The 72,089-nt window shown below is 35.4% G+C and overlaps 4 protein-coding genes across 9 annotated transcripts; 1 reads left to right on the top strand and 3 right to left on the bottom strand.

The window, feature by feature from the left end:
- Positions 1 to 13,010: 13,010 nt before the first annotated feature.
- On the bottom strand, positions 13,011 to 18,562 carry LOC11409846 (kinesin-related protein 12). Of its 6 annotated transcripts, none has more exons than XM_003628470.4 (6): positions 18,352 to 18,562; positions 16,976 to 17,063; positions 16,554 to 16,856; positions 16,351 to 16,400; positions 16,169 to 16,221; positions 14,677 to 15,514 (listed from the first exon to the last, which is right to left on the bottom strand). In XM_003628470.4, the coding sequence occupies exons 3-6, from the start codon at positions 16,790 to 16,792 to the stop codon at positions 15,068 to 15,070; spliced, it is 789 nt and encodes a 262-aa protein (XP_003628518.1). In that variant the 5' UTR covers positions 16,793 to 16,856; positions 16,976 to 17,063; positions 18,352 to 18,562; the 3' UTR covers positions 14,677 to 15,067. The 6 variants fall into 6 exon arrangements, with proteins under 6 accessions (XP_039684709.1, XP_039684710.1, XP_003628517.1 ...); XM_024772723.2 differs by having other exon boundaries at positions 16,981 to 17,063; XM_039828775.1 differs by lacking the exons at positions 14,677 to 15,514; positions 16,351 to 16,400; positions 16,976 to 17,063; positions 18,352 to 18,562 and adding exons at positions 13,011 to 13,177; positions 13,424 to 14,020; positions 14,204 to 14,521 and having other exon boundaries at positions 16,554 to 16,693.
- Positions 18,563 to 46,868: 28,306 nt separating this feature from the next.
- Positions 46,869 to 50,247, bottom strand: LOC120577505 (nucleolar protein dao-5-like). Its single transcript, XM_039829065.1, has 5 exons — positions 50,135 to 50,247; positions 48,847 to 48,992; positions 48,473 to 48,744; positions 48,347 to 48,381; positions 46,869 to 47,202 (listed from the first exon to the last, which is right to left on the bottom strand). The coding sequence occupies exons 1-5, from the start codon at positions 50,245 to 50,247 to the stop codon at positions 46,869 to 46,871; spliced, it is 900 nt and encodes a 299-aa protein (XP_039684999.1).
- A 7,547-nt stretch (positions 50,248 to 57,794) lies between these two features.
- LOC11412013 (transcription factor MYB1) lies at positions 57,795 to 58,769 on the bottom strand. The gene is made up of 3 exons (XM_003628479.3): positions 58,652 to 58,769; positions 58,379 to 58,508; positions 57,795 to 58,281 (listed from the first exon to the last, which is right to left on the bottom strand). Exons 1-3 carry the CDS (start codon positions 58,767 to 58,769, stop codon positions 57,795 to 57,797), a joined length of 735 nt encoding a protein of 244 aa, XP_003628527.1.
- A 5,167-nt stretch (positions 58,770 to 63,936) lies between these two features.
- LOC120577504 (uncharacterized) lies at positions 63,937 to 70,545 on the top strand. Its single transcript, XM_039829064.1, has 5 exons — positions 63,937 to 64,828; positions 64,941 to 65,934; positions 66,730 to 66,956; positions 67,353 to 67,428; positions 70,338 to 70,545. Exons 1-5 carry the CDS (start codon positions 63,937 to 63,939, stop codon positions 70,543 to 70,545), a joined length of 2,397 nt encoding a protein of 798 aa, XP_039684998.1.
- The last annotated feature ends 1,544 nt before the right edge of the window (positions 70,546 to 72,089 follow it).

Genomic DNA, 72,089 nt, shown 5'->3' with positions numbered 1-72,089 from the left:
TCGATGGACATCCAAGGGGGAGTGTTATAAATATTAATATTGGATGTCCAAATAGCAAATGTGTTAGTGGACCATACTACTAGGTTTTGGGCTTAGTTCATAAGCTACTCTATTTCCCTATAAATAGAGCTCATTTGTAACATTGATACAGACTAGTGAATAAGAATATTTCTCTCTTCTTCTCCTTCTCTCTATTACTGTCTCTATTTACTTATATTCATAACAAAATATATATTTTCAGGAAGATAATAATCCAGAGTTGTGTTATAAACTTATCAAAGAGAGCATCCTTTTAAAGCTAGTTCATAAGTTTTCATATATATGAAAAATGGTGTACTTGTTATTAGAATTACAAAAAAGGGACGTAACCTCTATATAAAAATGGGCAGTTTGCTAAGCATAAAAGGCACAATCTTCTCAAAATAATAACGGCGGCTATAACGTGCCTTAACAATTTGAGAATTGATATTGACACATATGCATTAGTTGAAAAATACGAGTAATTTACCAAATACCTTTCGGCAGTTAACTGGCGAATTATGGAACCGGCTGCAGTTAATTATCGAGGAAAACTTCGGCAGTAAACTACTGATGAAAACTGAAAACTACAGCAGTTAAATGCCGAGGAAACCTCAAACCTGTTTTTTTTTTTTTAACAAAAATCACAAATTGTCATTAATAATATTTATTGATTTTGAATGTTTCAATCATTATTTTGTACGTTTCAAACAATTGCAGCATTATATATATATATATATATCTTAATAAGAATATCATTTAAATCTTGACCAAAAAAATAAAGAGCATTTAAGTCCTCAAAAAACATTTCAATAAGTGTAAAAATTAAGCATTTGAATATTGTTTTGCATCACACCCCCACAATTCTTGCGGTTGGCCCTGTGGTGCGCGAATAGGCGGTGCGCTGTAACACCCCGTTTTCCCAACATAAAAAAAAAAAATCAACATTAATCAGAGTAAAACATCATGAAACGGGATATCACACTTCTTAAAAATCTCAAAATAGATAAATAATAATTTATCCTTCAACATAAAAGCAGCGGAATTAACTTCAACTTCATAAATTGTCTTGGCACGCAGGCCTCCTCAAAACACATCATAATTCAGTTCAATAACAATAATCATAAATTCAAAAGTCAATACGTAAAGGAATAGAAGCATGCAATCAAAGACCTCATCCCGTTACGTATCATAGCAACCTAAGACTCAGTGAGGCAAGGTCATTCACGACAGCACAAACAGCAACCTACTCTGGATTACCTGCAAGTTACTCATACGAAGAGCAACATTTCCAAGAAGAAGGGGTGATATTTCACAAAACAATAATATCAAGTATATAATTCAACAATTATATTTAACAACATAAAAACATCTTATTATTCAACATTGATAATAATATATCATAAAATCACTTTATTCAGAATAATCACAACTTAATCATTTTATCATCATCGACTCGACAAATGCAACTATGCAACTTAGACCTCTTATATGCATGTGGTACCAATACAGGGCATCAAGCCCCCATCGCTATTTGAGTATTAATATACTTCTAGGGCATCAAGCCCCCATCGCTAATTTGAGCTAATGCTCCAACGTGGTGAGTACAAAGCTCCAGGGCATCAAGCCCCCAACAATGAATGCTAATGCATGGACTCGGCCTCTTAAACAACTTAATTCGACAACCTCTTATATTAATCCAATAATTTGGAACATCATCATCTTCAACAACTTAGACCGACTCATGCAGCTTAGTTAAATAAAAAAATAGCAACATAAGCAGTATGCAATTCATCATGATATAATAATATCGAATGTAAATCAACAACTCAATTATCAAACTTAAGTCATGTAATGTATATACAATTATATAACATTATAAGCAACATTAATTCATAAGCATCAGTCTTAGTGAGACATTAACAGCAGGGTAACAACTTAGTTCCTAACCTCTAAGATAAACTCACATCAACTTGAACGACAAAGATCGCATTTAACCTAAAAAGGCATTCTGTAACACAAATGCTCGCGAGGCGAGAGCCTCTGCTCGCCATGGCGAGTTCGGTCAGATTCTCCAAATTTTCATTCCAAGTCTTTCCAGGTTCAGTCTCATCCTACATTCTTTCCTAATCATTATTAGACATGTTTGGGCACTCAAAAGCATCTAAGGTTCAACTCAAAAGTCAAAAATGCGAAATCTTGCATGCTCTCTGGTCTAGCTCGCTAGGCGAGTTCATCTGTTCGCTATGGCGAGCTGCGACGTGCAACTCGCGAGGCGAGGGAAAATGGTTCGCGAGGCGAGCGATGAACTATATCCCTCGCGAGGCGAGCGATGAACTATATCCCTCGCGAGGCGAGGATCATCGTTTGCAAGGGCTAGAGATGAATGTTGGCTCGGGCAGATGTGCAGTTTTCACGAAATTAATCTTTTCTCATGGTTTTAAGCCTAATATTGATTGCAGAATTCATCCTACACATCATCTAAGGTCTAGGAACAGTTTTTACATCAATCTAACAACTTTTCACCTTTTAATCATCAATTCTATCAATTTAACCTAATTTCTGATTCTTCTTAAACTCATCCTAATTCATGTTAAATGTAACCGTTGATTCATAGACTTAATAGAATTGCAAAGTTAGTCTCACCCTTACCTTATAGATGAAAATCGCAGCTTTCCTAGGTCTTCTCCCTTCTCTTGGCTTTTTCTCCCTTTTCTCCAAAACTGATCGTACCTACTGTTTCTTTTTTATAAACTAGGTTTTCCCTATTTATACCTCCTCTAATTATCTTATCTTATTTCTCTTTCTCCCCCAAAACTCTCTAAAATCTCAAAACAGCCCCTAAACTCAATATTTATTTTATTTTCAAATCTTATTTTATTAAACAATAAAATAAGTCACAACTCCTCGTAAAATCATAAAAACCACCTCAATCATATAAATCATATAAATCACACATATATTATATAAATATAATATAAACTCATCTAAATAATTTCTAGACTCAATTAAATAATTAAATAATTCGAAACGGGCGTTACAACTCTCCCCAACTTATAAGATTTTCGTCCTCGAAAATTTACCTCAAGCAAACAACTCTGGATAAGACTCCAGCATCTTACTTTCTAGCTCCCACGTCAAGCTTTCACCAGCCGCTCCGTCCCAAACGACTCTCACAAGAGGTATCTCCTTGCCTCTCAACGTCTTCACTTTGCGATCATCAATCCTGATCGGTAAAGTCTCAACCGTAAGGTTATCTCTAACTTGCACATCATCACTTTGGATCACATGGGATGGATCTGGTACATACTTCCGAAGTTGCGACACATGAAACACATCGTGCAAATTCGAAAGATGCGGTGGTAATCCCACTCGATACGCCACCGTTCCAACTCTTTCCGATATCTGATACGGACCAATAAATCTCGGAGTCAACTTCTTTGACTTCAAAGCTCGTCCAACACCAGTCACAGGAGTGACTCTCAAAAACACGTGGTCTCCTTATTGAAACTCAAGATCTTTCCTACGCTTATCATGATAACTCTTTTGTCAACTCTGCGACGCTTTCATCTCTCTTTAATCATCTTAACCTTCTCGGTAGTTTGCTGAACAATCTCTGGTCCTAAGACCACTCTTTCACCTGATTCAAACCAACACAACGGAGTTCTGCATCTTCGACCATACAAAGCGTAATAAGGTGTCATCTCAATACTAGAATGATAACTGTTATTATACGTGAACTCTATCAATGGAAGATGACTATCCCAAGTTCCTCCTTGCTCAAGAACACAAACCCTCAACAAATCTTCTAACGACTGAATCGTCCTCTCCGACTGACTATCTGTCTGTGGATGATACGCCAAACTCAACCTCAACTTAGAACCTAAAGCCTCTTGCAAACTTTTCCAAAATCTAGAAGTAAATCTTGGATCTCTATCTGACACAATGCTCGAAGGAACACCATGCAACTTCACAATATCACAAATGTAAATCTCCGCCAATTGAGAAACAGGAAAACTAATATTAATCGGAAGAAAATGAGCCGACTTCGTCAATCTATCAACAATCACCCAAATCGCGTCATTCCCTTTAGGAGTATTAGGCAAACTCGTCACAAAATCCATGGATATACGATCCCATTTCCAATCTGGCACATCTAACGATACCATCACACCAGCAGGTTTCTGATGCTCAACCTTCGACTTCTGACAAATCAAACAAGAATATACAAACTGTGTAACGTCGCGTTTCAATCCGGACCACCAAAACAACTTCTTTAGATCATGATACATCTTCGTCGTAGCTCCCGGATGAATACTCAGGTTACTTCTGTGGCTCTCTTCAAGAATCATTTTCTTCATCTCATCATCGTCGGGAATACAAATCCGACCTCGAAACCTCAGCACACCTTGATCATCGATTTTAAAATCACTGTCTTCAGTCTGATCTCTAACAACCAACAAGTCCACAAACTTAACATCGGCTTTCTGTGCCTCTTTAATACTTTTCTGAAATTCATTATCAATCTTCAGCATTCCTAGCTTTACACTTTCAGATGACATTTCACACACTAAGCTCAAATCTCTGAACTGTTCAAGCAACTCGAACTCTTTTACCATCATAGCAGACATATGCAAGGTCTTCCTACTCAAAGCATCTGCAACAACATTAGCTTTACCCGGATGATAGCTCAACTCAAAATCATAATCCTTCAGCAATTCAAGCTATCTATGCTGCCTCATATTCAATTCCTTCTGATTGAACAGATACTTCAAACTCTTATGATCACTAAACACCTCGAATCTCGAACCATACAAGTAATATCTCCATATCTTCAATACAAAGACCACAGCAGCTAACTCTAAATCGTGCGTAGGGTAATTCTTCTCATGAATTCTCAACTGTCTCGAAGCATAAACTACTACTTTTCTATCTTGCATAAGCACACCACCCAAACCCAGCTTAGACGCATCACAATATACCACAAAAGGTTCATCTGACTTTGGCAAAATCAAAATCGGAGCTGTCGTCAACCACTTCTTTAATTCACTGAAACTGTTCTCACATTGAACATCCCACACAAAGGCTTTACCTTTACAAGTCAACTGCGTTAGCGGAAGTGCTAACTTGGAAAATCCTTCTATAAATCTTCTATAATAACCAGCCAATCCCAAAAAGCTTCTAATCTCAGTAACTGACTTAGGAGTCTCCCATTGCGATACCGCTTCAACTTTAGACGGATATACTGCAATACCACTACCAGAAATAACATGTCCAAGAAAGCTCACTTCTTTCAACCAGAATTCTCACTTAGACAATTTCGCATAAAGCTTCTTCTCTTTCAATACTTGCAGAACCAGCTTCAAATGCTCAGCATGTTCTTCTTCAGACTTGGAGTAAATCAAAATATCATCGATAAAAACAACCTCGAACCGATCCAAAAATGCATGAAAGATGCGATTCATGTACTCCATAAATACTCCAGGTGCATTCGTAACACCGAAAGGCATAACTTTGTACTCATAGTGACCATACCGCGTTCTGAAAGCTGTCTTCTGCATATCTTCATCTTTTACTTTAATCTGGTGATAACCTGATCTCAAATCTATCTTGCTGAAAACTTTTGCACCCACTAACTGATCCATCAAATCATCAATTCTCGAAAGTTGATACCTATTCTTTATTGTCACCTTGTTCAACTGTCGATAGTCAATAAACAATCTCATGCTACCATCTTTCTTCTTCACAAGCAAAACCGGCGCTCCCCAAGGTGAAACACTTGGTCTAACAAACTTTTTCTCGAGCAAATCCTCTAATTGTTTCTTCAACTCGGCCAACTCAAAAGCTGACATACGATAAGGTGTCATAGACACATGCTTCGTTCCAGGAACAAGATCAATCGAAAACTCAACTTCCCTCTCTGGAGGCACATCAGGAATTTCATTAGGAAAAACTTCTGGAAAATCGCATACCACTTGTAGTTTACCAATCACCGCTTGATTCTCAATAGATAAGGAAGCCATCAAAGAAAACATCAAAATGCCATCACGTTCCAACTGCTTCAGCTGCTTAGTAGACAAAAACTCTGCGCCACTTTCCTCTTCAGCAGAAGAGAAATACAGCGACTTACTATAACAATTAATGTGAACATGGTTGTATTCCAACCAGCTCATACCAAGAATCACATGCATACCACTCAAAGGTAGACAAACCAAATCCATCTCAAAATCACGATCAAACATAGACAAAGGACATCTTAAACACACAAGAGAAGTAGTCACCGAACCCTTAGCTGGAGTTTCGACAACCATTTCTCCATTCATATCAGACATGACAAGACCCAACTTAGTAGCACAATCATAAGCAATAAAATAATGCGTAGCACCAGTATCAATAATAGCAACTAAAGGTGTATTATCAATATAGCAAGTACCTCTGATCAAGCGATCCTCATTCTCTGTCTGTGTACCAGTCAAAGCAAAAACACTACCAGTAGCCGGCGCCTTCTTAGGCTTCTTGCACTATGAACCGATGTGACCCTATTCATTGCAGTTAAAGCAAACAATATCATCATGTTTGCACTCAGCTAGTGCATAACCCTTCTTCCCACATCGAAACATCTCTTGGTATCCCCAGGACAAGGATTACTCTTATGGCCCTTCTCACCACAAGAAAAACAAAAAATCTCTGCAGGAGCATCCTTCTTCTTCTCCGACCTGCTCTGATACCAATTGCAACACCCGTTTTTCCAACATAAAAAAAAAATTCAACATTAATCAGAGTAAAACATCATGAAACGGGATATCACACTTCTTAAAAATCTCAAAATAGATAAATAATAATTTATCCTTCAACATAAACTTCAACATAAAAGCAGCGGAATTAACTTCAACTTCATAAATTGTCTTGGCACGCAGGCCTCCTCAAAACACATCATAATTCAGTTCAATAACAATAATCATAAATTCAAAAGTCAATACGTAAAGGAATAGAAGCATGCAATCAAAGACCTCATCCCGTTACGTATCATAGCAACCTAAGACTCAGTGAGGCAAGGCCATTCACGACAGCACAAACAGCAACCTACTCTGTATTACCTGCAAGTTACTCATACGAAGAGCAACATTTCCAAGAAGAAGGGGTGATATTTCACAAAACAATAATATCAAGCATATAATTCAACAATTATATTTAACAACATAAAAACATCTTATTATTCAACATTGATAATAATATATCATAAAATCACTTTATTCAGAATAATCACAACTTAATCATTTTATCATCATCGACTCGACAAATGCAACTATGCAACTTAGACCTCTTATATGCATGTGGTACCAATACAGGGCATCAAGCCCCCATCGCTATTTGAGTATTAATATACTTCTAGGGCATCAAGCCCCCATCGCTAATTTGAGCTAATGCTCCAACGTGGTGAGTACAAAGCTCCAGGGCATCAAGCCCCCAACAATGAATGCTAATGCATGGACTCGACCTCTTAAACAACTTAATTCGACAACCTCTTATATTAATCCAATAATTTGGAACATCATCATCTTCAACAACTTAGACCGACTCATGCAGCTTAGTTAAATAAAAAAATAGCAACATAAGCAGTATGCAATTCATCATGATATAATAATATCGAATGTAAATCAACAACTCAATTATCAAACTTAAGTCATGTAATGTATATACAATTATATAACATTATAAGCAACATTAATTCATAAGCATCAGTCTTAGTGAGACATTAACAGCAGGGTAACAACTTAGTTCCTAACCTCTAAGATAAACTCACATCAACTCGAACGACAAAGATCGCATTTAACCTAAAAAGGCATTCTGTAATACAAATGCTCGCGAGGCGAGAGCCGCTGCTCGCCATGGCGAGTTCGGTCAGATTCTCCAAATTTTCATTCCAAGTCTTTCCAGGTTCAATCTCATCCTACATTCTTTCCTAATCATTATTAGACATGTTTGGGCACTCAAAAGCATCTAAGGTTCAACTCAAAAGTCAAAAATGCGAAATCTTGCATGCTCTCTGGTCTAGCTCGCTAGGCGAGTTCATCTGTTCGCTATGGCGAGCTGCGATGTGCAACTCGCGAGGCGAGGGAAAATGGTTCACGAGGCGAGCGATTAAATTCATCCCTCGCGAGGCAAGGATCATCGTTTGCAAGGGCGAGCGATGAATGTTGGCTCGGGCAGAAGTGCAGTTTTCACGAAAATTCGTCTTTTCTCATGGTTTTAAGCCTAACATTGATTGCAGAATTCATCCTATACATTATCTAAGGTCTAGGAACAGTTTTTACATCAATCTAACAACTTTTCACCGTTTAATCATCAATTCTATCAATTTAACCCAATTTCTGATTCTGCTTAAACTCATCCTAATTCATGTTAAATGTAACCGTTGATTCATAGACTTAATAGAATTGCAAAGTTAGTCCCACCCTTACCTTATAGATGAAAATCGCAGTTTTCCTCGGTCTTCTCCCTTCTCTTGGCTTTTTCTCCCTTTTCTCCAAAACTGATCGTATGTACTGTTTTTTTTTTCTAAACTAGGTTTTCCCTATTTATACCTCCTCCAATTATCTTATCTTATTTCCTTTCTCCCCCAAAACTCTCTAAAATCTCAAAACAGCCCCTAAACTCAATATTTATTTTATTTTCAAATCTTATTTTATTAAACAATAAAATAAGTCACAACTCCTCATAAAATCATAAAAACCACCTCAATCATATAAATCACACATATATTATATAAATATAATATAAACTCATCTAAATAATTTCTAGACTCAGTTAAATAATTAAATAATTTAAAACGGGCGTTACATGCGCTGCCTGGATTATTTCATGAGTGCTCAAGAGAGTTCGCCAAGATCTCATACAAGCGGCCCCACTTGACATTCACATAGGTGATTTCATCAAGTGTATGTTGCAAATCATACACCACCCATAAGAGATATGAAATTCATTAAAAGCTTTATAGGCTTATCCCTTTCAATAATGCAGTGTCTAGCACTTCTCACACACACCATAGGAAAGGGACAAAAACAAAAATTAATTCATTAATTTTTTGTGCTAGCAGAACTAATAAGTAACTTGTTTTTACCCATATGAACCTTATTCATGGGATCTCCAATCACAAATGTTGGGTTCCCATCACTTATTAATTTCAAGTGGCTTTAGTCTCAATCCCCTCGATGTACACAATTCATTTCATCCCAAAGGGCTTTGTTTAGTAGCTACTTTATACACAAATGATGAAGGCAATTTTCTTTCATCATATAAGATTGACTAATACGTCTCTAAGTCAATCAACCTCATATATTTATCAAAGTTTATAACAATAAACTTGATCTCTATAATTATTTTTATACATGTATGCTTACATAATTATTAAGCGACATCAATATCAATATCAATGTGGGTAAATATAAATCTATTTGTAGATTTATAATACAGGTCTGCTTGAATGACTTCAAGCGAAAACATCCCCATAATAAGTAAAGTAATTGTACATTTTGATTTATTCTCATTGGATTTCAATTTCAATAAACATCATTCAATTATTTTGATGCAATGGTTCATCAACTCTAAACAATATTTCATATATTGTCAAACTTGCATCCTTTATATACTTCATCAGGTCTACTTAGATAAATTCTAAGCGACAACTCCCACATTGGGAAAATATAATTCTATATATGGATTTATTACACATGTCTGCTTGAATAATTTTCAATGGACATTGCTCTCACAAAGGAGAAAATAAATCCCCATAAACATATATTTGCACAAAACTAAATCCATTAAACATCATTGAATTATTTTAATACAATGGATAATCTATATAATATATCTTTAAATATTTGATGGTTTCTCTCAAATATCTCATGATACCGCCACACATATTTTTATAAATTTATCATTAAAATGTATTTGAGAGATATACGTATGAACTTACACAAGAGAATGACACACTCAAAACTACACACATGATTCTCTACATTATCAAGTTATTCATAAGCACACTTCAAGCAGGATAAATTTGACTTAAAAAAACTCCATAATAGTAAGCATCTAAGATTTTGTTTGCGAGTTGGGTTTTGGAGGGGAAGGGAGGGGAAGAAAAGGCTTATGGAGTGGTAAACCCTTGTTTGCGAGTTTTAAAAAAAACAAATGATAGATTTTGGGAGGTTTTGAAGGGTTTCATTTGTCCAATTTTAAAGTTCCCCCAACTTGGGGGGTTTTGAGGGTTAAACATACAAATTGACAATTTTGCCCTCATAATAATTCAAAATTCCAATTTTAGACATCACTGAATTATTACGATCTTTTCATAAACAACTTATTCAAAACAACTTATTTATAAAAAACAGCTTATTACGACATCATTTTCAAAAACCGCTTATTCAAAACAACTTATTTATACAAAACAGCTTATTACGACCTCTTTTTCAAAAACAACTTATTCAAAACAACTTATTTATCCAAAACCGCTTATTACGACCTCATTTTCAAAAACCGCCTATTCAAAACAACTTATTTATACAAAACAGCTTATTACGACCTCTTTTTTAAAAACAGCTTATTCAAAATAGCTTATTTATGCAAAACAGCTTATTACGACCTCTTTTCAAAAAACAACTTATTCAAAACAGCTTATTGATGCAAAACAACTTATTACAACCTCTTTTCAAAAAACAACTTATTCAAAACAGCTTATTGATGCAAAACAACTTATTACAACCTCTTTTCAAAAAAACAACTTATTCAAAACAACTTATTGATGCCAAAGAGCTTATTACGACATCTTTTTCAAAAATAGCTTATCAAAACAGCTTATTTATGCAAAATAGCTCATTAAGATCTCTTTTTCAAAAACAACTTATTCAAAACAGCTTATGTATGCAAAACAGCTTATTACGACCTCTTTTTTAAAAACAGCTTATTCAAAATAGCTTATTTATGCAAAACAGGTTATTACGACCTCTTTTAGGTTTAATAACAATGGTGTGTATTTGAGTGGTACTATTAATTGGTTGGCCGTTTGCGATCACTTTGGTTCAGAGCAATATGTGATTCTTTCAGTTGATCTTTTCACTGAGACATACGCTAAGGCTTTGTTTGCGAGTTTTGAGGGGAAGGAAAGGAAAGGTTGTAACAGCCCGATTTTCGCAAGATTTATTTTTAATTGTTTTTATTATGTGTTCATATGTGCTTGTGTGTGATCATTCAACATTGGGTGCATTTTCATGGGCTTTCGTGTTAGAAGGTTGATTTAGTCATTTTGGACTTAGGGGTATTTTGATCATTTCGCGAGTATGGGAAAATTAGTAACTTTTGGTGAGAATTACCTTTAGTGGTTAGTGGGAACCGTTATTTTTGCTAAGTTACTATCTTAATAATTAAGTATTAGAATTTTACCGTTAAGTGACCATTGTAGTGTTTTACCGTTTAGAGTGTAGAAACATTTTAGAATTTAATTGGATTGGGTTAAGTCCACTAAGCTTTAGGGTTAGGCCCATTAGGCCCATTAGAGGAAATTTCCACACACTTTCATTTACAAGATATTTTGAGAGAGAGTTAGAGAGAGAAAGTGGGATGAAAGAGGAAAAGGGTTAGAGAGAAGAGGAACTTGAAGATTCAAGGATTGGAAGAGAGCTAGGAGCTAAATTGAAGCTTAAGCTAGGGAATTAATCTAACTAAGGTAAGGGGGTTAGAATTCATCATAATCACTTAGTTAATTTCTACTCTCTTTTTCTATGCATAAGTGCTTATTTGAATAAGTGATTATTGTGAACCCAACTTTTGAAATTCGTGCTCATGTTGTAGTGATATGTTTGAGTATGTTAATTTGATGATAATTGAATTTTTGATGATGAAATTGCATGTTCATGATGTATATAAATGGGTAGTTTGTGAATTGTGCTCAATTGATGAATTGTGACATGTTGTTGAATTTTGATGGAATGCATGATTATAAGTTGTTGTTGTGGTTGATTTTTGTTGATAATCATTTATCATGATTTGGGTATGAATTATGATTGAAGTTGTTGTTGTTGAATTGAGTTGTTGCGATGAATTCATGGTTTAATGATGTTGTTGTTGTTAATTTATGTCACGAGTGTTCCATTTTATGAAGTTGTTGTTTTAAGAGTTTTGATGAAAATGGGTCATTCATGATGGATTATGATTCTTGATGAATTAAGGTGAAATGTTGGTGTTGTTGTGTTGATATAAGTTTAATGAACTTCTGTTTTTGGTTATAAGATTTGGTTGTGAAAAGTTTTGAGAAGAAACTTGGGTTTTTGTATGAAGAGCTAGTTAAGTGATTTTGGAAAATAAGTGATTTTAAAATGGAAAATGATGTTTCAAGTGTTTTAAGTGGTTGTTATAAAGGGTTCAATAATGGGTTAAGTTTTGGAAATGATTGGGAAGTATTGGAGTTGGATTAAGTGACTTAAAAGCAATTATTTGAGAAAATTCGTATTTGAAAGTTGAATTCTGCATAGTCTGCTACTGTCAAAATCATGAAGCGATCTTACAAATCGTGAGGCAATTTTGACAGAAATAACAAATTTTCTGCATAGCCTGATGTTGAATCATGAAGCGATTTCGCGAATCATGAGGCGATTTTGACAACAACATCAAATTTTTCTGCTCAGTCTGATGCAGTCAAAATCATGAAGCAATGAGTCATGAAGCGATTTTGGCAGCCTAGAAACCTTAAAAATTCATTTTCTTCTTCAATCCAATTGCTTCCAAACTTCAAATTAGAAGTATTAGGAGTTTAATTAAGGGGTTTAAGAGCATATAACTTATGTCTTGTTGAATCTAACTTGGTTTTGTTTTAAAAATGAATTGGTTTTGTAATATAGAAGAAACGATACGAACTTTTCAAAACAACTTATTTATTTTCAAATAAATTAGACAAAGTTTTTGACAAATATTTTACTTGTAAATAAGACATTTAAAAATGAAAATGCAACATATCCTGTTATATCAATACATGACATAAAAATGACAGATGTGTCAAATATGCTAGTAACTAACTCCCAATACAAGATTACAAAATTCTATACTAATATCATAATCTAGGACTTCAAGATCCTCATTAGAGACCAAAACAATATGTAGAGATTACCTGCAAAACAAAAAACATGAAAACAATTAAATTACAAAGTTTATCATACATTCTTAGTAATAATTATTGTAGAGATGAAACAACCATTAGTAGCATGATGATAGGTGGGTTCGAATATGTGATAGACAAACACTATCAATAGAGCTAATAGAGCTATTCATAAAATAAACAATTTGCAATTTTCAACCTACTCATACACCAATGCCAAGATATAACCTTGACTTGATGAGAAAATGGATAAATTACCTTGACGAGTAACCTTGACCAACCATCGATTCTAATAGAAAACTCTTCCGCGTGTTTTGGAAGTCCAAGTAAAGCTCTAACCTTCTCAGGAAACTCTAGAAGATAAGAATATGCCCGAATGATCATATGACTATCCACTTGCAATTCCTCAATAAGTTTAAAAACTTCTTCTTCTGAAATTGGAGGTTTTAAATTAGCTTTCTCATAAGCTGCAATGCTGTCTTTAAAATACTTATCATGAGATGCAGTACTCTCTCTAAAAGCATCAGCAACGTTCAAAAGGGCAGCTTTTATCCCTTCAACTTCATCTTCATCTCGGGACTTTCTAGATCTTTTGGCTCTAGGTTCTGGGGGAATTTGGACCTCAGGAGAAGTAACATCCTGCTCATTGCCGCCCTCTTGCAAACTCTCCAGTGTCACCTGGTCACTAGTACCAATGGATTCTGACTCACGATTGAGGGGATGATTTTGGCGAATATCTTCATCATTCATAACCTTTCCTCCAGTGGCCCTTTCATCTCCATCTCCACAAGCAATAAGCAATTTGTCATAATTGGCAAAAGGTTTGTTCACCCATTGTGCAGCTTCAGGTTTTGCCTATCAAAAAATATTATAAAAAATTATGTTATAAAGCTTCAAAACATGCTAATATGCATTCAAATAAGTTCCCATCAAATAAGTTATACAATTCAAATAAATGCACATGCTGACATAGGTTCAGGCCATATATATAAGCAAGCAAACCCAACAACTCAATTAATGTAAGTTATAAGTATGTACCTCAATTAATTTTTTCCAAACTTCAGGTAAAGCATCCCACATATGTGTGTCTGATTTCCAAGCAAAACCGCTCATGCCATTGAAAATGTCATGACATTTAGTAAAATTTCTTTTCACCAATTTCCATCTATCTTTCACCTTTTCCTTGTCAAAAGATCTTTGAAACTTTTCGGACATCTCCTTTGTTATATTGGTGTATGCTATTGATGTAAAGGTCCCACCTAGTTTGTTTCCCGCACTTACTTGATGAACAAAGGCATCAATAAGAGCATTGTTCATCTCTTTGTCCACGTCTCTCTTTTAGAGGTAGACATGATTCTGTTATATTAGAAGAAAAGATATTATATTATAAAATCATCATATAAATTTATAGATAAATTTGAGATGAACTCATGTATACCTTTCTTTGGTGACTCTTGGAATAACAGTTGCAGCAAATAGTATGTTTATTCAATATATCAGGAACATCAATATCCAAGTTACTTAAACAAGTTTCCAATATTTAGAAACAATAACAACACACATTCTTCCACTTAAAGCTACAAATTATAGAATATTTTGAACAAACAAGTTTCCAATATTTTTGGCAATAGCTATTTGGAAACATACACACTGAAATAGCTAAGTAATTCATTATCTACTATGATATGATAGGTAATTAGTAAACATGGCACCAAGTATAGAATTTCTAAAATTTTGACCTAAATGTGAATGTTCTTCATTCTCATCTACTTCTTAAGGAAAACATATCAATGAGAGCCCTGTACTACAGCTTCTGATAAATTATGTACTCTTGACTTCAAAAAGGTTGGTAAGATCCGACCATCTTAAGAAGCTCTTCCATTTTGATTCTATTTCTTCTACCTACTCTTCCCTTTTTTCCAAAGCCCTCCTTTCCCTTCCCCTCCAAACTCGCAAACAAAGCCTAAGAAAAGAACTTGGAGTTGTCACTGAACCCTTACTTTCTTCATCTAATTCTGTCCTTGACTTGAGAGAATTATCCTTACCAACACTGTTGTGTTCGACTGGTTTAATAGTTACTGATCCGCCACTCGTGTTACTTGGTGCAGACGAATTTATGGCTTTTTTCTCATCACCAGTTACCTGATTTGTGTCTACGTTACTGCTTGATTGTTTCTTTTTTACAACAGCAATCTCCTTTACAGTCTCTTCAAGTTTCTCAAGTCTCTCTTTCATCTCTGACAGCTGGGGATCAGGTTTATCCTTTTCCTCGGGGGGATATAGTTCCAATTCTTTTTCTTTCTCCTTTGCTTCTTCTTCTTCCTTCTGCTTCTTTTTCTCCTCCACTTCCTATGAAGTGATTTGGAGAAAATCCATTATCAAAAGGAAAAATCAACCCCAAACGATGATAGTATTATTGCTAAACATCAACCCTTTTATTCAGAGTACCAGCAAGAAACAGTTTCAGCAAATAAAAAAGGAAATATAGTCCAGGATATATTATACTCCTAATAAATAGTATTAGTAAAAAAGCAACACCTCATTTATCTCATGAGTTGAGCAACAATAGACCATAAATTATGTAGAATTCATTTAGAAGTTGAACTAAATTTCACATTTTTTCATAATGTATAGTTTTTAAACTTGTATCGTATCTCATTAGATCTCAGCATACAATTCCACCGTGATACGGGAACAAATAATTGCACAACATGTGACAATTGCACAAGACATGATTTATACACAACCAGTGTCTACCTAGGAAAAAGAAAACAATCAGATACATTGAACATTCTAACAAAAATTCTGTTACACTTGTGTTATAAACCTAAAGGGTTCCAATAAAGAGTGCATTAAGATGGATCGCTGAATTGATATGGTTAAATTTGAAGAGACATAAGTGATAAGATGATCCAACTATCCCATGCATCTTACCAGCATTTCTATAATGCACAAAAAATTCACTCTTACATTACAATCATTACAAAGGAAAAAGAAACTTACCGCTTCCATTCTTCTGATTTCATAACGAGCGTACTGAGCCACCAAATATACAGCTGAAGCAGTAAAGAAAAAAAAGTTTGTAGTTAGATGTCGGCATTAGATTTTTTTTTATAGAAAAAACGATGAATAAGAATAAGCTCAAGTTCAATGCTTGGAGAAAAGCTTCAAATATGCTATCATACCCAAGGAAGGCATGCAGGCAAAAAAAAATTGCACAAGATGGAAATCAAACCTGATCAAGAAAGACAGAGATGCAAAGTAAGAATTTCTATTTATATTTTTGGTTATCTATAAACATTGTAAGAAAATGCAGGAGGTTACTTAATCATGAAGGTGTTCAACGAAATGCGAGAGTGATTAAAAGATCATAAAAGGGGATAAATACCCAAACTTTTTCTTCTTTGGTGGATCAGTGAAAAGCATCTTGAGGGCGGTCATCATGTTAAGATTTTTGAGCTGCTGATACCTTTCATCAGTGATGATGACCTTGTTGTTGTTGTTGTTGTTAATGTTCTTCGCCGAAGTACAAAAGGAACTTCTCTGGGCAGATTTGTTGCATAATGATGTTGTTGGATAAAGCTTGAATTGCACAAAGCGCAACCATCTCCTTCCGCTGCCAAACATCCTCTTTTCACTCTAAAAGTTCCAGCTAAATTTTTATCATTTCATTGTAGCAATGTTGTTAAACCTGTACCAATCATCAGCTCCGTCAAAGCAGTGGGTCGGTAAATCATTGGTCAAATCAATGGATCCAAAAAATTGTTACAAAACATATTTAATTTTAAAAATTATTTTAAGAAAACATACCACACCTTCAAAAATCACAACACAAATTAACATAATTACACCAACTCATTCTCAAATTCAAAACCATGGCAATGACGTAGGAGCCAAGCTGAACAAAAAACAGATGAAAATTATACATATCAAACGCTCAAATAAATAATTATAAAATAAATAAACAACACCAGTTTTATAATTTGATAGCAATACAAACTCACAAATATCAAAATAACTGCATAATCCATAATGTATTTATGCCAAAGGTGTCAAACTTGGGCACTCTTGATATATATTTCCAGTCACACACATAAATATATAATATGTGCTGTATTACATATAACATAAGCAACAACACAAATGCACACACACACAGACACAATTTCCTAATTATTTTGCGTAATTCCTTAGCCTTTTAACACACACACACACACACACACATATATTAGACAAATCTAATCATGTTAGTCCATAAAAATAGAAATTAGGAACTACGTTACCTTTATTATATACTTCACATATTTATAACTTAAAAAAGCTTTTACTGTCATTTTTATCTCCTATCGTGTGTAATACGTATCTGAACCTAAACCTCATTTCTTTCAAGCATAATTGATATATTCATTTGAGAGAAAGGAATTTCTCTGCCCAAACCTTCTAAGGTTGTAACTGAAAAGTGATGAATGCCCTCTATCACTATCCCAATCCTTCATATAACTGTCATTCCCCTCTAACAAACTAGCGACCTCAGTAAATGTAACCAACTCTCCTATTTAGCACAATAGTTGGGCTTCGGCCTAAACCCGGTACCTGACAGTACGCCTACAATTTCTCCTAATGTCGACAGTTATTAGGGTATCAAGTCACAGCCCCTTAATGAAAAAAAAAAAAAAACTCGAGCAACGAGTATAGCTTGTAGCACACTGGGAGCACATGTGTTGAGACAAATATTCGACGACAATGCAGTTCTCAACTATATGAAAAAACATGCAAGAGATAACTAAAAGCAAACAATGTATTATGCGAGCCTAAAGACACGATCTTTGCCAATGTAGTAGCGCTAACACATTAAATTGAAGCAGTGTCTTGTGTCCAACCATCAAAATTATTCGACTTTTCCAAAATATTACCGGTGTCAGTGTCGTGTGTTCATGTTAGTGCTTTATAGTTAATGTCAAACCCGAGAACAAATTAAACATAAAACTAAATATCATATCAATTTCCTAACAGCAACAAAAACCACACATGGATTTTAAATAAACTCAACAAATAGGATATTCCATCAATTCAACAAATGAATAAACAATTTCAATCCAAAATCGCATGAAACAAAAAGAAAAGAAAAAACAGATTAAGATTTTCTTGAAAACAGTGAAAAGGTGAATAGGAAGAAGAGAACACACCAAATGAAGAAGAAGGAGGCGACAGCAGCAGCTTGGTCGGAGACGGAGGCGTGGAGACAAATGGGCGGCGCCGGAGATGAGAAGGCGGTGCTAGTTTAAAGAGTTGAGACTTAGAGAGAATCAATTTTCAGCTTGGTTGAGATTTTACAGATTTTACTGAGAATTTTATCAATTTTATTTATTAATCGAAGAAATCGAAAGAGTTGAGACCGTGTTTGGTAAAATTAAGTTATAAGCTAGCTGATAGCTAATAAGCCAGCTGATAGCTGAAAAGCTAACAGACAGCTAATAGCTGATAGTTGGAAACTTATGGCTGAAAAGTTAGTTGATTGAAATTAAAGTGTTTTGGTAAAATTAACATTTAACATGACTGATAAATATAAAACGACAGAAAAGTACATATAAGTTTAATATGTTTTTTTTAAGGACATATATTTAATATGTTATGAATTATATTTATAAACATTTTTAACTAATATATTTATTATAACAATTTTAATTTATTTCAAAGTATTTTTTGTCTTTAAAATGATAAATGTGATATATGAATTTAATTGAGATTATATTTAATAAATTTTGTATATTATTACAAAAAAAAATAAAAATTGAATGAGATCGTATAAAAAAATACAAACCTCAAAACATAAGGAACATTAAAAAAAACATCAAATAGAAAGAAAAAAAAAAGTGAAAATGCAACTGTAAGAAAAAAATAAACACAATGTGGGTAGTTATGTTTTTTTGAGTGGGTAGTTTTCTAAAATAAAAAATGATATAAAGGTCAAAAATGGAAGAAAATATAAAAAGCTACCAGTTATAAGCTACTTGAATTAGCTTTTTAAAAAACGTTATAAGCTCGTGAGAAAAGCTTGTTACCAAACACGTCACGTTTTCATCCAATGAGCTTCTAAGCTAATCTAACAAGCTTTAAGCTAGCTTATTTATGTTACCAAACATAGCCTTAGAGAGAATCAATTTTTTTATAAATTTTGGTACCAACCAAAAAATTTGGTTTCAACTATTTTAACATGAGTGTTGTTAACGAGTGCCACATGCACTCTCTAAGGATCCTAAATTTAGCAGTTATTTTTAAAAAGTCAATTATTATAATTTTCTAATGCGTTAAATACGCAACTTTTCATAAAAAAACTTAGGATTAATACATTGTTTGGTCGCTTAACTTATTTTTGGTTTTCACTTTGGTCCTCTAACTATAAAGTGTCTCAATTTGGTCCTCTCCGTTAGTTTTTAACATCAAATATCTAAGGTGGACCATGATTCAAGGTGGTCCACCATATACCTAATTAAATTTTTAAATTTTAACCTTTTGATTTTTTTCTTTAAAATAGGATTGTTGGATCATGTAGCTTCAGCCAATGGTACTTTTACACGAACATGTGTACAATCAATTGCTCCAACGCAGTCCTTAAAGTAGGGGTAAAGTCGATGATTTCCAAGAATTTCTACCGGAATGCGTGATCCATCTGATTGTTTGAGATAGGTATGCCCTATCTCAATTATTGATCGAAGCACCCGATGAAAATGACGACTAGTAGCTTCACCAGAGCGTCGGAACCAGAATTGAATCTCTCTATTTCTAACATTGTGTGTTAGAAGGTAAAGAGTTTTAGCAACTTGTTCCTCTACGGTTACCCTTTGTGTTGGTAGAAGACCACCCTCTTGTTGTAATATATAGCATAAGTCCAAAATCGTCTTAGGACTCATTCTTATTATCTTATGACCTTCACTAGTAGCAACTATATTCATTATCTTCATTGCTAGGAACAACCCCGTGAATACTTGTTTCTACTTGCTTGATTACCTTGCCTCTATAGGTGCTAGGCCTGACAATAGAGCTGAGATAGTGATAGGTGGTATCATTACCTTCATTGCTAGGAAGTTTGGAGTGGGTGAGGACAAAGGGATAAATCCAATTGAGGGCAACAATAGGCTTAACATTGAAACCCTTATTTCTATGAATTTCATTAAGCATCATCCACCCATGACTTATGCACTTAAACTCAACGTGCCTCTTTTATTTCAGCATGTTGTAAAAAAAAAATATATAGATCGATACAAAGATGTTGCTCTCTATTTGAATACTAAGAGGTTGATGGCTCAGGGACAAAAGAAAAGGTAGAGAAAATAGAGAAACACTCTAATATTCTCAAAGGAAAAGTTATATTACTTGAATCATTCAATGCTTGATTATCTTGAGTATTTGGATTATGCCTAAACACTAGGTAGTGAGCCTTATTTATACTACTCTAGGAAGGCTCTCCATTACAAACTAGAAATATCTAGAAACAAAGAAAAGTCTAGAGATATGGATACTTTAGTACATAAAACTAGAAGGATCTAGAAAAGTCAAGACTTCCCTAGTTTTATTTAGTAGTGTCTAGTAGCTTCCTTATTATTCCCTAGTATTCTAGAGACTTCTATATTATTCTTTAGTGTTCTAGAGACTTCCACATTATTCTCTAGTATTCTAGAGTCTTCCATATTATTCTTCACCATTCTAGAGACTTCCATATTATTCTTCATCAGTTGATATGAGCTAGATCGTGCTGCCTTGACAATAGAAATATCTCAGTTGGTAAGACAGCAGGATCTAACTCAAAACATCCTCTTGAAACACTTTGTCTATCATCGTTATGTGTAGATTTGATTCCAATTTTTTTTTTTATGAACTCGATTCAGTTGGCCTCCCGATAGAAATATGTTCGTTGGCAAGCCAGCTGGATCGAGTTCAAGATCACCTCTTCGAATACCATTCTCTCATATTATGTTGTTTTAAGCTGCTTGCTTGTTTTTTTCTTTATGCATTTTTTAATTATTTTCTATGTCATATTCTATGAAAATCCTCCAAAAAATACATTCTCGTGTTTTCGGATTTTATAATCCGAATTGTCTTAGTGATTTTTGGATTATATAATCCGAAAATCCTTAGTTTTTTTTTTTACGGTGACGTTTCACTAAAGGTTTTGCAGATTAGTGGAGTGTTTAATGCATTTTTAGACGGCGGAACACGTTTTATTTGACTGTAATTATGATCTAGGACAGGTTTAAGATTATATGTTTGGATCTTCAACAATTTCCTTCACTCTTCACTTCACCTCTTTCCTTACATATTCTTAAAAACAAATTAATTTTTTAGGAGTGTTTGTGGTGTCATGGTCATTGTTGACCGTTCATATAACCCCTGCAATTGATTTGCAGCTTATGCGGGGGTTATATAACGGTCAACAGAAATATTTGACATCAAAGAAAACACATAAAATCACAGATCGTAATATATCGGAATTCGTAGTCCTAAAACTGCTAACAATCTGGTTCGGATTACATAATCCGAACTAGAGATATTTTTGTATTTTCTTCTGGGCACGCGAGAACAATGGAGGGTGGAAAAAGTGATAGTCTTTTAAAAATTCATTAACTTTGTCCAGACAGTGACAAAAAATACTTGAACATCTAAACTTTTGAACCGAATACAAGAACCCATATTTTCTAGACACTTTATTCCAAGGACCATTTCCGCAGTATTGACACACTAACTTATGTAAAATATTATAACTGAAAATAATGAAATTGGAGGAGTAAAAAAGAACATGAAGAAAGAAAACTAACTTTAAAGTGGAATAAACTAGTAATGTGTTTTCAATTGTCAATAAATTTGAAAGGAGAATGAATAGAAGAAAAGCTAAAAAGTAATGGAATCTCAAAATATGAATACGTGACTCCTTCTCTTTAATCAAGAATCAAATTAAAATTGACATGAGTGGAGCATAAGAAATTCCTTCAGATAAATATTCTCACATCACACACTCTGTGAGGTCTGAAATAAAAGATGAAGCACTAATATATGATACCTCCCTACTAAGATTTTCCCTTTCTTCCACTATAAATACTGGACAATGGTTAACAGCTTGGAAGCACAGCAGCAACATTCAATTCTACAGCTAATTTCATTTTCATCAACAAAACCAAACAAACATGTCAAGCTCATGCGGCAACTGCGACTGCGCTGACAAGAGCCAGTGCGGGTAAGTGCTCCTCTATCTTGTACTGCAAGGTTGATGTGTATTTTATTGGAGTATATTTCAAAACAGCGAATTCTAGTAGCGTTCACTCATTTATATATAGGCCTTGTTTAGAAAAATGGCTTAATTAAGCACTTATAGCATAAACGCTTATGATATAAGTGGTTATGTCTAAGATATTTCTATAAATAAAATAAAGGCAAATTGTGAAGTTGTTTTCATAAGCTGAAGTCGGCTTATGGACATGCCATAAGCTATTTTTATAAACTCTCTCAACCAGTCTCACAAATTAACAAATCCTTACAGGCTTGAGACTTGTAGTTTGCATTGCATCTAATAGAGCATTTGAATTAACTATATTCTCCACTCACATATGATGCTATGGTATTCAGGAAGGGAAACAACTACGGCATGACCATTGTCGAGACTCAGAAGAGGTAAAAGTTTCCTTTTGATATTCAATGTTTCTAATAAATCCTCGACTCAATGGAAAGCTAGCTGAATACAGCAACAACATAATGATTGTCAATTGTTTTGTGCAGCTTCGTCGAGACTGTTGTCATGGATGCTCCAGCAGTTGAGCATGATTGCAAGTGTGGTTCTAACTGCACTTGCACTAACTGCACCTGCGGCCATTAAAGAATATATGCAAATGTAATTGCCATGAATTTGGTAAGACAAAATTAATAATGTAATCTACTAAATAAATGTGTGTGCTGTTATTGTACTTCATGTCTTTATGAATGATACACAATTTATATTATACAACTACCATGTTGTGGCATTCTGTTGTTACTGGAGTTTAAGTATAACTTTTGTTTCATAATTTCGTTCGTAATGCTGCTGAGACCACCATGGACATCAGCACATATCTTCGTATATGTAAAAATAATCAACTCAGCACATAGCTTACGAAGACTAAATAATGCGGTTGCTAAAGCTCAGTTTTTAAAATTACTAAATCTGTTTTGCAAATTGCTAATCCAATTCACTTCAAAAAAGATCTGTCAAAATAAAGACACTCCTTTAGATCAAGGTTTCCGGGCATGTACTTTCGGACAATCACTGAGAAACAAGGTTCAAAATCCTAAAGAACAGAATTGCACATGATGCAACTTACAAAAGTGCGGCAAATGATAATCACACAAGTATCAATCAAAGGAGGAAAAATTACAACGTTGAAAATTTCTGCATCTTTCCATTTTTAAATAAATGCCTCATCCTCAACCAAATGGACCAAGAGGGAAATGGGAAATGAAAAATGTGTAAGGGACTTTGTTGATTAACAGCACCTATTTCAAACCAATTGATTTGAGTGCAAAAACATTAACTGCTATATACTCTATAGCCAAAGATAAATGGCAGTTGACAAATAATAAAAATATGACTTATAATTTCATTCCAACTGTTATTCTAAAACAGACTAAGATGGTAGAACCACCATGGACCGGGAAAACCCGGATAAAGGACACAATGCCCTTCATAAGGGCCCAAATGAGCATAACCACCCTTCCGAAATAGACTAAGGCGGCGCCTTTATAGACACCACCAATAAGCAGGTTCTAGAAGCAGGTAGAACCCCTGATATTCATCCTTATCCCTGTAACTAAACGCCTAAAATAGAGGGTTTATCCAACCGCTTATTGACTATAAATACCAACCTTGAGAGCATTCTTAGGGCATCTCATAAACAATCTAACCCTAGTCTGATAGTCGTACTTTCTTCACTACCTCATTTAAAAAACCATAACACATAACACATAAAATCTGAGTCGCATCCTTCTCCACTACCTCATCGCCATGATGACCGAATCCTCAAATCACGACACCATCGAGGCGATAAAAATTCAAATCTCACAAAACCAACATCAACATCAACTTCAATTTTTCTACGGAGCAATCAGATGACTAACATAAAGCTGGCCAGATTGATCAAGTTGTTCTTTAATTACGAGAATAATCCAGGTGCCAAAATCCCATGTTACGTGAGAATACGCTTGATTAGGCGGCCTTGTTCAGAAATATTGATCCTATGAAGATGACGCCAGATACCTCGAAATCCAGGTTTTATGAGTCCAATATTATTCAAGTGTTTGTCGATGCACGTGGTGCTTTAATTTTGAATTCATATTTGCCATATTTAAATTGATCAGCACATGATACCTTGAAAAATTCCAAAAGGCACTTAATCCTATCGGCAGTGATATTAAGTGGTTTTGTTTTCAATCTAAATTGCCTTTGTTTTGACATATTTTCAAGTCGAGTCATTGGAATTATTCATAGTGGAAAATCAGCTTTATTTCACATTCAATATGATGGGTGTAGAAAAAGGTACTCTTTCGTCTGTAGGTAATGTATATAAAAAGCTAATGCCATGGAATAATTTTGGTTTAATCATGTATAACAGTACCACCAAGTTGAAACATTAATTTGTTCCTTCATGTATCAATGATTTTATGTTCACATGTATTTATTTCATGTCATAATTATGAAGCTAAAGCCGAGACCTGAGTCTTTCTCAGTGCCGTTATATGAAATTAGCGTGTTTGGTTTGCAAAACAGCAAGTATTGGACAGAACAATACAAGATAGATCAGTACAACACAAGGCAGAACAGCATAGGACAAATTTTACGATTTTTAAAGGACAAAATGCTATTTTAGTATTTTAGACAACTTGTACGTGGGACAAAAAGTTGTGCTGTGGTTTGGTGAGGGACAAAAATATGAGTTTTTGTCCTGTCGCTGTATCTGAAACAGTTTTACAAATCAAACACTGGACAACTAAAGTTGTTCTCTCGTGTCATTCATTCTTTAGCAAATCAAACGCACCCAAACTAGGATTCACAATGAAATAGCAACTTAGTTAAAAACAGAGAAGAACATTGCTAGAGAATAACTTCATTCGATGAGTTTTCATTCGATGAGTTTTCACACCAATCGTCGGGAAGGAATATTTTAGAATCATTTGAATATCCCCGAAATTGGTGGAACAACCTTCCAATCCATAAATTGGTAAAACAATATTGCCACTTCTAACGGCGGCGTGAATACCTTCCTAGCTGAATTCCAATTAAACGGACGAGGAGTATGTCGAATCTAGTAATTGAAGGAAGAAGAGCATGTCGAGGAGTAGAAAATAAGGTAGGAGGCGGGATATTTCCAAGTTAAGAGGAGACAAGCTGAGAGGTGAAAAGAAATAGCAATCCTAAAAGTGTAATTCAGACTTGTTAAACTTATGAGTTTAAGGATTGAATGTCTATGTATGTGGTGCCGTTTATGGTAGGTGACCTTATTAGGTCCCTTACAGACTTGATTACACTTTTTTTTTTTTGTTGCAAAATAAATCTCAACCATAAGATGTATTTGGATGTATTTTAATGGTTCAGATTTGATTGTTTTGTCACCTCCTAAGATTCTAATTTTTAAACATATATGTTGATTTAAAAAATACAATTGATTTTCAAATTACAATTAATAAAGGGTATTTTTGGCAATGATGATAAAATAATTTGAAAATCCCATAACCAAGCATACGTTGGAATAATACCGTTAGAGTAGTGATATTTGAACAACTATTTCATACAACTTTTGTGACAACTTTTCTTTTCTCTCTTTTCATTGGTTAAAAACAATAGAGAGAGAAAAAAGAAGAGAGATAATAAAAACATAATGTGAGTATGAGAGATAAAATTGTCAAGAAGTTGTCACAAAATGGTTGTACAAATATCATTTCTCATTATGTTATTGTTCTGTAACCAAAAAAAAAAATTTGTTATTGTTAAACATAAAATTGAAGGTTATGGTGCTTTTCTTGAGTTGGTATGCAATAACAATGGTGGACGTGGAAGCGGTTGGAGATGAAGATGGTAGGGAGAATGTTAGCCATCAGATTAGACTTGAAATTTTTTTAACCCTTTGATCAATCCTTTGAAATACGTAAAAAATAAGTATGTGTTTTCTCCTTACCTTTCAAATCCGATCAAAACTTCATAAAAATCGTTGATTGTGTATCGAGAGATAACCGATCGGGTCGGAATTCGGGTAGTAGAAACCCATTTTGAATTAGACGGGCGAAGAAGAAGACTATTTAAAAAAAAAATTAAAAATTGGCGCAAAAAAACAAAATCTGGTGAACAAAGAATTGAATCGAAGACTTTAAACACAACAGGCATCACAGATAACCAACCGCACCACACATACACATTTGCACTATTAGGATTTTGATTTTATTTAATTGTTAAAATAGTTTTGAATAGATCAACAATTTAGGTTTTTGTATATAGCAAATCTTACATATACACGAGGGGGAATGGGTCCACAGGGACAAAAGTGAGGGGGAATTTTAGTAAGACTAACTCCCGTTTTGTGATAATCTTCTTATAAACTTAGATTATTATCTTTAATAATCTTACTAAAACTAACTTCCGTTCTTTGAGAATCTTCTTAACAATTAAGATTCTTATATTGATAATCTTACCAAGACTAACTTCCGTTCCAATAGAATCTTGTTAAGAACTAAGATGCTTATTTATGACAATCTTAGTAAGACTAACTTCCGTTCTATGACCATCTTCAACTTTTAGTCCTCAAACTACCATATGTGGATTAAGATATTTATATTTCTACTTTTAGCCTCTCATTTAAAATACGGATTCTCACAAAACAGAAGTTAGTTCTACTAACATTGTCATAAATAAAAATCTTAGTTGTTAAGAAGATTCTCATAAAATGAAGTTAGTCTTAGTAAGATTATCAAAGATAAGAATCTAAGTTTCTAAAAAGATTCTCACAGAACAGAAGTTACTCATGCTAAGATTGTCAGATATAGGAAGCTTAGTTCTTAAGAAGACTCTTATAGAAAGGAAGACAATCTTAGTAAGATTATCAAAGATAAGAGTCTAACTTCATAAAAGATTCTCAGAGAATGGAAGTTAGTCTTACCAACATTGTCATGAGAAGAATCTTAGTTCTTAAGAAGATTCTCATATAATGAAAGTTAGTCTTGGTAAGATTATCAAATATAAGAATCTAAGGTCTTAAAAAGATTCTCATATAACAGAAGACAGACTTATTAAGATTAACTTCCATTATAATGAACTAGAAACTTAAATTTTAGTGAAGAGATTGTTTGTTGCATTGACTTATAACAAAAATTTCGATCGTAGAAATTTGAGTTCGTACTTCGTTCTTAGTCCACTTAGGTCTTATTCAACCGTCATATTTCTTAAAAATTCTTAGTTGGAAACAACTCCAAATTACTTAATATTGTTTCTTTTTTAAATGTTATCTTTCATGTATGTGTGTCACTATAATTTTTTTTTAGGCTTGTGTCTATATAAGATTTGCTATATATAAAAACCCATAATAAAATGAAATAAAATATTGATTATTTAATCACTCACAACTGTAACGACAATTAAATAGAATCCAAAATCTTTACAAATCCACAAGTCAATCACAGTTTTATTAAAGAACTCGTCGGAGCCACCTTACCCGCCGATGTCAACGAATTTTGCATTTTACTGGCCACCGTATGATTGCTGATTGGACGTTAGCATGCTTGATTCATCCATCACCTTTAACATATGAAAAAAAATTAGAGACAAATCTTGCAAATCCAAGTTTTTTGATTCCGCCTTCTTCTACCGTTTAATTGATTTTCTTGCTATATTACATTGATCATTTGCTTGATCACAATTCAATTTTTCAACAACCAGCGCTTCATGTAACCCAGTAAAGTCCAACTAAGTTTGGATTATCTCTCGCCGCCTATGCCGATGAATTCCACCATTTACCGGCGACCTTACCACAACAAATCGGACAACCATATTGATTTCCAAGCCATAAATCAATGCAATCAGCATGAAAATAATGCTAACAACAACTTAGTCGTCGGAGTTTTTCACCGTCAATGAACGCCAACCAAACAGGACAATCGCCGCCGCTTTCACACGAGCCTCCTAGGAACTTATTCAAAAGAATTGCTTGTTGGGATTTACGTACAATTTTTCCATCAATACCACAAACACCCTTTGTTAATCGTGATTTTAAATCAATTACATTTTAAAAATTAATATGCATGTTTAAAAAATAAAATCCTAACAAGTCACAAAACCTACACATCTCAGCCATTAAAAAGCCTTTACATACATCCAATGGTTGAAATACACTTTACAAAAAACAAAAACAAAAAAACATTCAAGTCTCCTACGGTAGGAGACCCAAAGAGGTTGCCTACCGTAGCCTATGTCTTGCCCTATGTATGTATGTGTCCTGAGTTATGCTCACATACATATGTGCCACAAATGAGTTTTTATTTTTATTTTTAAAGGAAATCATTGCATTTCATTAGCTAAAATATGCCAAATACGTGTAGATACATCATCAATAACGTCTGAGCTATCCTATTTGCTTGCCTCTTGCTGAACTCAACATGAGAGTTTTGAAATCTATCTACTAACAGCTGTTTACAAGCAGTGATAATACATCCAAACTCGCTACTATCATCTAAACTAGAATTGACACAATCAACAACCCTTTTACAATCAAGAACAAAATCTACATTATCAAAATGTTGATTAGAGAGCCAATCAGATCTGTGTGTAAACCAACAACCTCCCCCACATCTATATCACAAAGAGGGTCAAACCATTCTGTTCTTGCAAGAACAAAACCACCATCCTCATCCCTAAGATACATGCCCAAGCCAACCCAGTTAAGAGAAGTGGAAAAGGATGCATCAATATTGCATTTGTACCTGCCAGGTGCCGGTTTCTTCCAAACATCTTCCTCTTGTCTGAAAGGCTGAACTTGTGGAGTTGTAGATTGGTGATGCTGCTTGACCTAATTCTTTAGGTTGTTCGCCATTCTTCAAGTACATGGGTTGCGTGATGAAACACCTGCGAGTCGGACTCAAGTTGTTGCTGCCAAAGTTTCATGTTTCTACATTTCCAAAGACTCCACATGATTGTTGCCATCAGCTTACAATGCCTTGAAGGTAAATTCTGTAAAAGTATGAAAATGAAAGCACTAATATTATAATCTTGATGAATTACGCTGTCAATTATGTCCCATAAATTCGCATTCCGCCATACTTGCACAACTTTAGGACACTCAATAAGGATATAGATGCTATCTTCATACTTATGTTTATAATGAACACAATCAAGTGGGGAGGAGACTCCTCTACTATTTAAGCAAGCACATGTTGGAAAACAACCACGACACACACGCCAAAGAAAATTCTTAATTTTAGGAGGCACTTTTAGCTTCGAAATAAGGTTCCATCGACCATTAACATGCATATGAGAGTTATCTGCAATTTCTGTAACACAAATTCTATAAGCACTCTTCACAAAATACTTACCACTCCTTTCCTCTTTCCATATCATTTTGTCCTCTAATACAAGTGGTTGCAACGACATGTTGAGAATGAGTTGCGCAGTTTGTGCATCAAACATACTAAGAATGAGAGACGCCTTCCACATTTTAAATCTTGATCAATAAAATCACATAATTTCACCTGCATCAAAGACTCAAAAATTAGATTAGTTGTGGAAAAAGACAAGCCATCCTTGAGCCAAGGGGCGCCTAAGAAAGGTATATTGGCCCTTGAACCAATCTGCCATCTTGCACCCTGTTTTACCACTATTTTTGCGCTAAAAATACTTCGTCAAACATAGCTTGGATTATGCCCAATTTTGGACCCAATAAAATAAGAAGTGGGAAAATATCTAGCTTTAAATAATCGACAAACAAGGCTACTAGAATCAGTTTGGAACCTCCATCCCTGTTTCCCTAACATAGCCACATTAAAAGAGGTCAAATCCTTAAAGCCCAACACACAACCTTTCCCACGACATCCAATGTAATCCGCGATGCATAAAAAGCATAAATAATTTTATCTATTGCATCAACAAGCTTATTTGGAAGTAAAAAGATGCTCATAATATAAGATGGGATAGATTGGAGTACCGATTTGATCATTACCTCACGACCAGCCTTGGACAAACATTTGCTGCTCCAACTATTAATTTTGTGCCAAATACGGTCCTTTATAAAGTCAAATGTTGCCTCTTTACTTCTGTCCACCAGAAACGGCATGCCAAGATATTTACACGTGCCCATCACTGCTCTGACACCTAAAATATTAGTAATAGTTTCCTTCAAAGGCAATGAAACAACTCTGCTGAAAAAAACCTTGGACTTTGGAAGACTAATGGCTTTCCCCGAAGCTAGTTCATACGTATGGAGAATATTCTTCATCAATTGCGCCTCACTATCATCAGTCTTGAAAAGAAAAAAAAACAATCATCTGCAAACAAGAGCTGAGAAATAGTAGGTGCATTAGTACAAATAAACACTCCATGGAGGTCTTCGCTTCGTTCTGCTTTCTGGATAAGGGCGAATGAGCCTTCGGCACACAAGATAATGAAATAAGGCGACAACGGATCACCTTGTCTCAAGCCTCTACCAGGTATAATCGGCCCTACCAACTCATTGTTAACAATAACAGAGTAATCAACAGTTTCAACACACATCATAATCCATTGAACCCATTTATTGTCAAAACCCATTTTAAGCATCACTTCCTTGAGGTAATGCCAATCAATTCCATCATACGCCTTGCTAATATCTAATTTAAGTGCAACATTTTTGTCTCTAACTCTCTTACCAACTTTCATATGATGTACTACCTCAATAGAAATCATCGCGTTATCAAGAATAGAACGCTCAGGTACAAAAGCTAACTGACTCTCAGAGATACATTTATGCAATATTTTCTTGAGTCGATTAGCAAGTACTTTTGCCACTAATTTATACAAGACATTACATAAGGCAATCGACCTCCAATCCTTCATGGTCTTATGCTCATTACCTTTAGGGATTAATGCAATGTTTGTTGAGTTTAGTGACAGCGGAAAGTGATTACGATTGAGCCACGCACATCATTCCTGAAAGATGTCCGAATTACAGACATACCAAAAATGTTGAAAAAAACCCGGATTAAATCCATCTGGACCAGGACACTTATCTGGATGCATAGAAAACATAGCGTCTTCAAATTCTTTAGCCTGAAAGGGAGCGGTTAGCATAACATTATCATCATCAAACACAAATTTTTCTATTATATCTACAACCGGTGCAGGAGTACTATTACTCTCTAAAAATAAAGTGTCAAAATATTCTTTTGCAACCTGACACATGCCTTGTTCATCAGCAACTCGTACCCGTTCATCATTATCCAGAAAATTAATGTGGTTTACCTTCTTTCTTGATGTGGCTGATGCATGAAATTTTTTTGTATTCACGTCACCATCACGATACCAATGTGTCTTAGCTCGTTGCCGCCAATAGTTATCTTCTTGAATCATCAATTGCGTCATGCGTTTCCGCAAGTTTGTCAAAAAACTAGGATCAACCGCAGCCCCTTGACTCCGACAACGGTTCAAGTCAAGGCGACAATTTTTAATTTCTTGTTTCAGGCCATTGTTATACGATTTGCTCCATGATACTATCGAAGTAGTAAAAATATCGTTCCCACAAGGACTGTTTTTAATCTCAATTATTCAACTACGTTATTAAATAGGATGTGTAAAAGTTATTTTTATTTGCCACTAGGCAGTAGATTGGTTGGATTGCATAAAAATAACGACAGAAAATAAAGATTGGTTTTAAGAATGAGAGAGAGATGTGATCGGGTCTTTCGAATCATCGATGTTCCCCTAATTGGTATACTGCACCTATTCTTATGAATGATTCTCTAGTTACATGATAGTTAACAAAATAGTCCTAATCAATCCCTTGAGTTAAGACTCTCTTCTTAAACTACAGCCCCTAATTCCTTAGGTGGTCTAATAATCTTTGAAGGTTTAAGCATGTTAACCTAATATCACTAACAAACGATTATCCATTCCTAGACCAACCATGTTTATTAGAACAATTCAATTAGGTCTAAGTCGAGAGTTAGGGTCAGTAGTCATTCGTTCTCACTAAATCATGTTTATATTTGATTAGGATATAAAAAGCATTAAGAACAATTGAATTGAATAAAAACTAGATTGTCATTAACAATAAATAGAGTTTCACAGCAACATGGATCAATTAGGGTTACAAAGAATCATCTCAGACCTAATCCTAAGAGATTTAGCTACTCATAATCGAGTTTACAAATAACATAATCAATATAGGAATCAATACATACATGAAAAGGTAAAAGGATGAAGAAATCACCCTCCTAGCCGTCTTGTAGTCTCAAAGTCTCACTTTGCTATTCTCAAGTCGTAACCCTTGCCTTTGGAATAGACTTCAGCTTAAATAGGCGCAAAAATTCGCCCAAAATCGTGTCATGTTTTAAGTAAATCGTGACACGTTTTCCTTTGAATAACAAACAGCTGAATTAGGGTTTCACCAAATCGTGTCACGTTTTTGCCATCGTGACATGTTTTCATAATGTCGAGAGCATGTTTTTGGTCTTCTAAAATCGTGTTACGTTTTCTTCAAATCGTGACACGTTTTACTTATTTGTATTTTCTTCAGTTTTTCTGCTTTTCTTGCTGCTTAAGTTGCCTTGTGAACTCCAAAATGTGATCAAAATACATATAAAAATAAGTAATGACAAGATGTCATCAAGCATAAACATGAAAATTCGACATGAAACAAATGTTCGGGTTTGAATTAGCAAAATAGTACAGGACATTGCCGAACCATTACAAAATTGGCCATTGTTATGTCACAATGCAACACATAACAACACCAAATGAAATCAAAGATTGCGAACGAAGACCTGGAAAGCTAAATAACCTATTGCTGTTTCAGATACGAAGGTTAGCTTTCAGCTTCTCATAGAGGGATTCTCAAATCTCCAGCTTCAAATCCACGAATTCTTGTTCCAAAAATAGGGATTCTATGAGGCAAAATCCATGTTTTTGGAATAAAACGTGAATTTTTATAAGTTTTAGAAGCAGTTTCCAAGCAGAGAAGTTGTTAAAGGAAGTTACATCTTTTATAATTAAAGGGATGAAATAAGTTTGTGGGAGACTCTTTTTGTAACCTCTGAAGTAGTGCCACATGTCCATAATAAAAAGTAATGGGGAAATGGAAGGCTAAAGGTTCTCAACGACTTCTAGTTGGCTCCATCGAAATCCGATGAGAGGCCACATGGCACGTGCTGCCGCGCTTTTATTAAAACAAATCGAAAGTCAGGTAGCGTTCAACAAAACGGTTTTTGTTATGGGATGATTGACGGAAACCGTTACTAGTTGAAGAAAATGGAAAAATATTTTTAGTTTAAAGCTTTCGACAGAATTAAAAAATGGTGATAGAAATCACCAGGTCGATGTAACACCCCGTTCCCAATAATCAATTAATTAACAAATAAACATACATCAGAGTAATTCCCAAACGGGCATGTCACACTTCAATTTTAAATTTCTTAAATAGAATATAAAAATCTATTTAATTAAACATCCTTCAAAATCATCATTTAACTTGCAGCGGATTATTTTCAACTTTAATTAACAACAACATCCAATATAAGTAATCTCCAATAATTATCCATGGCATAAAAGCCTCAACAAGGAAATCTAACATCAATAGGGCTACAACATCAATATTCAAAACTTGATACATAGGAAAGAAGTTAAGCAATAAAATCCCATCCCACGTATCAGAGCCCTAGACACTTTGAGCCACCACCTACTACTCAGGATCACCTGCAAGTTACCCATAGGAAGGGCAACATTTTCAAGCAGAAGGGGTGAGATTCACAACAATAATATAGATAATAAATTCATCAACTAGAATCTAACACCCTATCATAATATTAATTCATCAAGTATATATATACATCATCTCCATCAAACCAAATCATCATCATATAAGTAAAATATATATCCATCAAACAACATCATCATCATCAATATGGCAATTACATCCAACAGTGCCGACTCATGCATATGACATAACAACACCGCTAAGACAACACCCTAAACTCCTCAAATAATGCAAATATGCATGTGGTACCATATTCAGGGCCGAAGCCCTCACCGCTAATCGAATGGTTAAAGCATTCTTTTTCAGGACATGAGTCGTCACCGCTATACACCGCTTTGAACAACAAGTGTTCCACCGTTTTGAACGACAAGGTGTTCCAGAGCCGAAGCTCTCCCGCTTTTATGCTTATGCAACTAACCCACTTGTGTATATCTACATACAACTCAACCATACATATATGTACATATGACTTACAACTCTACAATGCAATGACATGTATGACTTAATTAAATAAAGCATACATCTCAGTCAACAACAATTCAATACCATCAATCCAACAATTTCATATAATTTATTTGAGTATAATCATACATAAATCATCACTCAACAGTTAATCATGTTCTTGGTAAATAATATAGTCATATATAATCATTAGCACAACCAAAAGAATCAACCAAACAATGCGTTCAACTGGGTATACAAAACTCCAAATTATGGTTCAGTTCTGGGCACTTTCGCCAGGCGAACTACTATTCTCGCCAGGCGAAATTCAACAAAAAGGCTTCTCGCCATGGCAAGCCAATGGCGAGCGAAAGGCGAAAAGCTACTGGGCACTTTCGCCAGGGCGAGCAAAAGGCGAAGGGATGGCGAACTAAGGCAGTGTTCTCGGGAAAATTTCTGGGCAGCTTCGCTAGGGCGAACCAATGGCGAGCAAAAGGCGAAATTTCGCCAGGGCGAATCGTGACAGTTCCAGAATCGTGAATTTGCAGTTTTTCACCAAAAATCCCAATTTTCCTCAATTCAAACCCCAAAACAGGTTACAGTAATGTTATGCAATCCTAAAATCGGCCTGAATACAATCTAAGTTTAATTAACATGGTTCCTATACATTTTCAATTCAATAAATCAAAATCAAAACCCATTTTTCCCAATTCACTAAAACCCTCTTTGTTAGAATCAGAATCAGAATTCAATCTATACTATTGAAAGTAAAACCTCACCCTTACCTTAGATTCAGAGAAAGAATTGCTCAGCAAAAGTCGATTCTTGGCTCTACTTGTTCTTCTCCCCCTTGTTCTTGGTTTTCTCTCCCAAAACTTGTTTCACGTAAAAACGTTTTTCTGACTTTTCTCTTTTCTTAACTCCCAAAAAGTAACTTCTCTTTCTCTCATTAAACTCCCCTTAATTCTATTAATTAATAATTAACTCCCCACACTCCAAAATAACCATACTTCTCACTTATTTTAATTATTATTCAAATAAACTATATGATAAAATATAACACACCACATAAATCACCAATATTATTTAAAATCACCTAAAGACTCTAAATAAATTCAAAATAAATAAATTAACGACTAGGGCGTTACAGTCGAACTGTATCAAACAACAATGGAATTGCAAGAAATAGAAATGGCATTTTCTTTTAGAATCTAAAGGCCATCTAACGGGCAAAATTACAAAATATGTGTAGAAATCAATTTCTAACCTATTTCTAGTTCGACACACATAAAAGGCTTCGTGGCCTTTAACAGAATCAAAATGTCCTGGAAAAACGGAAATGAGTCAAAAACAATAAAATTTCGGCATCGAAACAACAAAGAAGGCAAATGTCAGTCATTAAGTAATCGTCGTCGAAACCCGGAGGTGGCGAGGCGACATTTGGTTTCCTGCCAGAACCTTTACAGTTTTTATAGGAACGACACATAAACCGATAATCCAACTCACGAGGTAGAGGCCTTGACGAGTAATAACCTGGAACCCACATCAGGGCCCTCCTGCAACTGGAAAGTTTCTTGCGCTCGAAGAGAGTTCCGAAAATAGAGAAAACATTTTCTGAAGAAAACCTGTCACTGGCTAGAGCGTCGAGAATCATCGAATTTTTTTTTGCTTCGACAAAGCCATGTGAAATTGCTCTCATAAGAATTCATTTAACTTCCTCCAGGTTGAAGTATCTCTCATGAAATAATTGAGCTGCCCGTGCTACACAAAATTTTGGATGCCCACTGTCAGAAAGACGCTGGATAAAGATTCGCTTTCCGACACAAGGATTATAATCCATAAGGTATGATAAACAGTTCCTTCGTAAAGCCCTTAGGACTCTGTGAGTTTTAGTAAGTCTCCAATGGCGAGAAGATGTTTCCCTAAAACGAAGGAAATTCTTAACACCAGAGGCTGCTACTCTTTCGAGGATGTTTAGCAAGTCATCATCTGAAATGTGTTCCATTTCATATTTTTCATTTTATGAGAAAGGCATGCAAAGGAATAAAAGGGAGTAGTGAAGGAAAGTTAAACAAAGTTGGTAAAGGATTTTTAGACATCAGAAAGATAATTTGAGAGCATAAACTCTTCATCTCACATTTTGAAATCACCATGTGTCTAGGAAAGGGGTAAATACCTAGAAACGTTGGAAAATTGAAAGGCTCGAGGCAGTCAAAGAATTTTAGAAGGTGGCGCATTAATGACACAGAAATGCACACAGTCAAAACGGAAGGAACTTAATAGGAAATTAAGGAAGGTCTAGAGTTGTAAGCACCCTACCAATTTTGAAGAAAATGGGTTTTTCGAGGGAACATGAAAAGACCATGTCCAGAAGCAATTATGGCCATGACGTCGTAAGAGTGGAAAAGAAAAGTGTTTCTAAAAATGCCAATCTTCTCCTCTTTTGAAGACTTTTTCATCAAAAATGGCATTTTTGGGGGGCATCTTGTTACAGGCTCATTTAATATGGTCAACATTTGTTTGACCACTATCTTTGCAGGAATCGAAGGCTTTCTCATTTCAACTTGAGGATTTCGACAAGATGGCAGGCCTAGCGCGCATGGTTTGAAGTTCGACATAGCAAGGCTGAAAGAGCGATCGCGTCGAAGTCAAGCATTCAAGGCGGGAAAACACGATTTCAAGCTCAAAAGCGGTTCCATTAGTGGAAACGTGGGGACAAGCGGTTGTCCAAGATGGAGAACGTGTTGATCATGGGATTAGTGTTTTCTAGTTATTTTCTTTAAGTATAAATAAGAGTTATACAGAATGTATGTAAACTGATTTGTAGACCACTTTACTTTTAATGCAGTGCATTTTACATTTCCTTTAAGTTTATTCGTTTAAACTTTTACTCTTTCCTTTAATTTTGTCTTGATTTTACAAGCAATCTCTGTAACACCCCGTTTTCCCAATATAAAAATTTCAAAACATTTATCAGAGTAATCAACACATAAACGGAATGCTACACTTATAAAAATCATAAATGAGATAATTAACTAATTATCTTTCCAAAAATCATCAACATATTAATTCCAAAACTTTGCAGCGGATTAAATTCATCAACGTAAATAAGTCTTGGCACGCAGGCCTCATCAAACATCTCATAAATATTCAGTTTAACAACTTAATCATAAATCAAATACGTAAGGAATAGAAAATAGCTCCAGGGCATCAAGCCCCCAACGTGGTGAGCAAAGGCTCCAGGGCATCAAGCCCTCAGCAATGAATGCTAATGCATGGACTCAACTACTCAACCTCATAGAAACAACAACCTCTTATATAAATCCAATAATTTGGAACATCTTCTTAATCAACTTAGACCGACTCATGCAGCTTTGTTAAATAACAAACAACAACATAGGCAGTATGCAAAACAACATGATATAACAATATCAAATGCAAATCAACAACATCTCAAACATCAAACATAGTTCATGTAATGTATATACAATTATATATCATTAACAACAATATTAGATTATATAATTCAGGCTTACTGAAACAACAACAACAAGATAAAGCACTTAGTTTCTTACCTCTAAGATCAACTCACATCAACTCGTGCGATAAAGATCGCATTTAACCTAACAAAGCATTCTGTAACTGGGCAACTTGCGAGGCGAGGGCCTCTACTCGCCATAGCGAGTTCAGGTGTAACTCCCAAAAATTCATTCTTAAACTATTCCAGTAAACAAGATCGACATGTTTCATATGATTCAAAATCAAAAGAATCCAAAAGTCCATCTTTATGAAGTTTGGAAATGCGATTCTCATTTATATGGCCTAAACGACAATGCCAAAGGTAAGTTGGATTCAACTCATTAGGTTTCAACCTTTTAGCGTTAATGTTATAGATAGGCATATCGAGATCTAGGATATAAAGTCCATTACTCAAATTTGCGTTAGCATAAAGAATATTATCCAAATAAACGGAACAACATTTGTTCTTTATTGTAAAATAAAAACCAGCCTTGTCCAAACAAGAAATTGAAATAATATTCCTGCTAATGGCAGGTACATAATAGCAGTTTTCTAAATTAAGTAAAAGACCACTAGGTAAGGTCAATACATAAGTTCCAACAGTTAAAGCAGCAACCTTTGCTCCATTGCCAACTCTAAGATCGACCTTGCCTTTTGCCAATGCTCTACTCCTTCTCAGACCCTGCACATCAGTATAAATATGAGAACCACATCCAATATCTAATACCCATGATGTAGAAGTAGACATATTAATTTCTATAACAAAAATACCTGCAGAAGTAGTAGGAATATTTCCATTCTTCTTATCTTCCAGATACTTTGGACAGTTTCGCTTCCAATGCCCAGTGTTGTTGCAGTAGAAGCACTTACACATGTTCAGGCACTTAAAAACATCTAAGGTTCAACTTAAGGGTCAAAACTACGAAATCATGTTGACTCTCTGGTCACACTCGCTAGGCGAGTGGATCTGCTCGCTATGGCGAGCTGCAAGGTGCAACTCGCGAGGCGGGTAAAAGTTGCTCGCGAGGCGAGCGATGAAGTTCATCACTCGCTATGGCGAGGATCATCCCTTGGGAGGCGAGCGATGAATGTAGGCTCGGGCAGAAGTGCAGTTTTCACAAAAATTCACTATTTCACATGGTTTTAAGCCTAACATTGATTCCTGTAATCATCTTATGACTTATCTAAAGTCTATAAATAGTTTCTACATCAATCTAACAACTTTTCATCCATTAATCCTCAATTTCTCTCTTTAACCCTAATTTTCCAACTTCTCTAATTCAATCCTACACTTGTTAATTATAACTATCATAATCATACTGATTAATAGAATTGAATGCTAGTCTCACCCTTACCTTAGCAATGAAAATCGTAGCTCTCTAGGTTACTTTCTCTTCTCTTCGCTTCTCCAAAAACTGATCGTACGTACTGTTTTTCTAAACTAGGTCTCTCCTATTTATATCTCCTCTATCTATTTTATCTTATTCCTCTTTCTCCCCCAAAACTCTCTAAAATCTCAAAACAACCCCTCAACTCAATATTTATTTTATTTTCAAATCTTATTTTATTAAACAATAAAATATGTCACAACTCCTCATAAAATCACATCGATTATAAAAATCATATAAATCACCTTAAATCACACATATCATATAAATATATTCTAAACTCCTCTTAATAAATTCTAGACTCAATTAAATAATTAAATAATTCAAAGAGGGTGTTACAATCTCAAACATGTCGAGAGACAGTGAAGGTGAGAAAAACACAAGAAGGGGGGGAGGGGGGGGGGGGGGGGGTTGAATTGTGTTTTCTTTTTCCCAAGATAAAATCTTCTTCTGAGGTCACTCCAGAAACTGTTGAAGAACGCTTCCGATGTGATGACACTTCAGAAGCAGTTGAATTGCTTCTGATGTGCAGTTCAGATACAAATGCACAGCGGAGTAAAACAGAGTAAGAGAGAAGAAAGAAATACACATGCAATTATACAGGTTCCTTCCACAAACCGGAAGTCAGTCTTGTCCCCCTTGCACTTCCAACGAGAGTTTCACTAAGTTTAATCACAACTGATTACAACTGCTCAATACTACACCTAGTATGAGACTTCAAATTGCTCAAGTACACAGGCAAGAGACTTCCTTTGCTCAAGCACACAAGCAAGAGACTTCCTATGCTCAAGCACTAAAGCAAGAGACTTCTATTCAAACAGAATTACACATAAAATTGTTTGAGTTTGAACACTTGATATACAATCAGTGGTGTTCACAATACAATGCAAATGAAAGACTCTCTAGACTTAAGAATTTCTAAAATATATCAAATGAACACAGAAATTCTAAGTGCTTTAATGTAACACAATTTTAGCAGAGTTTGGGCGCTTTGAAATTGTATATTGTCTCTCTTGAAACTATGTGTCTTCATTCCTTTATATAGAGGTCTGAGAGAGACGTTGAATTGCCAGCACATCAATAGAGTCGTTCTGGAATCTTGATCAATCACCAATGATCTTTTGCCTGATTTGGTTGTTGTCCTATGAAGGATCAATTTCAAATGCGTTTCCAATGTGCATAAACATTGTTTGCAGGCAGAGCTGTTATCCTTGTCTTGTAGCAGAGACAAACTCAAAGTAGTGGAAGTAGTGGTTGTACACTTCGTACAAACGAACTATGTCAACGCTCTTTGAGGAGTAAGCATCCAATACATTTCAAAATAGCCGTTGCCATACTTTTCCAGTCTTCTGCAATCTTTAGGCGAGTTAGAGTCAATGAAACAAATTTTGAATCTTTGAGTTCAATTTCCTGATGAACTGCAGCTTGTGGTGATACACAGCTTCTGATGAACTTGCTTCTGATGACGTCATCACTTCAGAAGCACTTTTTCTTCAGGAGCACTTCATAACTTCAGAAGCAGTTTTCTTCAGACACTTGAAGCTTCCCTTGTTGTTGAAATACTTGCTCTTTATTTGTTCTTTCAAGACTAATTTAAGATGTCAAATTTTGTCTATAGTCCTATACACTTGAACAAATATTAGCGTATCCAATTGACAATTTTTAATACTTTGTTATCATCAAAACTCTTAAAGGTTATTATTGTTAAACGTATTTTGTTCCAACAATCTCCCCCTTTTTGATGATGACAAACAATAGTATTTAAAATGTTCAATTGTTGTTAATCTAATTAACACGTTGACTAATAGGGTATGAGGTTTGTAAGCTCCCCCTAAGTCCAATAGTACTCTTAAGGTGAGGTTTGTAAGCTCCCCCTGAGTTCTATCCATGTTAATTAAATTCATCATTTAGAAACGAAATTCGCTTGAAGATTAAGAGATAAGAAGAAGGTTCTTTAAAATTAAATGATGGGGCTCAACGCTTATATAAATACTATACATCTACTCCCCCTTTTGTCATCAACAAAAAAAAATAAAAAAAATAAACAAAAGGATAAAGCAAGATATGAGAGCAATGCATATTAATCAGAGTATAATCAAAGAAATATCAGAGAACAATAAGGATAAACTGAGTTCAGAAGCAGCAGAAGTGTAAATAAATGCTAAACAAGAATAAAAACAAGCTAAAAAAATGTGTGCAACTAAGGGTTGGCTTGTTTTCTAAACATTTCCATCATTTGTTTAAGCATCTTGTTAGTTTCTTCTTGTTGCTTCTTCATTGCCTCTTGCTGAAGCTTCATCTCAGTCTTGAAGTCTTCATTGCTCTTAATCAAATTCTCTTCTCTTGCTTCCGCTTCTTCAAGCTTTGCTTCAGTAGCATTCTTGTATTCCAGCAGAAGTAACTTCTGCTCTAGTAGATCCTTCTAAAGCTTCTTGTTCTCTTCTACCAAAGCAGCATTCTTCTAAATCAAATCTAGGTTGGGAGATGCTGTTTGGAAGTTGATTTTGCTTAAGAAGGTTAGATCCAAATCTCTGGGATGCACACCATTAGGAATGAAGTCTGTGGCTTCTCTTCCTCTTAAGCTTGAGAGATTCTGCACCCAAGTTTTTAATATCTTAACCTCTTGTAGACTGCTATTTACTCCTTTCAGCCAGTCTTGAAATTTCTGTTGAGCTAAATCTTGTTCATCAATACAAGTTCTTTGAAGGGCAGACAAGATGTAGTCAACTCTCTCTTTCAGCCTATTCCATTGTTTCTCATAGTCATCTTTGTGAATCAAATCATTTCTGGCTTGAATGAGTTGGTTCAATTCCTTGAAGATCTTTTCACACACATCAATTAATAATGTAGAATCAAGAAAGATAGTTGGTGGTGAGGGTATCTTTGATGGTTTTGGAGAAATGACAGGTTGGATGGCTAAGTGAGATGATGATTGATGGCTGTTTGAGGAGTTAAGGAGATGATCAGAAGCAGATTCCATGATCACATCAGAAGAAGAGTTGATTAGCTCTTCCTCAACGTCAGAGACATCTGATGTGATCATAGGTTATGATTCAGATAAGGTTCCTAAGGTGGGTTGCTCAGAAGCAATTTGTTCAAGAACAGATTGTTCAGAGGGGTTTTGTTCAGAAGTGTGTTCAGGAACAACTTGTTCAGGAACAGCTTCTTGGTTCAAGGTTGACGGTTCAGGGATGTCAGTTTGTTGGTTTGTATTCATTGGTTCTGGTTGTTGTTGGTCTTCTGGAGTAACTTCTTCTGAAGCTACTTCAGAGGCTTTCTGTGGTTCTTGGATGTTTTCTGGTTGAATTACAGAGATTGGTTTCATAAAAGCTGGTTGGAGGGGATGATCAGGAGGTAAGTGTTCAGTCATTTTCATCCTTCTTGATGATAGTTTGTTAATTCGTTCAAATGGTCCTGGAACCAAAGGTTTGTATGTACTAGACTTTGAGGTTGGCTTTTTGTGGGTTTTGGAGGATGGTGAAAGGTTTTTGTTCTTGGCTTGATATACCTGACTAAGTGGTATATTATCTAAGTCTAGGGATGATGATGATGATGTTGATTGAGAAGAGATGGATGGGGATGAATCTGATTCTACATTAATAACATTATTATTGTGTGGAGAATCAGGAATACCTTTTAGACTGTCTGAGAGAGTGACTTCTGATCCAAACTCTGAAGCAGCAGCTCCTGATATGTCCTTTCCTCTTGTCAGAGCCTCTTCTAACAGAACAGTTGCTTCCTTGACTGTCTATTCTTTTACCTCATCAGAGAGAGCCAGAATCTCAGCAGCTTTTTCATTACTTAGAGGATTAGTCTCAACAATCCCTGCAACTTTGAGCTTTTCATCCCTCTCCTTCTTGTACTATTTCATTATCAGAAAATTCCTTGGCCATTTGTGCCATCTCAAGAGTGACTTCCACCATTGGTGATACTCTTTCTAGAGGCTTTTTAGCTTTTCTTTTCCTTGGCTTCAGAGTGTCCTATTCTTTTTCCTCATTCTTTTCATTCACCCATTTTTCAGCAGCTTCTTCAACAGCTTCCTTAATATCTCTATTCCCCTTGACTTTTCTTTTCTTGGAACCTTCAGAAGCAGCATCAGAAGTTGATTCAGCTTTGCTTTTCTTTGACTTCTTGGAAGATTTGCTTGAAGCTTCATCCAAGTAGTCTTCTTTGTTCAGTGCCTTCCTCTTGGTCTTCCTGCTTTTGGCCACAGGAATAGCTCCTCCATACATCTCTTCTGGTACTTCCCACAAGCTGATTTTAACACCAGTTCTTTCAAAATGTTCCGTAATGAAGTGCATCTGAACTTCTAGTGCATCTTGCTTGCAGATTGGAGGGAAGTCCTTCATAAGTGTTGAGACTGCATCAGACTCCTTCATGTCTGTGCTCAGTTTCTTGTAATCATCTTTCTCAATGATCTGCATATGCCTCAGGGTTGCACCATTGAAGATCTTTCCTGTTTCTGTTCCAAGCTGGACGTCTGTGAAGGCATTTAGATCGCTGAGAGCTTGCAGAATTCTTCCTTGATGAAAGATCTCAGACAGAAGTCTTCCATAGGGCACCCATCATCTATTATTCAATTGACTCTCCCTCAGCTGATGAACCATGTGCTTGAACATGTACTTAGGCACGTTTACATATTCCTTTGTGATGAACAGATGGAGGAATATCTTGTGCTCTAAGGAGGGTTGATCACTGCTACCACCTTTTAGTAACAGGTTAGCATTTTGAATTTTCAACAACATTCTCTTCTCTCCATCAAGCTCAGAGAAGACTCCTTTGGTTTTGCTGTTGAAGATTGTTTGGTTGACAACATCATTCCAAGGGCTTTCCTTGGCATTCTGAATACCACCCTCGTAGGTTCCATGTGCTGGCCTTCTGAGCACATATGCTATGACTGTTTCAGAAATGCGGATTGGAATCCCCATTATACTTGATCTGATCTCTGTCTCAACAAAGGGTTCCAAACCCATTTCTTCTCTTGTTTTCCCTCCCAATTCAGGGTACAACAAAACCTTTTCACCCTTTTCTATCTTGGATGTAGCTCTGTCGTAAATGCTAGCCCTTACCCAGAAGTGACGAACCAAGGTTTGGTAAGTAGGTCCATTCAAGAACTTGAAGTATTCTACTAGGCCTTGTGCTTCGTAGTACTTGCTGATGTCACATCTATGGAAGGCTAACGATTTGAAATCAACTGGGTTCTCTGTTTGAACCTTAAGATCCCATTCTTCCAAAGACATGGTTCTTTCATTAATTTCATATGCTGGTGCTTCTGCTTGTTGTTGCATGTTGGATGACGATCTAGGAGCAGAACTTGAGGATGTCATTGAATGATGAAGATCAATTTTGGGTTTCTAGGTTTAGAGACGAGAAATCCGCTTACTTCGCAAAGAATGGTTTGAGAATACGTAAGTGTAGCTTGTGAAGTGAGTAGTGTGTGTTTTGTCAAAGTGTTTTTAGTAAAACGTTTGCAATTCAGAAGGGGACAAACAAACACAACATTAATGACAAATTAGGGGTGCGTGAAAGTACGTTTAAAGCTATTAAAATCATCATTGCCCTTTAAAGTTATACACCAATACAAATAGACCACGTCAGAGGCATTTCAGAGAGACTGCTTAGTTGGTGGGACAGGTGTTACTAGAAAGTAACTTCCAACGTTTCCACTAACTTTGCTATTCAGAAGCAAAGAATTCAGCTTCTAAAGTTTTAATGCTGATGTCATCTTCAGAAGCATATTTTCCTCAGAATCTCAGTTAAGAGCCTCTGATGGACCATAGCTTCTGAACAGACTTCAGAACTAAACTTCTTATTCAGAGGCAAGCAAGTTTTAATCAGACACAAAGTGCATGTTCAAATTTTTCTTAATAAAATCAAATCTTTCAACAGTTAAAGGCTTTGTAAATATATCAGCATATTGATGCTCTGTATCAATGAATTATATATCTAAAACTCCTTTTTGAACATAATCTCTGATAAAATGGTGTTTGATTTCAATATGCTTGGCTCTTGAATGTAAAATTGGATTCTTTGATAAACAAATAACATCAGTATTATCACAAAAAATGGGAATACTGTTAGCATTTATCTGGTAGTCCTCCAACTGATGTTTCATCCAAAGTAGTTTTGTACAACAACTTGCAGCTGAAATATATTCTGCTTCTGCTGTAGACATAGCAATTGTTGCTTGTCTTTTGCTAGCCCAGGATATCAGATTCTCTCCCAGGAACTGACAGTTTCCACTGGTTGATTTTCTTTCAATCCTATCACCAGCATAATCAGCATCACAAAATCCAACCAACTGATAATCTAGGGATTTCCTATAAAGGAGTCCAAGATTAGTTGTTCCCTTCAGATACCTGAAGATTCTCTTAACAGCAGTTAAATGAGATTCTCTAGGATCTGACTGAAATCTTGCACACAAGCATACACTGAATAAAATATCTGGTCTAGATGCAGTGAGGTATAACAAAGAACATACCTCTGTACAGCTTTCGATCTACTTTTGTTCCAGTATCTTCTTTGCTTAAGGTGCAGGTTGGATGCATTGGTGTGTTCATCTCTTTACATTCTTCAAGCTTGAACTTCTTCAGAAGCTCCGTGGTATACTTTGTCTGATGAACATACACACCATCTTTATTTTGTTTGATTTGAATTTCAAGAAAGAACTTCAATTCACCCATCATACTCATTTCAAACTCATCCTGCATTAGCTTAGAAAATTCTTTGCAAAGAGATGCATTAGTAGAACCAAATATGATATCATCAACATAAATTTGCACCACAAGAATGTCTTTCTTAAGGGTTCTTCTGAAGAGTGTTGTATCAACTTGGCCTCTCTTAAAATCATTTTTGATTAAGAAATTACTTAGCCTATCATACCAAGCTCTAGGAGCTTGTTTCAAGCCATATAGTGATTTCTTAAGTTTGTAAACATGGTCAGGATGCTTAAGATCCTCAAAACCAGGAGGTTGTTTGACATACACTTCTTCTTCAATGACACCATTAAGAAATGCACTCTTGACATCCATTTGATATAATATTATGCCATGATCAACTGCATAGGATAGAAGTAACCTGATTGCTTCCAATCTTGCAACTAGAGCAAATGTTTCAGTGTAATCAATGCCTTCTTGTTGACTGTAACCTTGTGCAACAAGTCTGGCTTTGTTTCTGGTTACTTCACCTTGTTCATTCAACTTGTTTTTGAATACCCATTTTGTTCCAATAATGTTCTTCTGATTAGGTTTGGGTACCAGATCCCACACATCATTTCTTTGAAATTGATTAAGTTCTTCTTGCATAGCCAACATCCATCCATCATCTGCAATTGCCTCATCAACCGACTCAGGTTCAGTTACTGACAACAATCCCATCAAAGACTCTTCTGGTCTGAAATATGATCTTGTTTTTTTTGGGACTTTCTTTGTTTCCAATGATTTGATCCTCAAGTTGTGACAACTTGTACTTGAATGTGTTTTTAGATTGATTGGCTTGCTCAGAATCATCTTGACCTTCATCAGATGCTACTCCGTCTTGAGCTTCTGATGTGGGTTCAGCTTCTGGACTTGATTCAGCTTCTGGACTCTTTTCATTATCAGAAGGTTGATCAGATTCTGATGCATCTTCAGAATCATGTGTACCTGCAGTACTTTCATCTTGCTCTGGAGTTTTACTTTCAGGCTCCCTATCATCAAATTTTACGTGCATTGATTCTTCAACACAATGTGTATCTGAATTATACACTCTGTATGCCTTTGACCTTTCAGAGTAACCTAAAAAGATTTCTCTTTGAGCCTTGGCATCAAATTTCTTCAGATAGTCTTTGGTATAACATGTACATCCAAATTGATGAAAGTAAGAGATATTGGGTCTTCTTCCTTTGAAGAGTTCATATGCAGTTTTCTCCAATAACATGAAGTATTAACTGCTTCTGCCCAGAAATGTTTAGCTAAATTATTTTCATGGATCATGGTTCTGGCCATTTCTTGTAGAGTTATGTTCTTTCTCTCTACAACCCCATTTTGCTGTGGAGTTCTAGGAGAAGAGAATTCATGGACAATTCCATGTTTTTCACAAAAAGATTCAAATGACTCGTTTTCAAATTCTCCACCATGATCACTTCTGACTTTCAAAAATTTCAGTTCTTTTTCAGACTGTATCTGAGTGCAGGAGCTGTTAAACACTTCATATGCATAGTCTTTACTTCTTAGGAATTTTACCCAAGTCCATCTGCTGTAATCATCAACAATGACTAATCCATATTTACTTCCATATAAGGATGCAGTGTTAACTGGTCCAAATAAATCAATATGAAGTAACTCTAAAGGTCTGGAGGTTGATACAATGTCTTTGGATTTGAAAGAAGTTTTAACAATTTTCCCTTTCTGGCATGCACCACAAAGTGCATCTGAATGATAATCAATGTTAGGCAAGCCTTTGACAAGCTGTAACTTACTAAGCTTAGAGATTAATCTCCAGTTAACATGTCCTAGCTTTCTGTGCCATACCCATTTTTTATCATTCATTGATAGAAGGTAAACTACCTTCTGATCAGCCAGATCAGAGAAATTTATCTTATAGACATTCTCAACTCTCTTTCCCTTAAAGGTAATGGATTTGTCATCCTTGTTGACTATGGTGTAGTTGGTCTTACTGAAAATTACATCATACCCATTGTCACAAAATTGACTGATGCTCAATAGGTTATGCTTCAGACCATCTACAAGCCAAACATTATTTATTGAAATGGAGGAATTACCAATAGTATCCGTACCAATGATCTTTCCAGTTTGGTTGCCACCAAACTTGAACATCTGCTGTCCAGGTACCAGGACCTTTGTTTCTCTTTTGCCCTTAGACACACCTGCAATATTGATTAATTCAAATTTAGGTACCCATATCTTCATGGGTCCTTTGGGGTTAGTTCTGGAGGTTTTACTTTTCCTCCCTTGTACCTTGAGCTGAGTGTTGGGTAGCTTCTGATCACTCAACACTTTCGGTTTAACACCTTTAGGTATTGTTTTCTTAGAAGCAGCAACTCTTTTGTTCTTCTGGCCCTTTGACTTTAGGATTCCAGGTTCTGACCTTTTCAGAATCTTGATCTTTGTAGTCTTAGGATCAGACTTTGTCATAACCTTAGTTTTGGAGTTCTTTGGCTTTGATGTAATCTTAGCTTTTGAACTAGAAGCTTCAGGTTCTGACTGAACAACAGTTTTAGCTTCAGTACCTTCAGGCACAAAGGTGGATTTCAATCCATCCTTGATACAATCACAATAGTTTTTGAGACTATACTCTTTAGGTTTCCCTTCAGAGTATCCAATCCCTTTACCATCGTTCTTGTAGATGCTGTAAATCATAGAATCTACATTGCTTCTATCAATACCAGTCATTATGAAATCCTCTAAAGCAATTTCATGTTTGTTTTCAGAACCTTTATCACACTTTTCTTGCAGCTTCTGATAAAGAACCTTGAGTCTGTCTTCATATGTGGTATATATGAAGTCAAACCCTCTGAGTTCTTTTTCAGACGCTTTCAGTTCCAATATTGATTCTTGTTGTTTCATTAAAGCCACATATTTTTCTTTTAAATCAACCAACTCATTGGTTATGTGTTCAAATAGTGATAAAAGTTCCTTGAGAGACTCAACAAGTTCTTGTCTGGGAATTTTGAATATACCTCATTTTCATCTTCTGAATCTGATTCAGATTCTGATACAGCTTCTGATGATACTGTTGCCACTAACCCCATTGCTGCTTTTGCATCATCATCAGCTTCTTCTTTCTCAGAACCAGACTCACTATCCAGATCTTCCCAGGTTGCCATCAAACTCTTCTTGATCTGCTTTCTGAATTTGCTTGAGCTGAAACTTGGCTTCTTTGTTCTGCTCTTTGACTTTTCCTTCTGAAGATTAGGGCATTTAGCAATGAAATGACCAGGCTTCTTGCAGCTGAAGCATCCCTTCTAATCTTCCTTCTTGAAGTTCTTATAGCTACCTCTTTTGCTCAAAAACTTTTTCTGCTTCTTTGCTAGATATTCAAGCTTGTTGGAAAGCATGACCATCTTTACAGATTGATCTTGATCAGAATCTCCATCTGGTGATTCTTCTTCAGATTCACTAGCCTTGTATGCTTTAGATGACTTTCCTTTAGATGGTAGAGCAATAGATTTATTCTTCCTTGAGGACTCATGCTCATTCAGGCTCATTTCATGAACCTTGAGGGAACTAACAAGATCTTCAACACTCAAAGTGTTTAGATCCTTAGCTTCCTCAATGGCAGTCACCTTAGGTCTCCATCTAGAAGGCAAGCTTCTCAATATCTTGCTCACATGATCAGAAGCAACATAACTCTTCTTCAGTATTTGCAGTCCAGATACTAAAGTTTGAAATCTTGAGTACATCTCTTCTATACTCTCATCATCCTTCATCTTCAACAGCTCATACTGATGAACTAGCATAAGTGCTTTTGCTTCTTTAACCTTCTTGCTACCTTCGTAGTTTGCATAGAGTGAAGCAAACATTGCCTTAGCAGTGGATTTATCACTCATTTTCATATATTCAGTGCGCGGTATAGAAGCAACAATGATCCCTCTGATCTTGTGATGCTTTTTGAATAACTTCTTTTGAGCAGGAGTGTGTATCTTTCTGTCAATAGCAGCTCCTTCCTCATCCAGGTCCAGATCATCAACTCCATCTTCAAGAATATCCCACAACTCATCATCCAATCCCATGATGTAGCTGTACATGTTGGTTTTCCACCAAGAAAACTCTTCAGAATCTCCATTGAACTTTGGAGCTTTTCCAGAATCTGATTTCTTATCAGCTGTACCGTAATCATATGAAACAGTCTTGTTTCCTGAAGGAGAAGTTTCAGTCATGTTTTTCTCAGATCTTGAACTGTTACACGGTTAAGTGTTTTGACAACAAACCAAGGTTTTGATACCAATTGAAGTTGAGAAAAACACAAGAGGGGGGGGGGGGGGGGGGGGTTTAATTATGTTTTCTTTTTCCCAAGATAAAATCTTCTTCTGAGGTTACTTCGGAAACTGTTGAAGAACGCTTCTGATGTGAAGACACTCCAGAAGCAGTTGAATTGCTTCTGATGTGCAGTTCAGATACAGATGCACAGCGGAGTAAAACAGAGTAAGAGAGAAGAAAGAAAGACACAGACAATTATACAGGTTCCTTCCACAAACCGGAAGTCAGTCCTTTCCCCCTTGCACTTCCAAGGAGAGTTTCACTAAGTTTAATCACAACTGATTACAACTGCTCAATACTACACCTAGTATGAGACTTCAAATTGCTACAGCACAAAGGCAAGAGACTTCCTTTGCTCAAGCACACAAGCAAGAGACTTCCTTTGCTCAAGCACACAAGCAAGAGACTTCCTATGCTCGAGCACTAAAGCAAGAGACTTCTATTCAAACAGAATTACACAGAAAATTGTTTGAGTTTGAACACTTGATATACAATCAGTGGTGTTCACAATACAATGCAAATGAAAGACTCTCTAGAATTAAGAATTTCTAAAACATATCAAATGAACACAGAAATTCTAAGTGCTTTAATGTAACACAATTTTAGCAGAGTTTGGGCGCTTTTAAATTGTATATTGTCTCTTCTGAAACTCTGTGTCTTCAGTCCTTTATATAGAGGTCTAAGAGAGACGTTGAATTGCCAGCACATCAATAGAGTCGTTTTGAAATCTTGATCAATCACCAATGATCTTTTGCCTGATTTGGTTGTTGTCCTATGAAGGATCAATTTCAAATGCGTTCTCTGTAACGCCCTAGTCGTTATTTTATTTATTTTGGAATTATTTAGAGTCTTTTATGTAATTTTTAAATAATATTTGTGATTTATGTGGTGTGCATTATTTTATTATATAGTTTATTTTAATAATAATTAGAATAAGTGGGAAATTAATATTATTTTGGAGGTTGGGGAGTTAATTAGGAATTAATAGAATTAAGGGGAGTTTAATAGAATTAAAGGGAAGTTACTTTTTGGGAGTTAAGAAAAGAGAATTCAGAGAAATAGTTTTCACGTACAATCATGTTTTGGGAGAAAAACCAGAGAAAGCCAAGAGGAGAACCAAGCAGGGAGATTTTGATCTTGAGAGCTTTTCTTTCTGCAAAACTAAGGTAAGGGTGAGGTTTACTTTCAATAGTATGGATTATAATTCTGATTTTGGTTTAACCTAGTTCTGGTAGAAATTGGGAATTTGGGTCTAGGTTTTGATTCTTCGAATTCTGGACGGAATGAGTGTAGGAACCATTGTTTTAGTGTTAGAAATATGTTCCGGACGATTTTAGGATTGCATAACATTACTGTAAACCGTTTTGGGGTTGAAATTGGGAAAAATGGGGTCTTTTGGTGAAGGGTCTGCAATTCACGATTCTGGAACTGTCATGATCCACCTGGCGGAATGGTATTCTCGCCTGGCGGAATTTTGCCTTTCGCTCGCCATTGGTTCGCCCTGGCGAAGCTGCCCAGTAGGAATTCCAGAGAGCACTGACTTAGTTCGCCATTCCTTCGCCTTTTGTTCGCCCTGGCGAAAGTGCCCAGTAGCCATTCGCCTTTTGCTCGCCATGGCGAGAAGCCAATTTTTGTTGATTTCGCCTGGCGAGTTTAGTAGTTCGCCTGGCGAAAGTGCCCAAAACTGAATCATATTTGGAGTTTTGTATACCCAGTTGTACGCATTGTTTGGTTGATTCTTTCGGCTGTACTAATGATTATATGTGATTATATTAATTACTAAGAGCATGACTAATTGTTGATTGTTGTTTTATGTATAATTTCACTTAAATAAATTATACAAATTGTTGGATTGATTATAATGATTTGTTGTTGACTGAGATGTATGCTTTATTTAATTAAGTCATACATGTTGTTGCATTATGGAGTTGTAAGACATATAAACATATATGCATTTGTTGAGGTTGTATGTAGATATACACAAGTGGAGTCAGTTGCATAAGCATAAAAGCGGGAGGGCTCTGGCCTTGGAACGCCTCGTCGTTCAAAGCGGTGGAACACTTGTTGTTCAAAGCGGTGAGGACTTATGTCCTAAACAAATGCTTTAACCATTCAATAGCGGTGAGGACCTATGTCATGAATGAATGCTTTAACCATTCAATTAGCGGTGAGGGCTTCGACCCTGAATATGGTACCACATGCATGAGCATTGTAGAGGAGTCTTAGTGGAGTTGTTGAGTGTTGCATGAGTCGATGTCGTTGGTTGTAATTCTATTTATTGTTGATGTTGTTAATGGTGATATATCTATATATTGATGAATTATTATTATGTTAGGGTGTTAGATTCAATTGATGAATTTATTATCTATATTTATTGTTGTGAATCTCACCCCTTCTGCTTGAAAATGTTGCCCTTCCTATGGGTAACTTGCAGGTGATCCTGAGTAGTAGGTGGTGGCTCAAGTGTCTAAGGCTCTGATACGTACGGGATGAGATTTCTTATTGTTTTTCATTCCTATGTATCAATTTTTGGAAACTTGTGGATGTAGCCCTTTTTTTGGTTGTTGAATTTATCTTGATGAGGCTTTTATGCCAAGATTATTTTATGGGGATTTAAACAGTTGTTGTTGTTGCTTTTAATGCAAATATTCCGCTGCAAATGATTGAAGTTTATGAAAGATGTTTAATTAAATAGTTTTATATTCTATTTAAGAAATTTTGAAAATGTAGTGTGACATGCCCGTTCGGGTTATTACTCTGATGAATTATTTATTAATTAATTGCTTTGGGATAACGAGTTGTTACATTCCCAATGTGCATAAACATTGTTTGCAGGCAGAGCAGTTATCCTTGTCTTGTAGCAGAGACAAACTCAGAGTAGTGGAAGTAGTGGTTGTACACTTTGTACAAACGTACTATGTCAACGCTCTTTGAGGAGTAAGCATCCAATGCATTTCAAAATAGCCGTTGCCATACTTTTCCAATCTTCTGCAATCTTTAGGCGAGTTAGAGTCATTGAAACAGCTTTTGAAACTTTGAGTTCAATTTCCTGATGAACTGCAGCTTCTGGTGATACACAGCTTCTGATGAACTTGCTTCTGATGATGTCATCACTTTAAAAGCACTTTGTCTTCAGGAGCACTTCATAACTTCATAAGCAGTTTTCTTTAGACGCTTGAAGCTTCCCTTGTTGTTGAAATACTTGCTCTTTATTTGTTCTTTCAAGACTAATTTAAGATGTCAAATTTTGTCTATAGTCCTGTACACTTGAACAAATATTAGCGTATCCAATTGACAATTTTTAATACTTTGTTATCATCAAAACTCTTAAGGGTTATTATTGTTAAACATATTTTGTTCCAACAGACAGTGCCCTTTTTTATTTCAAAACCCGTCCTGCTCTCTAAGTAACCTGAGTGCATCTCGTGGCCTTTTTCAAACCGTTTTTTATCAAAACCTTTGTACAACATGTCCTGAGATTTCTAGTTCGGTCTCGCTTGTAATAATCAGAACTAGCCCGTAAATGGATTGTCTCTCGACAGGTTTGAAATTGCAAGTAAGTGCCCTTTTTTGATCATAAACGATTTGAAAAAGATCACAAAAATTCACTCAGGTTACTTAGAGAGCAGGGCGAGTTTTAGAGTAAAAGAGGGCAATGTCTCTCGACAGCTTTGAGATTGCAAGTAAGTGCCCTTTTTTGATCGAAAATGGTTTGAAAAAGGTCACAAAAATGCACTCAGATTATCTAGAGAGCAGGACAGGTTTTAGAGTAAACAAGGGCACTGTCTCTCAACAGGTTTGAGATTGCAAGTAAAAGCAAGATAAAATTATAGGAAAGGGTAAAAGTTTAAACGCATAGAATTAAAGGAAATGTAAAATACATTGCACTAAAAGTAAAATGAACTATAAATCCGTTTACATACATTCTGTATAACTCGTTTCCCAATGCGCTGATAGTTTGAGTGTTGTAGAATTTCTATAAATGATTTGGGACCCATTTTCCGACTAGGAAACTCTTATTTATACATAAAGAAAATATCTGGCAAAGGACTAATCCCATGATCAGCACTTCCTCCATCTCGGACAATTGTTTGTCCCACGTTTCCACTAAGGAAACCGCCTTTGAGCTTGAAATCGTATCTTCCCGCCTTGACTGCTTGACTTCGACGCAATTACGCTTTTAGCCTTGCTCTATTAAACTCTTGACCATGCGCACTAAACTTACTAACTTGTCGAAATCCTCAAATTAAAATGAGAAAGCTTTCGATTCCTGCAAAATTAAAAGTCAACTAAATATTGACCACATTAAATGAGCTTGACGAAATTACAACTTTATATATAAGATATGATAGGTAAAATCATTCTTTCAAAAAAGAATAAAAGGAAAAAATTGGGAAATTCGTAACAACTATTTTGCCTCCAAAAATCTGCTTAATAACTTTTATATATAAGATAAGATAAGATATGTTATTTAAGATCATTTTTTCAAGGCAAAAAATTTGGAAATTTCTAACAACTTTTTTGCCTACAATTTTTTTTTAAGAGAATTATAAAGTTTTATTTTTAAGATATGAGATCATCTGGCAAAATAAAAAAAAAAACTAGATTGGAAATTTGCAACAACTTTTTTGCATAAAAAAAGTTTGTCTAAAAGACTTAAGTACTTTAATATATAAGATAAGATATGAGATGTCGGTGTAAAATTAATTTAGAGAAGTGATAATCCCGATTCACAAAAGTGATATGTATTGGATCTCTATTGACAAAAGTGATAATCCCGATTTCTTATTTTAAATTACCTTTTTTGTCCGTGTTAACACTCTTATTTTTGAAGAAGGAGTTCTTATAATCTAGAGTTCGTTCATGAAATAATTATAGTCTATCTAAGAATTGATTCACTAAAGAATTAAAATTGGTTCTTCCGAACGATATATTATCCTTTGTTGCAGCACATTAAACACTTGAACTAAATTATTATTTTTCAATGCGAGCTCATTTACTTTTGCTTTGCAAAATATATCATATTTTCGTCAATATTACCAAATTAGATATCCGAATAATATTTTAAAAAAAGATATCCAAAAAGTGTATATCAGAAGAACAAGATATCAGAATAGAGTAATGTAAGAAATATTTGGATATGTATATGCCTCTAAAAAGCTCTTGGTAGATTTAACCTTCACAACAATAAAGAAACGGTAGAGTGATAAAGAAAAAATTGGGTATTGAATGAGTGTATGAGAATTTGAGGTTTTTTTGTTTTTTTTTCAACTATTCTAGTGGTTAGAGCTCAAACATTTTATATGTGGAGAAGTGAGGTGTCTGTGGTTCGAACTCCGATATCTGCATATAAAATGCAATATCTCTACCAACTAAGGTAATCTCACTGGATCAATCTTTCACATTTGGAAAATCCAAATAGTGGAATTTTCCTCTTGTGATAATGTAAATTTCTCGTCGCCCCATCCTTCATCCATGTTGTAGGATAATTTTTGGGTGGTTTATGTTGCTAGGGGTGGAGTAGCGTTACATCATGATATGTTATTTTGTATCTCATTTTCATGAGTAGCTTTGCACATCTTGTGCTAGTTTACTCTACAAATAAAGTTTGCTTATCGATCAAAAAAATAAATAAAATAAAAGCCATTCATACAATAACATCCAATAAACTACCTAATACATTTAGAAGAAATAGAGTATAGTCTAGTGGTATGTGTTGAGATACCAAAGGAGTTTTAAGAAGATTAGTTTAATATTTGATACCGTTACGAACTAATAATACGATTTGTCTATAAAAAAAGAAAGAGTAAATTACACTTCCCTCATATTAAATAAAGATGATTGAATTATATTTCTTTCCCCTCTTATGTTAAAATATACACTTCCCTCCCCTCTTATTCAAAAAAATATTAAAAAACTTTTCACTCACCTCCCTTAAGAGAAGCTTGAATTACATTCACCTCCTCTCTTATGTTAAAATCTACACTTTACTCCCTCAATATTTTTTATTTCTAATAATTTACCAAAAAATAATAATAATCTAACACACTTCGAAAAAATTAATATTGTGAGTCTATATTTAATAAAATAAAAAATTGAATACATATTTTTTGCAATTTTTTATTCACAATTTCATTAAAATGTAGTTTTAAACCCTATAAAATATAAAACAACCCAAAATAAAATTAAAATATGTGAAAAGTTACTAAAGACAATAAAACATGGTTATTTAAAAGTTAAGTTTATACATTAAATTATAAAATCAATAGAAAAATATTTAAATTTAATTATCATTGACATTTAAATTATATAGAAATGAATTAATTTTTCTTTAAATAGTAATTCAAAATTAATATATATCATAAAAATATTTATTTATATTAAAATAGATTAAAGTGTAGTGCATATTTAATTATTAAGGGATGATGTTGTAATTCAAGAATCTTATAAGGGATGGGAGTGTAAATTTTACCTTTCCGGAGAGGAGAGTGTATATTTTAACATAAGAGAGGAGGTAGTGTAATTCAAACATCTTTAATGGGAGGGAAGTGTAATTTACTCAAAAAAAACCTAATAAATTGTTGATAGCAAATAACTTTTTCATAAACAAAGTCTTTATTGGCAGCCCAGAAACATTATAAAGTTTATGTTTATGAGCGTACAGTCTCAGAACATAATTTTCATGATCTCAATCAAAAACCAACTTTTTTTATATAAGAAAATTTATTAGGGGAAAAGCTTAACACAAGATGTGCTTAGATGCCAAGAAATAGTATACAAAATACAAATCTTCAACTTACAACTTGCAGATCTGCCATATATATATATATATATATATATATATATATATATATATATATGTATTGCATTGAAATCTGCTAGTAAAATCTTCAAACTAAAACAACAACATAACAATGAAAGAGTCTAAAACAAAAAATAAAATACATTAATATTTCATACTACCCCAAGAGAAAACACAGAGAGAAATCTAAGGGTATTTTAGATTTGGAGGTATATAATAAAATGATACAATATTCCATAGTTTACCCTCATATCTATTCAAATATTATTTGTTTACCCTAATTTTTTTTCCACTTTATTTTATAATTCTCCATTAAAAATAAAAATGAGTCAAAGAAAGTTAATGCACTTAATCCAAAATTTCGGAAGAAATACATCATTTTTGACCCATGTTTATTTAGATTTTGTAATAGATGGAGCATATACTAATTAATCCAAACATAGTCTAGAAAAACATGATTTTTTTTAAATGAAATAAAAGACCTTGTTTTGAGGAGCTTCAAGGTAGATCCCAAAGAGAATTCAAATCACAAAGGTTGAAATCCCAAAAGGAGTCATCATCAACATTTGGAAACTCCATTAAGTTCTCCTCTTGTAATGAAGAGCATGACCCAATTTTCTCACTGTCTACATGTTCTCCCAAGTTCCACAAACTGTCACACCACATTTCACATGGTATTGGGGCATTACCTAGATCTGGTTTTGAAGTAGAAGCACACTCTCTACCAATTTGATTTGAAGCCATATTCTCTGAGTAATCAAGATCTCTAGGAATACTATTTTTCCCCTTCAACCAATTTGAATGACTTGACAAAGTTATAGGACGAGGTTTAATAACTTCATGAGCTTTCATGGTTTCCTTAGGTTTATCGTTTTCTTTCTCTTCTTCCTTTTCTGAAACCACTTTCTTTGCCAAATTTGTGTGCCAATAGTTCTTCACATCATTAGCTGTTCTACCCGGAAGCCTTCCAGCAATCAATGACCATCTATATACATATGTATATCAGTAAGTAAATAGCTGAAATAGATCAGCAGCTAGCACACAGAAACAACTTTAATTTCAATTTAACTATGTAAGATTACCTATTTCCTAGTAGTTTGTGTAACCTTAGGATCAAATCTTCTTCATCCTCAGAAAATCTTCCTCTGTTGATGTTGGGGCTTAAGTAATTTAACCACCTCAATCTACAACTTTTTCTGCATCTATTCAATCCTGTGTGTCAAGTGTAACAAATTTTGCCAAGATATTTATGTTAAAGAATTAATGCATCGTTATAGGGTTTGCTCCAATATAGGGTTTCAACTAAACTAGAACTATAAGCCAAATAAATAGTAGAATAAGAACATATACCATACCAGATCTCTGAGGAACTAAATTCCATTTTCCTTCACCGTACGTGTTAATGCAAGCCTTGAGTAGCTCATCTTCCTTGTAAGTCCATGCGCCTTTTCTCACACCTCCGGTATTCTCCATATATAGATATATGCTCCTTTGCAATTGTCCATAGACATGAATTTTTGCCCTCATATAAATTAAATGATTGGTGTCAAACACGGTTAGTATTTACTCATCCGGTTAATCATGTGGAAAAATTGTAGTTAATTCAAATTTTTTTTTACTAAAAATAAACGATATTCATTCAATATGCAATACAAATTCGTTAAAAACAACAACGATGGATATACAAATAAACTCATAACATCTATGTTAATAGCATTCAACTACTAAGTACAAAAGACTACAAATATGACTATATAAATCTCTGCAAAACCCATACTCTCAGATCTCCAATATTGACGACGCCAAAATCATTGATTGAATCTACACTTAACCGAAGTTGATCTCATAATTAATCTGAATCAAACAAACAAAGCAACACCACACAAAGATAACAAAAATTAGAAAATACAAAACTGAGGATCCTCCTATTGTTTAGAAAATTTTAATAAAATATTATTTTTATTCTATATTTATTATTATTATTATTACTAGCAAAAAGACAGACACTCACGTGCTCATCTTTCCACTCTTTTTACTGCGCTAAAATTTGAAAATTATGAACTATATTTTTTTTATGAAATTTTGATTTTGATTAAAACTAAAAATATAAATGTTTTTTGTTTTCTAGTTATAACAAACCAAATTAAACATGACAATTTATTTCAATAACACGAACAACAATCTTTATAATAGAAAAATTTATTTAAGGGTATAATTGAGATAATTAAAATTTAAGTATAAATATACTCATTTAGTTTGTTACACTTTTTAAATGATAAAGAAAAAGAAACAGACATACTTTTTTTTTGACAAAAAAAAAAAGATATATATATATATCGTGTTTGTTATATTTTTTATATTTAAATTTATTTTTATCTATTTGTTACATGTGTTATTTGTATTGAAAATTGAGGGCATTTTTGGAAAGAAAAATCCAACCTAAAAATGCTGAAAGGGGTAGTTTTTTTTATATATTAGTAAGAATAGATAAATTTAGTTTTTTTTTAGAGAAAAATTTAGTTTTTATTAAAAATGGTAAAGATATACCATTAAATAATTTATGAGAGACACACGTTTGTTGAAATCACATATTCTCGCATGGAATTTCTTTTTTCGTAAAAGATAAAGAGTTTTGTTAATGAGTGTCCGAGAGATTCTTTAAACATTCTAAAATAAACAATTTTTCTTAAAAAAATTAAAATATTTAGATTTCAAAATCATTGATTACATGTATTTTTGTGTAAATAGCTACTTCGAATATTCGTTAACATTTCCCAAAGATAAATGGGTGCGCTCGACTAGATATGAATTTTTTTACCCTAAAACAAGTAGTTCATTCGTAAAAAAAAGAAACGAATAGAACTGAAAAATAAACCGGAGGATCGAGGATGGGACAGGTCTAGGATTTAAGAGCGACGAGGAGGTTCGGATTATGCAGATGGTTTTGATCGACAATCTTACAGGAAGGGACAAGGATCAGCGCGACATCAGGTGAGGGATAGGCAGGTTCAACAGCGGTCATCTGGTGCATTTAGGGCAAAACGTGATCAGCAACCTGTTAGGCGTAATGCGCAGGTGCAGCAAGGTGTTTTCCAGCAACACTCTCGTGACACAGATTTTGGCAGCAAGGCAACTTTCTATTTTACTAATATTCCAGAGTCTTTGCCTGTGTTCCGCGTGCGACAATATTTTGAGGTATGCGGTATTCTTTCCGATATTTACATTGCTCGACATCTGAATTTGCGTGGTCAAGTCTATGGTTTTGTTAGATTTGAGTCGGTAAAGAATAGAGACAAGCTAGAACATGCTTTGAATAATATCTGGATTGATGATTATCGTGTATGGGCAAGGGAAGCTAGGTTTGATAGATTTGCTAAATATGATGAGGAGGTTAAGGCTTCTAATATTGTTGTTCGAAAGGCTGGACAGTTTCAGCCGGTGGTGGTAACCCATGGTGTTGGTATAGAGAATGTGCGGTTGGGTAAGAAGGAGGAGGAGGTCAGTGATGAGGCTGGAAAAAACATAGTGAAGGTTGGTTTGGTGGATGTTCCGGTAGAGAAGAGGAGAAAAAAAATTATATTTTAAAAAAGAAAAGAATGTTGAAGCTGAGGGAGAGGTGGTTTTAAAAGATGTGTTGAAGGTGGAGGAAGAGATGAAAAAGGTTGAAGGGAAGAAAGACAGATTGCAAAAGATTTCAAAGGTGGAGGAGAAAGTTGATATTTTCTGTCCGCTTTTGTATAATTCAAAACCGGAGGACCGTGTTTGGGCTAGTGAAGGTATGGTGGCTACCGTAGTGTCGGGAGACTCATCTTTATCTCTTCAACAAAGGGTGGAGGATGCAGGTTTTTCGAATGTTATTGTGACTCCTATGGGAAGTGATAGGGTCTTTTTGTATTGCACGGGGGGAGCAGATATTTGGACTGTGTTTAATGATGCTGTACACTTTTTTGGAATGCTCTTTTCGGACTTACATAGATGGTCATCTGAGGATATTATTTATGAAAGGGGAGCTTGGCTTAGAATATATGGTATTCCTGTTCATGCATGGAATGAAGATTTTTATAATATTTGTGTGTCGGGGTGTGGTCGCTTTATTCGATCAGATGTTTGCACGGTGGAGAGGGCGAGATTGGATTTTGCTCGTGTTCTTATTTCGACAACTTTTTTGGAGGTTGTTAATTCTTCTCTAGAAGTTGTTATCGATGGTTGTAAGTATTTGTTAAAGTTGGTGGAGGAATGGGGGTGTAATTTGGGGGAGGATGCTTTTTTATCGGAAGAAGAACAGGATCCTAGGTTGGAATCGTTAACTTTAAAAGATTCCGCTAGTTTGGAGGATGTAAAAGGCGAGATGAATGATTTGGTGGATGATCTTAAAGAAGAATGGTTGAATGGGGATGATTTTTTTGCTGGAATTACAAACATAGAAGTTGATCCTTCACGGGTTCCTGTTGAGTCGGATAGGCCAGACACTACTTTTGTTAATCTTGATGTAGGTGTTTATAAGGTGGAATCCTCTCAGAATCATGTCTCTCATAAACCAGATTCGTGTTCGAAGGAGCTAAAGGAAACTTCTTCTTCGTTAAAATCTAATTCTAAACTAAGCAAGCGTAAGTATAAACAGGCGGGTGTTGCTGTCAACCATTCTGTTGGGTTTATTAAAAGAATTGCAAGACTTCCTTCCAAAGATAGAAAAGAAATTTTAAAGGTTTTAAAGAAACAGGATCGCAAAAGAAAATTGTTGATTAAGGCCTCGAAAGCAGCGTCCAACTCGTTATCCAATTCTTCAAATAATTCTAATTCTTCTGTTAATAAAGATTGGGAAAATTGGGTTGTTTTGCATGGTAAGAAGGAGGTGGCAGCCGAGGATGTTAAGGATATAGGTAAGTTGTTGGGTGTTAATTTTAAAGGGGACATAAACAATAGTTTTAATTTATTATCCAAGGAGGGAAGGAAAGAATGGAGGGCGGAGAGAGGGACTTTGTTGTTGAAGGAGGATGGTGAGGGTGGCGGCAAGGTTGGGATGGAGTGATAGGAGCCGGTGGTGAGGGTTTTGTGGGGGTGGAGACGGGTGGTTATGAAGATTCTTTCGTATAATGTAAGGGGATTGGGCAGTTTTGAGAAGCGCGCAGAAGTTCGTAATTTTATTCATGAAAAAAATCCGTTTGTGGTCTGCTTGCAAGAATCCAAGTTGAGCATGGTTGATGATTACATTCTTAATTCTGTTTGGGGTAATATTGGTTGTGACTATTCTTATCAGGCTTCTGTAGGGGCTTCTGGAGGTTTGGTAACGGTTTGGAATCCTTTATTGGTGGAGGTGTGGTGTACAATCTCGATCAGACATGTTTTGATTATTAAAGGGAAGGTACTTTCTTCAGATCAAGATTTTATCATTGCTAATGTGTATGCTCCTTGTGATACGTTGGCCAAACAAGATTTATGGGTCCGTTTATCTCATTTTTTAATTGCCAACGGTGATGTGAATGTTTGTGTTTGTGGAGATTTCAATTCTGTTAGATCGGAGGAAGAGCGAAGAGGTAGAAATGTGGTTTTTCGTCAGGTGGATGCAGACAATTTCAATAACTTCATTGATAGTAGTTTTTTGATTGATTTACCAATTTGTGGTAGATTATTTACCTGGTATCGGGGGGATGGTGTTTCGATAAGCAGGTTAGATAGATTTTTGGTGTCTTCAAAATGGTGTGACTCTTGGCCCAATTGTATACAGGTTGCGTATCAAAGAGGTTTATTTGACCATGTTCCTCTAGTGTTGAGTGTCGATGATGAAAATTGGGGACCTCGTCCTCTAAGGTTGCTTAAATGTTGGGCAGATTATCAAGGGTATGCAGATTTTGTTCGTGATAAACTGAACTCCTTTGTTTTGGATGGATGGGGTGGTCATGTATTGAAGATGAAGCTTAAAATGATAAAAAATTCTCTTAAGGTTTGGCATCAACAACAGTCAAAAAATGTGGAATCTAAAATAATGGATGTTAAAAATCGTATGTCCTGGTTAGACTCTAAAGGGGAGGAGTCCGTTTTATTGGAAGCAGAAACTCAGGAAATTCGTGAGTTGTCTGTCAAATTGCATTCCTTGTCTCGTGTGCATACTAGTATGAATTGGCAGAAGGCGAGGATGAATTGGGTTAGAGAAGGTGATGCAAATTCTAAATTCTTTCACAATATGATGTCTAACAGACAGCGTCGAAATTCTCTTCACTTGATTCATGTTGATGGAGTTCTTGTCGAAGGGGTTCAGAACATTCGTGCGGCTGCCCTTAATCATTTTTCCACTCATTTCCGCGCTTCAGAAGGAAATCGACCAGGAATTCAAGGTTTAAATTTTCGGAAACTGTCATATGCTCAATCAGGTAGTTTAATTCGTCCTTTTTCTCTTGATGAAGTTAAACAGGCTGTGTGGGATTGTGAGAGCTTCAAGAGTCCCGGGCCGGATGGTATTAATCTTGGTTTTATAAAAGACTTTTGGAATGAGTTGAAAGATGATTTTATGAAATTTCTTCTCGATTTTCATCGTAATGGGAAGCTGACGAAAGGTGTCAACTCTACTTTTATTGCCCTAATTCTGAAGGTGGCTAGTCCATAGAAGCTTGGTGATTTCCGACCTATTTCTCTTGTTGGTTGTATGTATAAAGTGTTGGCAAAGGTTCTTGCAAATCGACTACGTTCTATTTTGAGTTATGTGGTGTCTGATAATCAATCCGCTTTTGTGAGAGGCAAACAAATTCTGGATGGCATTCTTATTGCAAATGAGGTAGTTGGTGAAGCAAAACGTTCGAAGAAAGATTTATTATTGTTCAAAGTTGATTTCGAAAAGGCTTATGACTCGGTTGATCTCAATTATTTGCATTATGTGATGCTTAATATGAATTTTCCAACTCTTTGGCGGAAGTGGATAATGGAGTGTGTTGGAACAGCTACAGCTTTGGTCCTTGTCAATGGGTGTCCGACAGATGAGTTTCCTATCCAGAGGGGGCTTAGACAGGGGGACCCTTTATCGCCTTTTTTATTCTTACTAGCGGCTGAAGGTTTTGATGTTTTGATGAAGGCTTCAGTATCGTCAAATTTATTTAATGCTTATGGTATTGGACCTCAAAGTGAAATTAAAATTTCTCACCTACAGTTTGCGGATGATACTATCATTATTGGAGAAAAATGTTGGTTGAATGTTCGTACCATTCGGGCGGTATTATTATTACTTGAAGAGGTGTCCGGATTGAAGGTAAATTTTAACAAAAGCATGTTGACAGGTGTCAACATTTCTCAAACTTGGTTGACGGAAGCGGCTTTGGTGTTAAACTGTAAAACTGGTACAATTCCTTTTATGTACTTAGGATTACCTATAGGCGGAGATAGTAGAAGACTTAGTTTCTGGAAACCGGTAGTGGATCGAATTGTTGAGAGATTGTCGTCATGGAATAATAAATATTTATCGCTTGGTGGTCGCTTGGTTCTTCTGAAATCTGTCCTATCCTCTCTTTCGGTTTATTTTCTTTCCTTTTTCAAGGCGCCTGCAGGTATAATTTCTTCTATTGAATCTATTTTTTAAAAAAAAATTGGGGGGTTGTGAGGTTTCTAAAAAAATTGCTTGGACTAAATGGGATTCTATTTGTTTACTTGTGAATCGAGGTGGTTTGGGGGTGCGGAGGTTAGGTGAATTTAATTTATCTTTGTTAGGGAAATGGTGTTGGAGGTTGTTGAATGAGAAAGAAGGCTTGTGGTATCGTGTCTTAAAGGCACGGTACAGGGAGGTAGGTGGTAGAATTCAGGAAGGAGGGAGAGAGGTGTCTGGTTGGTGGCGTATGTTGTGTAAGGTGAGGGATGGCGTAGGATCGGGAGTAGGTAACTGGTTTGATGTTAATGTTAGGAGGGAGGTAGGAAATGGTAGTAATACTTTCTTTTGGACTGATAAATGGCTTGGTGGAGTACCTTTAAAGATTCAATTTAGTCGTCTTTATGATTTATCCATGCATAAGGAGTGTTCGGTGGCAGATATGGAGCGTTGGGGGTGGTTGGAGGGCGGCAATGGGTGGGTTTGGAGACGGCGGTTGTTAGCATGGGAGGAGGAGAGTTTGAGGGAGTGTATCACTTTACTGGATAACGTTGTTTTGCAGGTTCATATTCAGGACCGTTGGCGGTGGTTACTCGATCCTGTTCATGGTTATAGTGTTGGTGGGACTTATCGTTTTCTCACAAATTCTGAAGAACAGGTGGCTAATGATGTTTTTATTGACGTGTGGCACAAATTGGTCCCGACAAAAGTGTCGCTTTTTGCTTGGCGGTTGCTTCAAGATAGAATTCCTACAAGAGCAAATTTGGTGTGTCGTCTCATCCTTCAACCAAACGACAATTTTTGTGTTGGAGGGTGTGGACTATCCGAAACGACGGGTCATCTTTTTATTGGATGCGAACTTTTTGGAAGTGTCTGGGTTTTACTTTGTCAATGGCTTGGGTTTTCTTTTGTTCCTCCAGGTTCTACTAAGGATCATTACAGTCAGTTTACTCATTTGGCGGGTTTGCCTAGATCTACTCATGTGTTTTTTAAGGTTATTTGGCTTGCTTGTGTTTGGGCAATATGGAAGGAGCGAAACAACTGTGTTTTCAATGATACAGTTATTGATCTGTTACATATTGTCGAAAAAGTTAAGTTAAATTCTTTTCTCTGGCTTTCTTCAAATATTGAGCCTATTGCTTTTGGCTTTTACGATTGGTGGAGACATCCCCTTTTTTGTATGGGGGTGATTTAAGTGTTTAGACCTTTCTGTTTAGGTGGTGGCATTTTTTTAGGTGCCGTGGTGTTGTAACAGATTCTAGATGATTCATCATTTTAGCACACCTTGTACGGGGTGAATCATTCTGTTTTTTTGAGTAATATATTCCATTTTGATTTGTTCAAAAAAAAATCAATAGTTTTAAATGTAGAAGCGCTGTTCGTGAATGACATACATATTTATTTTTATTTTTTTACGAAAGTGAATGACATACATGTTGAAAGTTTGTTTTAAGATATAATTACCCAATTTTGTTGCGAAGAAAATCATAGGGAATGGGTTAGAATTCTCAAAGGGCTTAGCAGAGCCTTTGGGTGCCGCCCAGATCTGCATGGATGGTTACGACCTTCCCATTTCCGTTGTGGTACTTCATCTTTAGATGGACCGTGGAGGCTACTGCATCCAATGCCGTGGGAGTGGGGAGCCCGGACATGTAGTTGTAGATAGAGGCGTCGGGAGTCACCAAGAACGCGACTTCAACGGTCCGTTTTCCGACTTGTCGCCAAAAGTGACGTCCAAAGTGACGTATCCCTATGGGAGCGTGCATGTGCCGTTGGGTGCAAATGGTTCCATTCTGTAGCAGTACCTCAGGTTCTCCTATCTTAGCTCTAATCTTTCGAATGTGCTTTGGTACAAAATATCTACAGGAATGCCTTCGTCTACCAGGCATCCTCCCCCCTTATGATCCAACATATTGGTGCTGATAACAGTGGAAAGGTCTCGTTGGGGTCCCCGTTGATCTTCTTCTCGTTGGTGAATCCCATGTTTGGTCTTGTTTTCACTCTTTTTGCGGCCATAGCCGCATTGTCTGCCACCCTAGGTTTGGTGGTCTTCCTCTTGGACGCTCTTCTTGGATTTTTGATGGTCGGGTTAGGCAAGTGTAATAATCATTACCAAGTAATAAAGTGATAAGTAGTGTATCGTATCTACAGGGATTTTCGTTTCGTGCAAACAATACTCGTTACTTATTTTTAGTTACCAATATAATAGAAGAGTTAAAGGTTAGAAGTTTGCAATATTTATCTGCTTACAATAGAGCAAGTTTGCCTGTTTTTAGTTACATAAAAGTAAGTAGCGGTTAGGAGTATTCGAATCCCCCTATTGATATTCTTCGATATTAAATAAAAGTCATGTCGTCGTTTATTTATCTTTGGTAGACTATACAAATGATGAGGCCGTTGGGACGTTACTAACCTAATGGGTTGGAAGTTGCACCTGCTGATAACATGGTGATCCTTATGTATGGGATTTATACTTCTCGGTTAACTAGGTATATCCCTCCAATGTTTGGTTGCACCTGCTGGTCACATGATGATCCTTGCATGTGGGGTCTTACCACCTGAAAGGTAATTGAAAACATAGACTTTATATTGACTTTCCTCCATTTCCCAAGGCAATGAAGGTCAAGGTTCCTTAGGTCCACCTATATATGCATCTTAGTACACTCAAAGCACACTCTCTCTCATACTTAGTAGTTCTACAAACGGGCAACACTATCAGCGTCTACCTTATCAAGGGTTTAAAAGAATGTTTCTATTAGGCTACGACTTATTTCCTTCAAGAAGACACTTGTTTCCTTAATCACTAACTAGTTACCTCCTAGGTTCAATAGATTTTACTAAATATTAGTAATGTCACCTCCCAAGTACTTACTACTATGGTCAACTTGTTTTCGGTATATTTCGCTAGTTATAACTAATTACTTCCTAAACAGATAGATATTAGTAGCAAGATATAAGAATCATGATAGTAATATCAATATTAGGCCCAAACACAGCCTAAGTATCTAATCTAGGGTTGCGCCTACTTCATAAATAAACTAAGGAATTTCTTAATAACACTTAATAGCGAACAAAAGATAAATAAAATAAAAATGACAATAAATTAAATAAATATCCAACAAAAATAAATAGAGGTTCATCTTAGAACTTTAACCTAAAAAGAATTAGTTACACATAGTAACTAAAAAAAAATTACTAAAGATAAAAACATACCCTAGAAAATCAAGGAGAAGATAGAAACTCCTCCGAAGCTATAAAATTGCCTTCCTCTTGAACTGCCACAGTTCTGAACGCGAAATTTTTAATGAGGAAGGATGGTATTTATAGTGAGAGTTTCTACCTGGGTTTGGGCTAAAAGTGCAGGCTTTACCCACAAAAAAGCAGGATAAGACGCTTGTGCCCTAAAGTTTTCATATGCACGGGGAACATTGTAACATCCCAGACTGCTTTTAGGATTGTCGATTGACCCCACAAACCAACACGAGTCTTTTCAGCGTGTTTTGTCCTCACTCGCACGCTTACCGGAAACTTCGCGGTAGGTCACCCTTACCAAAATTACTCCAAGTCAAGCACACTTAACTGTGGAGTTCTTATGAAATGAGCTACTGAAAAGACGATGCATCTTGTTGATATAGGTAGTACCAAACAATTCTTTTAAGCGCTCATTTAACCATACAGTCTCATACCTGCACGGCCTTAGGATCCCTCTCATCGCGATGTGATTCAATTTTTCCTAGATGCTTGCCAGAAGCCGGACCACTCCCCGCCCTCATCAGCCTCGGGCGTTACATGCCCACCAAGCGGAGGTGTTACAAACATGTCTAGCATGCCTAACAGATGTGAGAGCATGGGAAACCATGCCCTAGGCACACGGAAAATTCCCTAGGCGCATGGCCATGTGCTAGGGGCATGTCTTGTTAAAATCATGCCCTAGGTATATGGAAAATGCCTTAGGCGCATGGCATCTCTTCCTGGGCCAAAATTCTTCGAGTTTTCGTCATTTTAGGCTTCGTCTTCAAATAACTTTCCTTGAAATTCGTAACAGAATTCCTCCCTCTTGTAAGTCTCTTGAGGCCTCTTAAGTCTTCGTTCTTGGTCTTCCTAAGTCTTCATAACTCTTCAAATGTTCTTGATTTGCCAATTTCCATGATTTCTTCGTGAATTACTTCAAAAACCCCCTAAAATTGCTATGTTTCGGGAAAACTAGAATTATAGACTCAAATATAGAAAACATTACATAAGTCCCAAAATTAAAGGAAATTGTTCTAATACTCCGCCATTTTGCTGCTTAGAACTACTAAAAAGAATTGAAAAACATGCTAAGAATAACGTAAGATGACCTGTCATCACAACCTCAAACTTAAATTGTTGCTTGTCTAAGAGTAAAGAAAGAAAAACATAATTTATTCTCGGATTTTTTTTCAGGAAAAACACACCTTCCAGGAGTTGTGCTTAGGAATCATTCATCACATTTATAGTAGAGCAACAAATAACTTACCACAGTACATTCAAGTGGGTCCGACTCGGCGAAAGTAACCTATATTTGCAGCCATACTATTTTCTATGATACACATATGTATATCCTAAAGCTAGTAGGGTTGGTCACGACATTTGCCTACTCCAGCCGTCACATGAATGTACCTTGCTCTAAATTTGAAACAATTCTAAACAGACAGTCAAGTTAAAGTTATTCACACACTTCGATGACTTTGAGGGTTATATCCCAACTTAGGTTAAGGGTTAATATATTTAGGGCAACCAGGCTAACAAAAGATCTTGGAGTTAGTTCACTAAGCTAGGGATTTCTACTAAACATTAATGTGCTGCCATCTGAAGCCTTTAGTTATAGTTTTGATGATGTTAGACGTTTTGATTACATCTACTTTATAGTCACTATTTGTTTGTTTTAATGATGTCTAGTATAGATCCTTATTGTGTAGAATGTTAAAGCACCCTAGTGAACCTTGGCATCGTCTAGCTGCATTCAAAGTTTGGCTTGATCGTCTCACAACATGTCTGAATCGATTCAGATAAGTCTCTGACTTAGCTTAAATCGATTCACTATAAGCAGGAATCGATTCATGCTTGTATCGTGTCATTTGCCTTTGAGTCGTTTCAACAATCTCTCTATTTCTATTCACATGTGACATGAATCGATTCAAACCTTCATCTGGGCTGCTTGAGTCGTTTCAAATATCTCTTGACTTGCATCAACGTTCATACTCTTTCACTTGTCTGGGATTTTTTCACTTAGTGTCTGAATCGATTCAGTACATAATTGAATCGATTCAATCAATTAATTTTGTGCGAAAATTTAGTCTTCTTTCTCATTACTATATATACACTTCTCTCCAAAACTCCAAAAGTATTGAATCATTTGCATCTATTCTCTCTAGGTCTCAAAAACTCATTTCTCATACATTCTTCAAGATTAAACACTTTTTCTTAGAATCACTTTGTCTTTGAGTGTGTAGATTCTCTAGGGTACTAGTAGGGATTGTAAGTTGGTTCTCTCAAGAAGATAGATTGGGCTTAATCAAGGCTTCAAAGGAAGTGAATAATTTCATTCCACCTCCAAAGGACTTGGGGGTCTTTCTAACCGTTCTTGATATCGAAGGGGGTTCATTTACCGGACGTAGCATTGAAGACTCGAGTGAAGAGATCGAAGGAGTGCACGGGTAATTCAAGGATCCGAAGATTCAAGGAGCACCAAATTCAAGGGGTACTTGAAGTTTGGGGGAGCTTTGTTTTACATAGGAGTTGAATAGTTAGGGCTTTAATTTGAAGGAACTCTTGTAAACATTGTAAACAACTTTTCATACATAGTGGATGACCTTGGTGAAGGCGTACTTGATCAGGTAGAGTAGAGGTAACCCTTAGCGAGGACGAACAAGGGTGAACTACTATAAACATCGGTGTTCTCTCTCTCTCTCTACTTTTGTTATAACACTTGCTTATTTGAATAATTGATTAGTGAATTGCTAGTTTTGATCTAAGTAGTATTTTGACAATAGATTAATATAAATCCTTTTGATTTAGGTTAAAACAATTTCACTTGGATCAATTAATTGCAATACCAATTCAATTATTCAAATTCATGTGTTTTGTGTTTTCAATTGATAATTAGGTTTATTGTCATATAGGTTGGTTTGAAATTGTATATTGTTTTGTATCTTGTTTAAGGATTGTTAATAATTGATTGTGTCAAAAGATTTGTATCGTGAATCTCTCAATTCTAAGATAAAATCTTATTCCACATATATTTGATACTTGTTAATTCATTGTTTGTGATTGTTTATAGCAAAATTCAAATAGTCAATTTCAATAAAACTTGTATTTATCAAATCTCCATAAAAGTTTTTCAAAGGCGCTAATCCCCCCCCCCCCCCCCCCCCCCCCCTCTAGATTGGTATTCAACTAGCCATATAGACCAACACCATCCTTCCTTCCTTGATTCAAAAAAGATGGGTAAAACAGTAGAATGATGAGTTAATAATGAGTCGATAATTAGTTATTTTAATATAATATTTGAGTTTATTTTATTTAGATTTAATATGTTTTTATTTCCTTTTTAGAGCTATTTTACTTCAATTGCAAGTTATTTTTTTTTAGGAACAAATATTCAAAAGATTGAATCTTGGAGCAAAAAAAAGGAGAATTGAAGCTGATTCGTGCCAAAAATATGAAGATCTCATACAAAAATATCTTGTGCAAAGAAATTAAAGATGTTGTACTAGAATATAGCATAGGCGCCCCCTTTTGCTTCTTCGACAAGCTGGCTATTTTAGTATTTCTTACTTAGAGTCCATGGTTTCTTGTGCAACACTTTAGTGATTTAATTCTTGGGGCTGAAGTCAATGTTAGACTATTAATAGAGCAGCCATCTAGTTTATAAAAACATCTTTTGTTCTTGAATTTCAACAGTGACAATTGTTTTTCTTAATAATAGTTCTTCTTTTACTTTCCTTTTATTTTATTTATGTTCTTCTTCTTCTTCTCTTCTATGTCTACGATGAACATGAGTGAGTAGACTCTTCTTGTCTTGGGATTCTTGGACAAGTCTAATGACTTAATCCTAATCAAACCAAGCCTCGAACCCTAATTTTATGTAAATCTATTTTCTACTCTAAATTCACCGTTTTTATAATGAATTAAAAAGTATCAAACTCATAATGCGACAACGGAGGGTTAGTACTTGTTAATTCATCATCAAAAATATTAAGCAA

Source organism: Medicago truncatula, chromosome 8 (assembly GCF_003473485.1).
Source record: "Medicago truncatula cultivar Jemalong A17 chromosome 8, MtrunA17r5.0-ANR, whole genome shotgun sequence".
NCBI lineage: Eukaryota > Viridiplantae > Streptophyta > Magnoliopsida > Fabales > Fabaceae > Medicago > Medicago truncatula.
This window is presented reverse-complemented; position numbering and strand designations above follow the sequence as displayed.

What these genes read in the sequence shown, in the direction of transcription:
- LOC120577505 (XM_039829065.1), bottom strand. Translation starts at nt 50,247, where the DNA reads ATGGGATTGGATGATGAGTTGTGGGATATTCTTGAAGATGGAGTTGAT. An exon ending in CAGCATCTACAAGAACGATG is followed by an intron (nt 48,745 to 48,846) that starts GTAAAGGGATTG and finishes TTGTGCCTGAAG; the next exon opens with GTACTGAAGCTAAAACTGTT. An exon ending in AAAGAGAAACAAAGGTCCTG is followed by an intron (nt 47,203 to 48,346) that starts GTACCTGGACAG and finishes ATTTGATGATAG; the next exon opens with GGAGCCTGAAAGTAAAACTC.
- LOC120577504 (XM_039829064.1), top strand. Translation starts at nt 63,937, where the DNA reads ATGTATAAAGTGTTGGCAAAGGTTCTTGCAAATCGACTACGTTCTATT. An exon ending in ATTTTTGATGGTCGGGTTAG is followed by an intron (nt 66,957 to 67,352) that starts GCAAGTGTAATA and finishes TCGGTTAACTAG; the next exon opens with GTATATCCCTCCAATGTTTG. An exon ending in GGGGTCTTACCACCTGAAAG is followed by an intron (nt 67,429 to 70,337) that starts GTAATTGAAAAC and finishes TTGAGTGTGTAG; the next exon opens with ATTCTCTAGGGTACTAGTAG.
- LOC11412013 (XM_003628479.3), bottom strand. Translation starts at nt 58,769, where the DNA reads ATGGAGAATACCGGAGGTGTGAGAAAAGGCGCATGGACTTACAAGGAA. An exon ending in TTTAGTTCCTCAGAGATCTG is followed by an intron (nt 58,509 to 58,651) that starts GTATGGTATATG and finishes CTTGACACACAG; the next exon opens with GATTGAATAGATGCAGAAAA. An exon ending in CACAAACTACTAGGAAATAG is followed by an intron (nt 58,282 to 58,378) that starts GTAATCTTACAT and finishes ATATGTATATAG; the next exon opens with ATGGTCATTGATTGCTGGAA.
- LOC11409846 (XM_039828775.1), bottom strand. Translation starts at nt 14,482, where the DNA reads ATGAACAATGCTCTTATTGATGCCTTTGTTCATCAAGTAAGTGCGGGA. An exon ending in TTTGGAAAAAATTAATTGAG is followed by an intron (nt 14,021 to 14,203) that starts GTACATACTTAT and finishes ATTTTTTGATAG; the next exon opens with GCAAAACCTGAAGCTGCACA. An exon ending in GGTCAAGGTTACTCGTCAAG is followed by an intron (nt 13,178 to 13,423) that starts GTAATTTATCCA and finishes TTTGTTTTGCAG; the next exon opens with GTAATCTCTACATATTGTTT.